Source organism: Oncorhynchus kisutch, linkage group LG23 (assembly GCF_002021735.2).
Source record: "Oncorhynchus kisutch isolate 150728-3 linkage group LG23, Okis_V2, whole genome shotgun sequence".
Classification (NCBI taxonomy): domain Eukaryota; kingdom Metazoa; phylum Chordata; class Actinopteri; order Salmoniformes; family Salmonidae; genus Oncorhynchus; species Oncorhynchus kisutch.
Window position 1 is genome coordinate 40,244,091 of NC_034196.2, and position 65,212 is coordinate 40,309,302.

The 65,212-nt window shown below is 41.3% G+C and overlaps 3 protein-coding genes across 6 annotated transcripts; 1 reads left to right on the forward strand and 2 right to left on the reverse strand.

Annotated features, from left to right (window-relative positions):
* Window positions 1-7,664: 7,664 nt before the first annotated feature.
* Window positions 7,665-30,600, reverse strand: ca9 (carbonic anhydrase IX). Its single transcript, XM_020457176.2, has 12 exons — window positions 29,815-30,600; window positions 21,417-21,449; window positions 19,279-19,449; window positions 18,965-19,107; window positions 17,982-18,074; window positions 17,665-17,731; window positions 16,047-16,204; window positions 14,455-14,581; window positions 11,488-11,571; window positions 10,249-10,263; window positions 9,891-9,984; window positions 7,665-9,421 (listed from the first exon to the last, which is right to left on the reverse strand). Exons 1-12 carry the CDS (start codon window positions 29,945-29,947, stop codon window positions 9,361-9,363), a joined length of 1,179 nt encoding a protein of 392 aa, XP_020312765.2. The 5' UTR covers window positions 29,948-30,600; the 3' UTR covers window positions 7,665-9,360.
* Window positions 30,601-31,083: 483 nt separating this feature from the next.
* LOC116356579 (GATA zinc finger domain-containing protein 14-like) lies at window positions 31,084-34,171 on the forward strand. The gene is made up of 3 exons (XM_031802664.1): window positions 31,084-31,119; window positions 31,596-33,684; window positions 34,155-34,171. Exons 1-3 carry the CDS (start codon window positions 31,084-31,086, stop codon window positions 34,169-34,171), a joined length of 2,142 nt encoding a protein of 713 aa, XP_031658524.1.
* Window positions 34,172-46,177: 12,006 nt separating this feature from the next.
* dcp2 (decapping mRNA 2) lies at window positions 46,178-60,626 on the reverse strand. 4 transcript variants are annotated; one of them, XM_031802356.1, is made up of 11 exons: window positions 60,284-60,576; window positions 59,316-59,467; window positions 58,900-59,027; window positions 58,663-58,761; window positions 58,359-58,511; window positions 58,137-58,249; window positions 53,823-53,927; window positions 53,588-53,714; window positions 51,955-52,038; window positions 48,356-48,407; window positions 46,178-48,255 (listed from the first exon to the last, which is right to left on the reverse strand). In XM_031802356.1, the coding sequence occupies exons 1-11, from the start codon at window positions 60,334-60,336 to the stop codon at window positions 48,209-48,211; spliced, it is 1,113 nt and encodes a 370-aa protein (XP_031658216.1). In that variant the 5' UTR covers window positions 60,337-60,576; the 3' UTR covers window positions 46,178-48,208. The 4 variants fall into 4 exon arrangements, with proteins under 4 accessions (XP_031658216.1, XP_020312939.2, XP_020312938.2 ...); XM_020457349.2 differs by having other exon boundaries at window positions 46,435-47,861; window positions 60,284-60,626; XM_020457350.2 differs by lacking the exon at window positions 51,955-52,038 and having other exon boundaries at window positions 46,178-47,861.
* Between the last annotated feature and the right edge of the window lie 4,586 nt (window positions 60,627-65,212).

Consider the following 65,212-nt stretch of genomic DNA (forward strand, 5'->3'; position numbering starts at 1 on the left):
AGTAAAGGGTCTGAATATAGAAAAAGGTTTTCTATTTTTTCTGTTTAATGCACTTGCAAATATTTATAAAAAATGATTTCCACTTTGTCATTATGTGGTATTGTGTGTAGATTGATGAGAAAAAATTATATTTAATACATTTTAGAATAAGGCTATAAAGTAACAAAATGTGGACAAAAATGGAAGGGGTCTGAATACTTTCCAAATGCACTGTATGTTATGGCTTTATACCACCTGCTATATTGTGGATAAAGAGTCACCTGTCTAACAGAACACAGAACACATACCCCACAAAACATGCCCCAAAGGTCCTTCACAATCCCCAAGTCAAGAACAGACTATGGGAGGCGCACACACTACATAGAGTCATGGCTACATGGAACTCTGTTCCACATCAGGTAACTGATACAAGCAGTAAAATTAGATTTAAATGTAATGTCATGTAATATTTTAAACTGTTTTTAACTGTCTTATGTCAGTGGACCCCAGGAAGAGTAGTGTAATGTGGATCCATAATAAATACAAATACAAATTGTTTTAGATATATTTTACCTTATAATTTCTAGAGACATGTGAAACCAGTCATATGGAGGTAAACTGAAGCATATCAAACATGCAGTTGAAGTCAGAATTTTACATACACTTAGGTTGGAGTCATTAAAACTTGTATTTCAACCACTCCACAAATTTCTTGTTAACAAACTGTAGTTCTTGCAAGTTGGTTAGGACATCTACTTTATGCATGACACAGTTAATTTTTCCAACAATTGTTAACATACAGATTATGTCACTTATAATTCACTGTATCACAATTGCAGTGGGTCAGAAGTTTACATACACTAAGTTGACTGTGCCTTTAAACAGCTCGGAAAATTCCAGAAAATGATGTCATGGCTTTAGAAGCTTCTGATAGGCTAATTGACATCATTTGAGTCATTTGGAGGTGTACCTGTGGATGCATTTCAAGGCCTACCTTCAAACTCAGTGCCTCTTTGCTTGACATCATGAGAAAATGAAAAGATCAGAAAAATAATTGTCGACCTCCACAAGTCTGGTTCATCCTTGGGAGCAATTTCCAAATGCCTGAAGGTACCACGTTCATCTGTACAAACAATAGTAGGCAAGTATAAACACCATGGGATCACGCAGCCGTCATACCGCTCAGGAAGGAGACGCTACTTTGGTGAGAAAAGTGCAAAAGACCCTGTGAAGATGCTGGAGGAAACAGGTACAAAAGTATCTATATCCACAGTAAAACGAGTCCTATATCGACATAACCTGAAAGGCCGCTCAGCAAGGAAGAAGCCACTGCTCCAAAACCTCCATAAAAAACCCAGACAACGGTATTCAACTGCACATGGGAACAAAGATGAACTTTTTGGAGAAATGTCCTCTGATCTGATGAAACAAAAATGGCCATAAAGACCATCATTATATTTGAAGGAAAAAGGGTGAGGCTTGCAGGCCGAAGAACACCATGGCAGCATCATGTTGTGAGGGATGCTTTCCTGCAGGAGGGACTGATGCACTTCACAAAATAGATGGCTTCATGAGGCAGGAAAATTATGTGGATATATTGAAGCAACATATCAAGACATCAGTCAGGAAGTTAAAGCTTGGTCGCAAATGGGTCTTCCAAATGGACAATGACCCCAAGCATACTTCCAAAGTTGTGGCAAAATGGCTTAAGGACAACAAAGTCAAGGTATTAGAGTGGCCAACATAAAGCACTGACCTCAATCCTATAGAAAACGTGTGGGCAGAACTGAAAAAGTGTGTGTGAGCAAGGAGGTCTACAAACCTGACTCAGTTCCACCAGCTCTGTCAGGAATGGGCCAGAATTCACCCAACTTATTGTGGAAAGCTTGTGGAAGGCTACCCGAAATGTTTGACCCAGTTAAACAATTTAAAGGCAATGCTACCAAAAACGAATTGAGTGTATGTAAACATCTGACCCACTGGGAATGTGATGAAAGAAATAAAAGCTGAAATAAATCATACGCTCTACTATTATTCTGACATTTCACATTCTTAAAACAAAGTGGTGATCCTAACGGACCTAAAACAGGGAATTGTTACTAGGATTAAATGTCATAAATTGTGAAAAACTTAGTTTAAATGTATTTGTCTAAAGTGTATGTAAACTTCCGACTTCAACTGTATCAGCGTTCCCACGCTAAAGTTGATGAAATGCTGTGCCATTATGCAGGATTTTAACTGTGTGGCCTTTTAACTTGCAGGGATGTGCACTGTCAAATGTCTTAATTATAGGCTACCCCGACTTTCTCTGTCTCCTGTTTCTATCATGTTACATTTTTAGCCACTATCAGTATCGACCATCAGACGAGGGTATAGCCTATACTTGGCTGTGACATCACACAGTTCCATGGTTAGTCCAGGCAATGGACGAGGGTATAGCCTATACTTGGCTGTGACATCACACAGTTCCATGGTTAGTCCAGGCAATAGACGAGGGTATAGCCTATACTTGGCTGTGACATCACACAGTTCCATGGTTAGTCCAGGCAATAGACAAGGGTGTAGCCTATACTTGGATGTGACATCACACAGTTCCATGGTTAGTCCAGGCAATAGACGAGGGTGTAGCCTATACTTGGATGTGACATCACAGAGTTCCATGGTTAGTGCAGGCAATAGACGAGGGTGTAGCCTACTATTGTACACTATTCTCCCTACTAGAATTATATGTACACTTATCTTCCAACATTACCATGAATTAAAGAACTGAATGTGGCAATTTTCAAAATGAATCAAACCACCGTTTTCTTTCTTTCGTGTGTAAAGCCTCTCCAAACCAGTTCTTTTATGATTCATAAGTACTTTCCTAACCCTAAATCATTTACAAGATCAGAGTATTTTTACATCTACCAGTTGGTGCAGAAGACGGAGACTGATATGCATATATTTAGATGGCTTGCTTTCATTGATCCCTACTATACTGAACCTGTTCTCTCTATATATTAAATTGGGTCTGTCAACAAAATACTAACTAAAAGGTACACCATATTTAAAGGTATGGCTTCAGATAAATGAAAACCCTATTGAATGAAAACTCCTTGAGAAAATCTGTTTGCCAGCAAGTGGGAGGCTTTTCAGTGGTTGAATTACATTTATTCAGTGCAGGCAAGGAAACTATGCCTGTAAGGCCCGTAACAGTAAATCTGAATACCAACTACTGAGAAGTGCATAGGAACATCCTGTGAAATTGGCGGATTTTCACATGCAGGCTTTAATGTGCTGGGCTTTGCGGTTTAAACACAACTTTTCACCTCATAAATGTTTTATGTTGGAAAAATGGGTCGATATTTCAAAGAAACAAGATGATATTTTACCGTAACTGGTTCTCAAAAAACATTGTCCTTGTCAGCCAATTAGCTAGTATTAGTAGGAATCTATTTACGTGGAGATAATTTATGGAAAGATTCAACTTTGAGGTTTCAAGCAAGGAATATGACACTGTTATTAAAGCTATACCTAGTGGGATAAAAACTTTACTTCAGAATAATGCATATTTTGTCATATCTCCCATTGTAAGTGATATCCAGGTGAATGGCATAGGTCTACTAGATAAGAATTTCAACAATCGTTTATTAAGGGATATTTTCGACAGGAAGTGTATTCCCTCTGCTATATTTTGTTGGGATTCATCGTTTGATGTAAACTGGCGCTGTGCTTGAGTCACTCCACACACATTTATGGTGACCAATAAAGTAAAGGAGACCTCCTTTGAGATTATCCATAGATTATATCTGTATAATAGCTTGATTTCTAAATATATACCTGAAAAATGTGTTCGCTACAAGTCTGTATTTGCATTGATATAATGTGTATTTTTTATTTTTTATGTAAAATGTATTCTCTAATTTCTCTGTGGAATCCCTCTGGCTCTCTTGTTTATGTTTTGCATGTTACTGTTTAAAGAGAAGTGCATAGAAAAGGAGCAGGTAATTTCTCTGAATTTGTGTCCAGGCCCTATCTCTAAACTTCTGCTCTACTGCCTCATATCCTGACTAACATCTGACTCACATGTCCACTGCTACCAGTGGAAGTTTTGCAGTGAGAAACGTATTAACATAGAACAAACTAGACTGACACCTATCAAAAAAAGAACTTGACCAGGACACAACTTGCTTGCTTGTGATCTTGAGTTATGTAACTCACATGAACGCCTAATTTTCTATCTATGTCATTTAGTTAAGCATGTACTGTACCCAAAGTAATGGATAAGAATTGCACACTTCATTTAGAGCTCTTGATGTCATTAAAGTGGATTTGAGAAGCTACATAACGGTACTTGACCAATTTCTCAGGAGTTAATAAGCTCTATTGCCACATTATACCCAGAATGTTCATACAATACCATAAGAATTTGTCACGCAACCAGTACATGTCTAGAAGGTATTGTACGTAGCTATGTCCACAGACAGTCTGTCATGGTAGATTAAAGTATTATAGACACATGAATCAGTCACCTCTGGAATCTGCCTGCATAGCTCCTATAGGCCTGTCCAGTACAGTGTGTCCTGTGCATGTTCTTTTGGGAGTTACAGAAGAACATGCAACACTGGATGCTGTATCCTCAGAGTAATGGAATGTGGTGGAGTTTTTTTTAAAACACACGGAAAGCCAGAGGGTTTCTTTGCTGAGTTATAGCTACTGAATAGACTACATTAATTGCATAAGGTAGCCTAGAGGTTAGAGAGGCGGGCCAGCATCCAGAGTGTTGCCTGTTTGAATCCCAGCTCAGACGCAGAATATATAGTGCAGTGTGAACTGGCATTGTCTATTGTCCCTGGTTGGCTGGTTGGCTGGCTGGCCTCTCTTGTCCGTGGATGGTTGGTTGGCTGGCCTCTCTTGTCCCTGAATGGTTGGCTGGCTGGCTGGTTGGCTGCTTTTTTTTCAAACTCCACCACATTCCATTACTCTGAGGATACATGTGGCGTGCTAGAGGAAAGCCTGACATACAGTGTTGCATGTTCTTCTGTAACTCCCTGGTTGGGTGACTGGCTGGTTGGCTTGTTGGCTGGCTGGTTGGCCTCTCTTGTCCCTGGCTGGCTGGTTGGCTAATTGGCTGGCTGGCTGGCTGGCTGGTTGGCTAGTTGGCTGGCTGGCTGGCTGGTTGGCTAGTTGGCTGGCTGGCTGGCTGGTTGGCTAGTTGGCTGGCTGGCCTCTCTTGTCCCTGGTTGGTTGGTTGCCTGGCCTCTCTTGTCCTTGGCTGGTTGGCTGCATGGCCTCTCTTGTCCCTGGCTGACTGGCTGGCTGGCTTGTTGGCTGGCTGGTATAGCAATTGCTCGGCCTCCAACTGCAAGGCACTACAGAGGGTAATGCGTACGTCCCAGTACAACATTGGAGCAAAGCTGCCTGCCATCCAGGACCTCTACACCAGGTGGTGTCAGAGGAAGGCCCTAAAAATTGTCAAAGACCCCAGCCATCCCAGTAATAGACTGTTCTCTCTGCTATCGCATGGCAAACGGTACCGGAGTGCCAAGTCTAGGACAAAAAGGCTTCTCAACAGTTTTTACTCCCAAGCCATAAGACTCCTGAACCGGTAACCAAATGGCTACCTGGACTATCTGCATTGTGTGCCCCCCCCAACCCCTCTTTTACGCTGCTTCTACTCTCTGTTTATCAGATATGCATAAACACTTTAACTATACATTCATGTACATACTACCTCAATTGGCCCGACCAACCAGTGCTCCCGCACATTGGCTAACCGGGCTATCTGCATTGTGTCCCGCCACCCACCACTCGCCAACCCCTCTTTTACGCTCTCTGTTCATCATATATCATCATAGTCACTTTAAAACCATATCTACATGTACATACTACCTCAATCAGCCTGACTAACCGGTGTCTGTATGTAGCCTCGTTACTTTTATAGCCTCGCTAATGTTTTTCACTGTTGTTTTTATTTCTTTACTTACATATTGTTCACCTTATACCTTTTTTTTCACTATTGGTTAGAGCCTGTAAGTAAGCATTTCACTGTAAGGTGAACGTGACAAATAAACTTTGATTTGATCAACTTTGAAATAAACTTTGATTTGATGTGTGCGTATCTATATTGAGTGTGTGTGTGTGTGTGTGTGGTGTGGCATGCATGCGTTATACTCACACAATGAGTTGGTAGTAGAGAGCAGGAATTCACCTAGACTGATACACTACTGTCCAGGCTGATACATTACCGTCCAGGCTGGTACATTACCGTCCAGGCTGGTACACTACCGTCCAGGCTGGTACATTACCGTCCAGGCTGGTACATTACCGTCCAGGCTGATACACCACCGTCCAGGCTGGTACATTACCGTCCAGGCTGATACACCACCGTCCAGGCTGGTACATTACCGTCCAGGCTGGTACATTACCGTCCAGGCTGGTACATTACCATCCAGGCTGGTACATTACCGTCCAGGCTGGTACACCACCGTCCAGGCTGGTACACCACCGTCCAGGCTGATACACTACCGTCCAGGCTGGTACATTACCGTCCAGGTTGATACACCACCGTCCAGGCTGGTACACCACCGTCCAGGCTGGTACACCACAGTCCAAGCTGCCACACTACCGTCCAGGCTGGTACACCACCGTCCAGGCTGGTACACCACAGTCCAGGCTGGTACACTACCATCCAGGCTGGTACACCACCGTCCAGGTTGATACACCACCGTCCAGGCTGGTACACCACCGTCCAGGTTGATACACCACCGTCCAGGCTGGTACACTACCATCCAGGCTGGTACACCACCGTCCAGGCTGGTACATTACCGTCCAGGCTGGTACACCACCGTCCAGGCTGGTACACTACCATCCAGGCTGGTACACCACCGTCCAGGCTGGTACATTACCGTCCAGGCTGGTACACCACCGTCCAGGCTGGTACATTACCGTCCAGGCTGGTACACCACCGTCCAGGCTGCCACACTACCGTCCAGGCTGGTACACTTCCATCCAGGCTGGTACATTACCGTCCGGGCTGCCACACTACCGTCCAGGCTGGTACACCACCATCCAGGCTGATACACCACAGTCCGGGCTGGTACATTACCGTCCAGGCTGGTACACCACCGTCCAGGCTGGTATACTACCGTCCAGGCTGGTACACTTCCATCCAGGCTGGTACATTACCGTCCGGGCTGCCACACTACCGTCCAGGCTGGTACACCACCATCCAGGCTGATACACCACAGTCCAAGCTGGTACATTACCGTCCAGGCTGGTACACCACCGTCCAGGCTGATACACCACAGTCCAAGCTGGTACATTACCATCCAGGCTGATACACCACTGTCCAGGCAGCTACATTACCGTCCGGGCTGCCACACTACCGTCCAGGCTGGTACACTACCGTCCAGGCTGGTACACCACTGTCCAGGCTGGTACATTACCGTCCGGGCTGCCACACTACCGTCCAGACTGGTACACCACCATCCACCACGAAATTGGGGAGAAAAAGGGGTAAAAATTCAACAAAAAAATAAATACTAATAAAAAAGAGATGGTGTTGATACACGGCACCACCATGTTCTGGGTTTGTCATTATCCAGGCCTGCTGGGGTTCATGTTCAGCTGACGTTCCTCTAGGACATGCACACACACAGGCACCGTATGTTGTCTGTATGATTCCCTGATCACACTGTGTATGTCAATCAAATCAATCACATTTATTTATAATGCATTTCTTACATCAGCTGATGTCACAAAGTGCTGTACAGAAATCCTGCTTAAAAAGCCATTATTAAAAATGTTTATACATAGATGAGAAACTGTCAAATGTATGACTGTATAGCTCCTGAGTGGCACAGCGGTCTAAGGCACTGTATCTCAGAGTCCCATAAGGCGGCACACAATTGGCCCAGGTCATCTGGGTTTGGCCGGTATAGGCCGTCATTGTAAATAAGAATTTGTTCTTAACTGACTTGCCCAGTTAAATAAAATAGCTATTTACTATAGCATTTTACTGATGATTGATTGACCCTACTAACTAAATGACACAGTAGGTGCTATGGCTTCATTTAATCCCCATTTTGGTGGATTTGTATTGCTCATAGTTAATAGATATATAACACATTTATTTTACATTTCAAGGTCCAATTGCACATCAGTATACACCATTGTGGAGAGGTTGAGAGGTAAACTACAAAACAACTTAACGGTTTTAGTGACAAGTGTCCATACATTAGAGGATATATAGTAATAACAATACAACACTCATATAAAACACTTACTGCATGATATCCAACACACACGATACAGCATAACACTTTCTTTCATCTGCAGCTCTAGTACTTGTAACGAAGTGAACACCCTGGGAAAAAGTGATTTGACTTTCTTCGACAGTAAGTCAATTGTATTGAAGTTCATGAACATCTTATAATTTTGCCACCACAATTAAATAGAACACATTGTATACGTTCTTACTCAGGTGGTAACTACAGTTGTTCTTCTACACGTACCATATACACACATCACAGGAGGTTGGTGGCACCTTAATTGGGGAGGACAGGCACGTAGTAACGGCTGGAGCAGAATTAGGTGGAAAGTGATCAACAACATCAAACACATGGTTTCCACGGTTTCCATGTGTTTGATGCCATTCCATTCGCGCCATTCCAGGCGTTATTATGAGCCGTCCTCCACCCAGCGGCCTCCACTGACACGTATTACATACTTAAACCACTTTGCATTAGTAACAAAGGCGAAAACAATCATTCTGAGCAAATGTCAAACTTGGTTTGAGCAATATGAATTCTCGATCATAACTCTTTAAAAGACACCGCCTCCGAAACATTGGCAACGACTAAGTATTTTTTTAACATCCCACTTTGGGCTGGATGTGTCAATGTGCAGTTCATACATGAATAATCTATTATCAGAATTACTGTCTTACTGTAATTAGCCATGAAATCACTAGCTTGAAAGTGGCTGTTTTTCAGGAAGCTGTACTTGTCCATTTTCCCTCCATGAAAGCGACTGTTTTTCGGGAAACTGTACTTGTCCATTTTCCCTCCATTTTCCAGTTTGATTTCAACTAACGAGCTTCAACCCCTCTTCATAATAGTGACAGCTAGCAAGAGGCACATCATGCACCACAGTAGAGCGAGCGAGAGAGCGATGACGTGCTGCTCATACAGTATCTGCACACAATCTGATATAGTATACAATTTCCAGGGACCACTTTTGGCTTGTGAGAGCTACTTTCAGAACTACTGGCTAAAAAGTCTACAAAAGTACCTAATTTTAGGCTAAAAAGTCTACAAAAGTACTGGATAATCTCTTTAATTCCTATTGAAAATCATTTGAATATAGAATCTGAATAGGACTCCTTTCCAGTGACATCTATGCCTCTTCTTTAGTTGCTGGTTTGTAGATAACGTTCTGCCTGGAGTCCTTTTTGATACTGCAGAGAAAGGAAATACACAGACTTAGTCTACAAAATGTGTGCCTGCAGCCTCTGCTTAACTCAAAGGCATAGGAGTGTACATGTAACCCGTATGGTATGACATAACAATGGTCGATATTGACCAGTTTATATAGGTGTATGTATAGCTGTATGCATGTACTGTAGTATGTTGGGTGCAGAGGGTCCAATCATTAGAAAACGGAATCAAGGGAACAAAGGGTCACAAAACGACTTATTCTTATTCAAACAATCTTTTGACAAAGGACATTTTGGTCTTTGACGAAGGACATTTGGTCTTCAGCAATGAACATCTGTTGCATACCAAAACAGAGGCATCTTTCCATGGACATTTGGTTTTTATGATTGGACAGGCAGGCCAACGACTGTCTTTATTCTGGGAAATGCTGGGAACAACACCAGAACTCATAATATGTCAGAAATTAGAAAATCAAGAAGTCTTACCTACCTAGAGTATTTTTTACGCTGTTGGTATGCATAGAGCGTGAAGAGCAGCAACGTGACGGCAAAGAGAGCTCCGAAGGCTATGGCCAAGATATCTCCTGTAAATCAAGAGATAAATTAGATGTTTACCATGTAGATGTTTTTATAAAACCTACCTTAATAGGGCAGTTACAAACCAATTCTGAATTTTGAAAATGTAACATCATCAGTTATCAATTACATATTTTGTTTTTTTAACTTAATTGAAATGCTGTTTAAGAAGTGAATACATGGGAAATTATTTAAACGGTTTAAACTGTATATCTTATATTTAGTTAGAAGTTGTACACATTGGATTTGTATTACCGTTGAGCACAGCTTACCTCTTGCTAGGACCTCTACAGAAACATGACAAAAAGACAGATGTATATTAAAGCATGTAAAACATATACTCCATCATGTCAAATGTTAAACAGTCCGACATATAAACAGTCTGTGTTCTTGTCACACAGGTAAGGTCAGCATGGTGAACGTATAACATCAGCTCAGAGCACAAGGCCTTGTTTAACTTCTGATATGTACAATCTACATCTAAACGCCCCGTCAGACACTGATAATAGTGCTCCGGGTGAAGTTTCCCCTAGGTACAGATCTAGGATCAGCTTCCCCTCCCCCAATCCTAACTTTAACCATTAGTGGGGGAAATGAAGTACTGACCCAAGATCAGCGTCTTGGGGCAACTTCACTCTACTCCAATAACAGTTTACCTTTACAAATAAAAGCTCTGGCATCAAAGCCAGTGACATCTATCACATCAATAATGAAAAGTCAAGATGCTGTGTACACACCGCACAGTACACACAGGACTCCAGTTAACTGTATGACAAACAGCCTAAGAGCATGTTCAAGAAAACATTAAGATAAGGGGAGTATGGCTACCATACGCCACCTGCCCTTATTAAAACCCATGTACGTCCAGAGAATAATTGTCCTATGCACCACCAATGTTTTAACCTGGTCCCAGATCTGTTTGTGCTCACCAGCGTTTTAACCTGGTCCCAGATCTGTTTGTGCTCACCAGCGTTTTAACCTGGTCCCAGATCTGTTTGTGCTCACCAGCGTTTTAACCTGGTCCCAGATCTGTTTGTGCTCACCAGCGTTTTAACCTGGTCCCAGATCTGTTTGTGCTCACCAGCATTTTAACCTGGTCCAAGATCTGTTTGTGCTCACCAGCGTTTTAACCTGGTCTCAGATCTGTTTGTGCTCACCAGCGTTTTAACCTGATCCCAGATCTGTTTGTGCTCAGGTCGGCTGCTTATCAACTCCTTGTCACTCTTTGTCATGCCAAACCATGTTGAAATGATAGCACAAACTGATCTGGGACAAGGCTACCATATTTTTTCTAAATGGATGACAATTGGGGCCTGCATAGTCAACACGTGATTATTAGCCCACATTTAAATGACATGGTTGTCCTTCCATATCTAGACTCTCTCGGTGCTCCGCATGACAGCGGCTGCGAGAAGGCACTATTATATATCCTATAACTTCAGGGTCGTCAGAGTTTGACTTTTTTTTAATCATACTAAAAATAGTCTTTGGATTTATAATACTTTGCTTACCAGATGGCCCAGTTGATGGCCCTTCACTGTTAGAGGCATCAGTCTCCGACAAGGTGTTGATAGAGATACTTGGATGTCCTGCAACTGCAAGCAAAAACATTGACTTATCTCAATGTTAATTTGGAATAGATAGAAAGTACAACATTAATAATCATACTATTAATAATCACATTAATAATAATAACATTGATAATCACATTAATAATAATAACATTAATAATCATATTAATAATAATAATAACATTAATAATCACATTAATAATAATACTATTAATAATCATATTAATAATAATAATATGAATACTCCCACCAATAATCACATTAATAATAATAATAACATTAATAATCATATTAATAATAATAATAACATTAATAATCATATTAATAATAATAATAACATTAATAATCATATTAATAATAATCATATTAATAATAATCATATTAATAATAATAATAACATTAATAATCATATTAATAATAATAATAACATTAATAATCATATTAATAATAATCATATTCATAATTATATAAATAATAATAATAATCATAGTAATAATCATAGCAATAATAACAAGAATAATAATCACATGAATAATCATCATATTAATAATCATATTAATAATAATAATAATAATCACATTAATAATAATCATATTACTAATAATCATATCAATAATCATATTAGTAATAATAGTAATAATATTGATCATATTGATAATAACTATAATAATAAATATAATAACAGTAATAATATGAATAATAATATCAATGTGAATAGTGTAGTGGTCAGAAGAACATGAATGAATAAACAAATAAATTACAAAATTCCCTAGAGTCGACCATCTGCGGCCTCGCATGCAACCGTCACACTAATAATATGAGATGCATCATGTAGAAGAGGGAATTTTCAGATTTTCTTGTGAAGGTTGCACGTTACCATGCAATACCCCTGTCTTTGAGTGGTGAGTTTGTTTCTGAAAGGTAAGTACTCCCAACCTTTACAAGGTCATACATGAACCCATTTGACATGTATATGTATGTACATGTGTGCTCTGGTCATGAGACTGAACAACATGTATAGAGTGCTAAGATCAAGTGCTAAGACCTGTTAAGGGCACACTGGGTTTCTGTCTTGTTAAACCTGTGTCGTGTTTACATACAAAACCTCAACAGAAAGTCTCTGGCTTGTAAGATACAGTGCCTTGCGAAAGTATTCGGCCCCCTTGAACTTTGCGACCTTTTGCCACATTTCAGGCTTCAAACATAAAGATATAAAACTGTATTTTTTTGTGAAGAATCAACAACAAGTGGGACACAATCATGAAGTGGAACGACATTTATTGGAAATTTCAAACTTTTTTAACAAATCAAAAACTGAAAAATTGGGCGTGCAAAATTATTCTGCCCCCTTAAGTTAATACTTTGTAGCGCCACCTTTTGCTGTGATTACAGCTGTAAGTCGCTTGCGGTATGTCTCTATCAGTTTTGCACATTGAGAGACTGACATTTTTTCCCATTCCTCCTTGCAAAACAGCTCGAGCTCAGTGAGGTTGGATGGAGAGCATTTGTGAACAGCAGTTTTCAGTTCTTTCCACAGATTCTCGATTGGATTCAGGTCTGGACTTTGACTTGGCCATTCTAACACCTGGATATGTTTATTTTTGAACCATTCCATTGTAGATTTTGCTTTATGTTTTGGATCATTGTCTTGTTGGAAGACAAATCTCCGTCCCAGTCTCAGGTCTTTTGCAGACTCCATCAGGTTTTCTTCCAAAATGGTCCTGTATTTGGCTCCATCCATCTTCCCATCAATTTTAACCATCTTCCCTGTCCCTGCTGAAGAAAAGCAGGCCCAAACCATGATGCTGCCACCACCATATTTGACAGTGGGGATGGTGTGTTCAGGGTGATGTGCTGTGTTGCTTTTACGCCAAACATAACGTTTTGCATTGTTGCCAAAAAGTTCAATTTTGGTTTCATCTGACCAGAGCACCTTCTTCCACATGTTTGGTGTGTCTCCCAGGTGGCTTGTGGCAAACTTTAAACAACACTTTTTATGAATATCTTTAAGAAATGGCTTTCTTCTTGCCACTCTTCCATAAAGGCCAGATTTGTGCAATATACGACTGATTGTTGTCCTATGGACAGAGTCTCCCACCTCAGCTGTAGATCTCTGCAGTTCATCCAGAGTGATCATGGGCCTCTTGGCTGCATCTCTGATCAGTCTTCTCCTTGTATGAGCTGAAAGTTTAGAGGGACGGCCAGGTCTTGGTAGATTTGCAGTGGTCTGATACTCCTTCCATTTCAATATTATTGCTTGCACAGTACTCCTTGGGATGTTTAAAGCTTGGGAAATCTCGGCTCGAAATCTCGGCTTTAAACTTCTTCACAACAGTATCTCGGACCTGCCTGGTGTGTTCCTTGTTCTTCATGATGCTCTCTGCACTTTTAACGGACCTCTGAGACTATCACAGTGCAGGTGCATTTATACAGAGACTTGATTACACACAGGTGGATTGTATTTATCATCATTAGTCATTTAGGTCAACATTGGATCATTCAGAGATCCTCACTGAACTTCTGGAGAGAGTTTGCTGCACTGAAAGTAAAGGGGCTGAATAATTTTGCACGCCCAATTTTTCCGTTTTTGAATTGTTAAAAAAGTTTGAAATATCCAATAAATGTCGTTCCACTTCATGATTGTGTCCCACTTGTTGTTGATTCTTCACAAAAAAATACAGTTTTATATCTTTGTTTGAAGCCTGAAATGTGGCAAAAGGTCGCAAAGTTCAAGGGGGCCGAATACTTTCGCAAGGCACTGTATGTGCAACCAGGACCGTAACCCTTGACCTGGGCTCAGCTTCTCAAATGACGTTGGTCTATAGTTTGTGAATGTCTCACAAGACAGCAAGGTAGCCAAAGGTGGAACACACGTCAAGTGTGCATAGTGGGATGATGTTTACTAACCGACTATGGTGGGAGTGTCTGTGAACGAGGCGAGGACGTGTCTCCCATGTAGAAGCTGAGGTGCTCTGAAGTTCTTGGTCAGGTGCTGGTGTTGGCCTGCTTTCAGGGTGTCCTCCAGAGCACCCAACTGGAGAACACAACATGGGCACCATCAACATGGAAAACCATTACCATATTGTAGATTGAAGATAGATTCTACTGTTATGTTCAGCCCACATGACCCACACAGTTTTCAAACAGATTACCATATAATTGAATTTAATAAATGTCTAGAACAAATTAAAACAGTATCTAGTAGTGCTCTGTCTAAAGGTTATTTTTATCTTGTTTGAAGATCTATTTTTAGACATGAAAATACAGACAGTACAAGTAGTAGTGGATCTCTTGTACTCTCAAGGAGGTATTCATGTCAATCTGTAAATCAATCTCCTTGGTTGGTGACCGACCTGCCTCCTGGAAACCCTGGTATCATTACTGACCTACCTCCTATACACTATGATGGTATCATTACTGACCTGCCTCCTGGAAACCCTGGTATCATTACTGACCTGCCTCCTGGAAACCCTGGTATCATTACTGACCTACCTCCTGGAAACCCTGGTATCATTACTGACCTGCCTCCTGGAAACCCTGGCATCATTACTGACCTACCTCCTGTACACAATGATATCATTACTGACCTGCCTCCTGTACACTATGATGGTATCATTACTGACCTACCTCCTGTACACAATGATATCATTACTGACCTGCCTCCTGTACACTATGATGGTATCATTACTGACCTGCCTCCCGTACACAATGGTATCATTACTGACCTGCCTCCTATACACTATGATGGTATCATTACTGACCTGCCTCCTGGAAACCCTGGTATCATTACTGACCTACCTCCTGTATACTATGATGGTATCATTACTGACCTGCCTCCCGTACACAATGGTATCATTACTGACCTGCCTCCTGTACACTATGATGGTATCATTACTGACCTGCCTCCTGTACACAATGGTATCATTACTGACCGGCCTCCTATACACTATGATGGTATCATTACTGACCTGCCTCCCGTACACAATGGTATCATTACTGACCTGCCTCCTATACACTATGATGGTATCATTACTGACCTGCCTCCTATACACTATGATGGTATCATTACTGACCTGCCTCCTGTACACTATGGTATCATTACTGACCTGCCTCCTGTAAAACATGGCATCATTACTGATCTGCATCCTGTATACTGTGATGGTATCATTACTGACCTGCCTCCTGGACACTGTGATGGTATCATTACTGACCTGCCTCCTGGACACTGTGATGGTATCATTACTGACCTGCCTCCTGGACACTGTGATGGTATCATTACTGACCTGCCACCTGGACACTGTGATGGTATCATTACTGACCTGCCTCCTGGACACTGTGATGGTATCATTACTGACCTGCCACCTGGACACTGTGATGGTATCATTACTGACCTGCCTCCTGGACACTGTGATGGTATCATTACTGACCTGCCACCTGGACACTGTGATGGTATCATTACTGACCTGCCACCTGGACACTGTGATGGTATCATTACTGACCTGCCTCCTTGACACTGTGATGGTATCATTGAACATTGTCCAGTTGACTGTTTGGAAGCAGGGAGGAGTGGTAAGGGAGCCATTATATCTGTAGAAGCGCTCCAGCTTGTTTGGCAAAAGATGACGGACATTGAAGGCAGGGATCTCAGTGTTAGACTCTGGAAAGGTGTAAAATAGTTCATCAATTGTGTGGACCACGTGGGTCCTTAAGCTGTCATTTTGTTTCTCCTTCATGACTATGTCTCTCCTTCTGTTGTGGATTTCTTTTAACGCACTACAGTTTCTTTATGGAATACACATTTCCGTGAAAACTGACATTAAAGTACTATCTAATCTAATCACTAAGAATGTGAGAAACACCATGGGGGTTCTTAGTAATCTCTTGTGGACAGACGCACATAAATGCTGACTCCCGTTCGCAGCTAGCATACAGAAATCGGTGGTGGTAGTCAATGTTGTTTTTAACTGTAATGCAGTTGATTGGTGGCGATGACGTGAACATGTATTGGGTTTAACATCCATACAAGCTTTATACTCTGATTTTACCTGAACATAGTGTGAAATATATATAAACATTAGCTTAAATGCAGGCAAAGTTTGCTGGGGGGGAAAGAGGAGATTCGGGATCTTTCCCCAACCCGTTTCCATGGCATTCCCATTGTTTTGGTTGAGTTCCATTGACCTCTTTCCGTATCTATGGAAGGGGAAGCTTTCCACAAGAAGTGAAGACAGTTGTAGGAAAAGCTCATAGAGCTAAATGAATGGTTGAAGTGGAGATGCAGGTGGGGAAACCATGCAGCCTTTTTACTTCATGTTGTCTTGGCTGAGTTCCTATGTCGAGCACCGGGAAATGGATTCCAACATCTGAGAAAAGGTAAAGTCTTGTTTTTTTTCTCATTTAGCCAGTTGCTCGTAATTAGCTGGATGGCTAGATTAGCCCTGAATCTCTACGAGTATTGAATGCGTATGACAGCCCCCCGAAGCGCAAGAACTATGAATGCTCTTACTTCTGCAGATGTCAAATCTGGTAAATGTTGTACGGCCACTGAATTCAAATTGGAATTCATATGTTAGGTATAATACCTGTTGGGGATAATACCAAAGTGGAAATTGAATTCTTGGAATTTACCTAACATTTGAATTGATAGGATTTTTTTTATTTTTTATTAAATTAAAAGACTAACCTGGAATTTAATTTAATGAAATGGAATTTACAGGTAGAGGTATTTGAATTAGAATATAATTTTCCCGAATTGACCCCAACCCTGCTGAGAGTTTCTGTTTAGGGGGGTGAAGACTTTGCTCGTCTTGTTAGCATCTTTTCTCATATATCTCCCCTAGAAGCTAATGGAGCATCTGATGCAATTATGCAAGATTTTAGTTATGGGTTTCCGAGATTAGATTCTCAGTAATACAGTGCTGTTTAATTTTCAGTCAATTTTCTAAAATGATCTTGCTATGTTCATTTTGTGAACCTAGAAAGCATAAATGAGAAAACAGTCTCCAATCTGTTGGACATTTCAAGAAAGGAGTATGTAAACTACATCCAACGTTGTAGTACACAATGTTTTGGCCACAAAAAAAAAGGTCTATGGCTAGAGGTGTATCACGGGGTTACCTTCGATGCTGACATCAGCGAGCGCAGACAGGATCTTTTCATAGTTGTCATTCTCATGAAGACCAATCTAAATCAAAAAGAGTCAGAAAGAAGCAGATTAAAGTGATTACTTCTGTATCATTTATTTAATCATCTCGAGGATTCTTCTGATTAATGTCTGTTTTTAAGTGTGTGAAACCCAAGACAAATGTCTTATCCTAGAATCTTATCCAATAGTAGTGCATGAAAATAGACTAATGACACTTCAAACCTTTGAGTCACCATGATGAGTTATTATGAGGGTACTGGTATAATTCTACATGTGTGGAATAACTTACCCCGATGAAGCCCCCTAATACAGCCAGGCCATCTGATTTGCTGGCTGCCTCGGACAGATTTGCATATTTAGAGTTGTAATGAACTATGTGGATCTGGGAAGAGAAGCATGGGAACATGATGATTGCACGGAACACCCTTCAATCTCCTACTGCTCAAGTGAACAGCAAACCTGGTTTGAAAAATCAGATAAAGCAACACCTCTCCCCTATTTGATCTGAATATGTTGTATGCATGAATTGATATGTAGGCTATGTGTAAGTGATGGTCTTGATGCTACTGAATATGCATTTAATATATGAATATGTAAATGTTAAAGGCCTAGAATATGTAAATGTTAAAAGCCTAAAATAGTAGGTTTTTATTCTCAGAGTTGAGTCAGTACAGACACTGCAAGTGTCAGTGAAACTATGAACACCAGCTAGAAAGAGTTAGTAGTGAATCATGTAAGTGATGTCCTCGGTGCGTCTGGATGGAAATGTAATGTATGAATATGTAAATGGTAAATCCATAGAATATATGAATATGTAAATGTGTAAATGGTAACGTCCTAGAATATGTAAATGTTAAAGCCACAGAATATATGAATATGTAAATATGTTAATGAAAAAGCCCTAGAATGTGTAAATATGTAAATGCTAAAAGCCTAGAATATTAGGTTTCTTTTCTCAGTACTGAGTAAGTACAGAACTTTTTTCTTGTTATACATTTCTGTAGTTCTGTCCTTGAGCTCTTCTCGTCTGTCATGTTTCATGTTTTGTGTAACCCTGGAAGAGGTGTTGATGCTATCGCAACAGCTTATGGGGTCCTAATAAAATACTAAAATAGCTGTGTTGTCTTGTCGGTGTTGTCGCTTTTAGTATGTTGACAATGAGCCACATGCCAAAGACAACTTCCTGTCTTGACATATACATTTGATGGGCAATAAAATGATTTTGAGTTGAGTTTCATTTTTTCAGTTCCCCAGTATTTCTGACTTCCTCACCTCTGCAGGGAAATGGACGTTATCTATGGTGTGTTCAGATCCTGGCACCTCTTTGGTCCCCCAGTGGAAATGCAGTTGGGCGGCCCGGAACTCGTTGTCAAACCCACTGGTGATGCGCATGGTGTTGGGCAGGACCAGCTGCACTGGAGACACACAGGGGGCACAACAACTACTTGGTTCTATTTAGTTTTTCCAGTGTAGAACCCTCTGCAAAGCCATCCACGTTTTGGTACAGCTTTATAAGGAAAAATGTTGCCTAATAAATGTTTCTTTCTACCGTCAATATAATGCATATTGGACGGCCAGGAACTTACAGGTATGGCCGTTGTTCAACAGTGTCAATGCTGAGCTGTCTGTCAGATCATAGTCCTCCAGAGTTATGAGTGGCAGGCTGCGGTCATAGAGGGCTCTCCTGGTATCAATGTCAATGGGAGACTGGGATTTTCCACTGCAGTGTGAGAACTCAGAGGACCAGGCAGCTTGATCTGTCAATAGGATGTGGGGAAATTATTAACAGAACAATGGCCCTTCGGCAGTGTGACTTAGTTAATGATAAGATACAGCTCTCTTCTTATGAACACAAGTTTTTAGCACATGAGATTTACACAGGAAATCCCAGAAGTCAATATGCATGACACTTCAAGTGTCAAAATGAAACTATGAACACCAGCAAGAAAAAGTTAGTAAGGAATCATTCAATACTAAATAGTGATGACCACCAGGAAAGAGTGATGACCACCAGGAAATAGTAATGACCACCAGGAAATAGTGATGACCACCAGGAAATAGTGGTGACCACCAGAAAATAGTGATGACCACCAGGAAATAGTGGTGACCACCAGGAAATAGTGATGACCACCAGGAAATAGTGGTGACCACCAGGAAATAGTGATGACCATCAGGAAATAGTGATGACCACCAGGAAATAGTGGTAACCACCAGGATATAGTGATGACCACCAGGAAATAGTGATGACCACCAGGAAATAGTGGTGACCACCAGGAAATAGTGATGACCACCAGGAAATAGTGATGACCACCAGGAAATAGTGGTGACCACCAGGATATAGTGATGACCACCAGGAAATAGTGATGACCACCAGGAAATAGTGGTGACCACCAGGAAATAGTGATGACCACCAGAAAATAGTGATGACCACCAGGAAATAGTGATGACCACCAGGAAATAGTGATGACAACCAGGAACTAGTGATGACCACCAGGAAATAGTGATGACCACCAGGAAATAGTGATGACCACCAGGAAATAGTGGTGACCACCAGGATATAGTGATGACCACCAGGATATAGTGATGACCACCATGAAATAGTGATGACCACCAGGAAATAGTGATGACCACCAGGAAATAGTGATGACCACCAGGAAATAGTGGTGACCACCAGGATATAGTGATGACCACCAGGAAATAGTGATGACCACCAGGAAATAGTGATGACCACCAGGAAATAGTGGTGACCACCAGGAAATGGTGGTGACCACCAGAAAATAGTGATGACCACCAGGAAATAGTGATGACCACCAGGAAATAGTGATGACCACCAGGAAATAGTGATGACCACCAGGAAATAGTGATGACCACCAGGAAATAGTGGTGACCACCAGGAAATAGTGATGACCACCAGGAAATAGTGATGACAACCAGGAACTAGTGATGACCACCAGGAAATAGTGATGACCACCAGGAAATAGTGATGACCACCAGGAAATGGTGATGACCACCAGGATATAGTGATGACCACCAGGAAATAGTGAAGACCACCAGGAAATAGTGGTGACCACCAGGAAATAGTGGTGACCACCAGGATATAGTGATGACCACCAGGAAATAGTGAAGACCACCAGGAAATAGTGATGACCACCAGGAAATAGTAATGAATAAGCTGTATACCGTCTTATTTAACTCCAGGACGACAATATTTGATTAATGAAGTGGGAGTATTAATGTGTTTAGTTTAACACCTGTAACAAGAGGCTATAAATTAAAGTTCCTGATCACAACCAGTCATAAAGAGATCAACATTAGCAAACACAATTATTATTATTATCAATGAACTGTTTAATAACTATCAATCTTAGGTCACGCTAACTTCACTCATTCAGTTACATTATGGCTTCTTCTCACTAAGTAATACCAAGCTACAGGTACAGTGAGATGTTCCACTCATATCAATGAAGACTAGATTCTAAGTAAGGTGTCTTGAGTATTGGTAGAGTTGACATCTCTGGCTTACATTATGATCTTATTTTACCACCGTAACTAAAACAAAATATGGTTCTCTCTTTATTACAGACATGATAAGCCTTTCTTTGAGCGACAGAAAAAGAGACTTGTGTTGGTAACTGATAGTTGGACTGATAAGGCAGATTAGCCTGTGCAGAGAGAAGGATACAGTGCATGTATTCTCGTAATAACAACGGTTGTGTATATTTACCTTCGTAGCCCCAGTGTCCACCATGAGGGACACCTGCAGAAAAAGAGGGAAGAGGATTAATTCATCAGTGATTTGTAGTGAAAGGCAGCAAAACAATATGAGCAAGCATGAATATATGCATTTGTGAGTTTATAATTTTACTGGTTACAAAAAAAGTTGACGTTATATTAGAGAATAATAATTCAAACTGTTTTGTGGCTAAAGCTTCAGGCTAACAGGTTGTCTCATCTGATCTTGAAATATTGTGTCTATTAAAGTTAATTGCAAACTATGCTAAAGCAACATCAGGCTATTGCAGCAACCAAACAGAAATTGGCAAATGTACTCATCAAAAAAATCACTTGGATTATAAGGCTGGGACATGGAACAACTGTAACCCATTGTGAATTTACATATCCGTTTACGACGAAAGTACATATTTAGGCATAACTGTACAATTCTGGTCAACCATTCAGGATGTATTTCATCAGCGCAGGTTCCTCTAATGGTTAAAAAGGAAGCAGCCAAGTTGAAAGAGCCAGGTATCTGAGCACACTGGTTCTGGATGACGCAGATATTTGCTATTACTCTTTTAACCACACACACAATCCTAACTGTATGCTATTGTGTGAATGAGTCCATTATCAATCCCCACTGTATGCCCTTGTGTGAATGAGTATATTATCCAGCCTGCCAGTAAAGGCGTCAGCATGCTTCAGTTCAGCTGGCGCCTTGCGGAGAACCGAACTGTAGAGAACCTAACGAGTGTACTCGCATACTCACTTAAAAGACTTTCACTTGAAAAACTTGAAAAAAGCTGCAATAGTACTATTTGTCCATTTTGAGACACCGTAGCCAGTAGACACTTCCTCAAAATAGTCAGAATACATTTTTATTTTATTTATTTCACCTTTACTTAACCAGGTAGGCTAGTTAAGAACAAGTTCTCATTTGCAACTGCGACCTGGCCAAGATAAAGCAAAGCAGTTCGACATACAACAACACAGAGTTACACATGGAGTAAACAAACATACACTGCTCAAAAAAATAAAGGGAACACTTAAACAACACAATGTAACTCCAAGTCAATCACACTTCTGTGAAATCAAACTGTCCACTTAGGATGCAACACTGATTGACAATACATTTCACATGCTGTTGTGCAAATGGAATAGACAACAGGTGGAAATTATAGGCAATTAGCAAGACACCCCCAATAAAGGAGTGGTTCTGCAGGTGGTGACCACAGACCACTTCTCAGTTCCTATGCTTCTTGGCTGATGTTTTGGTCACTTTTGAATGCTGGCGGTGCTTTCACTCTTGTGGTAGCATGAGACGGAGTCTACAACCCACACAAGTGGCTCAGGTAGTGCAGCTCATCCAGCATGGCACATCAATGCGAGATGTGGCAAGAATCCAATTGAGCACATCTGGGACATCATGTCTCGCTCCATCCACCAACGCCACGTTGCACCACAGACTGTCCAGGAGTTGGCGGATGCTTTAGTCCAGGTTTGGGAGGAGATCCCTCAGGAGACCATCCACCAACTCATCAGGAACATGCCCAGGCGTTGTAGGGAGGTCATACAGGCACGTGGAGGCCACACACACTACTGAGCCTAATTTTGACTTGTTTTAAGGACATTACATCAAAGTTGGATCAGCCTGTAGTGTGGTTTTCCACTTTAATTTTGAGTGTGACTCCAAATCCAGACCTCCATGGGTTGATAAATTTGATTTCCATTGATAATCTTTGTGTGATTTTGTTGTCAGCACATTCAACTATGTAAAGAAAAAAGTATTTAATAAGAATATTTCATTCATTCAGATCTAGGATGTGTTATTTTAGTGTTCCCTTTATATTTTTGAGCAGTGTACAATCAATAATACAGTATAAAAGTCTATATACAGCATGTGCAAATGAGGTAGGATAAGAGAGGTAAGACAATAAATAGGCCATGGTGGCAAAGTAATTACAATATAGCAATTAAACACTGGAATGGTAGGATGTGCAGAAGATGAATGTGCAAGTTGAGATACTGGGGTGCAAAGGAGCAAGATAGATAAATAAATACAGTATGGGGATTAGGTAGATTGGATGGGCTATTTACAGATGAGCTATGTACAGGTGCAGTGATCTGTGAACTCCTCTGACAGCTGGTGCTTAAAACTAGTGAGGGAGGTAAGAGTCTCCAGCTTCAGAGATTTCTGCAGTTCGTTCCAGTCATTGGCAGCAGAGAACTGGAAGGAGAGGCGGCCAAAGGAAGAATTGCTACGGGTGGGTGCTGCTATGGTGACCAGTGAGCTGAGATACGGCGGGGCTTTACCTAGCAGAGACTTGTAGATGACCTGGAGCCAGTGGGTTTGGCGACGAGTATGAAGCAATGTCCAGCCAACAAGAGCGTACAGGTCGCAGTGGTGGGTAGTATATGGGGCTTTGGTGACAAAACAGATGGCACTGTGATAGACTGAATACAATTTGTTGAGTAGAGTGTTGGAGGCTATTTTGTAAATGACATCGCCGAAGTCAAGGATCGGTAGGATGGTCAGTTTTACTAGGGTATGTTTGGCAGCATGAGTGAAGGATGCTTTGTTTGCGAAATAGGAAGCCAATTCTAGATTTAATTTTGGATTGGAAATGTTTAATGTGAGTCTGGAAGGAGAGTTCGGTTGAAGCGTTCGGTTGAAGAGCATGCATTTAGTTTTACTTGCATTTAAGAGCAGTTGGAGGCCACGGAAGGAGATGGCATTGTTGTATGGCATTGAAGCTCATCTGGAGGTTAGTTAACACAGTGTCCAAAGAAGGGCCAGAGGTATACATAATGGTGTTGTCTGTGTAGAGTTGGATCAAAGAATCACCAGCAGCGAGAGTGACATCATTGATGTATACAGAGAAGAGAGTCGGCCCAAGAATTGAACCCTGTGGCACCCCCATAGAGACTGCAAGAGGTCCAGACAACAAGCCCTCCGATTTGACATACTGAACTCTATCAGAGAAGTAGTTGGTGAACCAGGTGAGGCAATCATTTGAGAAACCAAGGCTGTTGAGTCTGCCAATAAGAATGCTGTGATTGACAGAGTTGAAAGCCTTACCCAGTTCGATGAATAAGGCTGCACAGTAATGTCTCTTATCGATGATGGTTATGATATCGTTTAGGACCTTGAGCGTGGCTGAGGTGTACCCATGACCAGCTCTGAAACTGGTTTGTATAGCGGAGAGGGTACGGTGAGATTCGAAATGTTCGGTAATCGTTTTGTTAACTTGGCTTTCAAAGACCTTACAATGGCAGGGTAGAATAGATATAGGTCTGTAGCAGTTTGGGTCTTAAGCTAAGATTTAAAAAAATATGTCATTAATTTTGACGTTATGCAGAGATCTTAGTCACATCTAACGTGGATGTTTGATGCAGTATTTTTCAAAGACAAAAATGCATGAAAATGAGTGTAGACTTTAACTTGCCTCAAGAAAGAAAATTGTGTGCCTGAAGAGCCGTAAAAAAAAAACACTGAAGTCCAAAATGAACAAAAACTTCACAAAGTGTCTTCATAATATATGCACAAACTCTTCCAAACTGTTTTGGCTGAGAAGCGAGCGGACGCCTTTAAACCTTGATCAGGGGGATCAGACGGGACAGAGAGCCAGGTTCCTAAGGGATCAGAGGAGACAGAGAGCCAGGTTCCTAAGGGATCAGACGAGACAGAGAGCCAGGTTCCTAAGGGATCAGACGGGACAGAGAGCCAGGTTCCTAAGGGATCAGATGGGACAGAGAGCCAGGTTCCTAAGGGATCAGACGGGACAGAGAGCCAGGTTCCTAAGGGATCAGACGGGACAGAGAGCCAGGTTCCTAAGGGATCAGACGGGAAAGAGAGCCAGGTTCCTAAGGGATCAGACGGGACAGAGAGCCAGGTTCCTAAGGGATCAGACGAGACAGAGAGCCGGGTTCCTAAGGGATCAGACGGGACAGAGAGCCAGGTTCCTAAGGGGGTAGACAGCCTGATTGGAAAACCCCGGGTCATTGTTGCGTTACATGGCCCCTGAGCCACCAGGGAGACCGAGGAGACAGACTGGCCTCCATTGTAAATAGCTCCTCCGTCAGTTTCACCATTGTGAGCATGTCATCACCTAAAGACATGCCTGATGATGATATCATCAGAATGTTGACATCACTAAAACCGTGATCCAATTTGGAATACAGTTATCCCCCTTTAAGAATAGACCATAGGACTGGACTGAGGAATCTTAGTGAGAAGTTTGATGCATTGAACAACTGGCAGTGAGACTTGACTGTGAAAACCTCACTGTGTCTGTCTGAGACATACTTTAGGAAGGGAGGTGACCCTTCATTTTGAAACCGGTAGTTCTGTGAGTGACGTCTTCAGACTTCATTTAGAAACTGGTGAGAAGTCACCCACTGCACACAGCCAGACTGAGATGACTTTCAGTTAGGTTTCATTTTCTCAAAAGGTTACCGTTTTGATTTTTTTTAATTTCAGTTTACACATTTTCCCCCCTAGTTTTAGTTTACTATAACAACCTCGCCAACAACTTTGGAGGGAACGTTCAGTTGATTCACCTGTCTGTTTGATGTATGGATATACTTATTGTACCACTGAGAAAAGCCACAAGCAGAACCCCAAGTTTAACACTTGGTCAGTAAATCCTCAAATTCAATATTTTACCCCAACATTGGTGATGCCTCTTTTTTTCATTCTACGGTTTAAAAAGAGCCACCATACTATTGGTTTGTGGTTGTGTCTCTGCGGCAGGCAGCCACACAGAAGACAGTAGTGTATTACTGCTATTGAGTCTGACACGTGGAAGGCCTGGCTGATGAAATGCCAGACTGCACATTCTGAATCACTGCACCTTTTGCCAGGGCAAATGGACTCTACGTGCCTTTAAAAACGTACAGTCAAGTCTCAAGGCAGAATGTACTGTGATTCAGAATGTGCAGTCTGGCATTTACTACCTCACTTCTTCCACAGTAAGTCAGTAGAAGGGAAAACCTGATGTCAGTATTTTTTAATCATTTCAAATAAATGTTACTATATTAGTCCACCTCATTCGAAATAATTGCATTATTACACCAAAAGATGCTAAAGAAGCACAAATTTGCTTTTATTTTTGGGTAGCTGTAATTCGACTTTTATATTGCCCATAAGGTGGATGAACATTAATTACAGTTAGGTTACAATGGTTACAATTTAATTGGGTGTAAATACTTTTCTATAAACTACTTTACCAAATCCCACTGCATCTGATTATTGTATCAAAAGAAAGATAAGAGTTAGAAATGAAAGCCCTTCCTATTCCTCAACAAGGATGTGTTAAAGTAAATGTTGAACTTTTATTTAGACAGTTCAAAATACCGCTGAGGCCAAATTTAGTTTCAAACAACTATCATGGAAGCATGTCTCTGTGTGAAAATAAACAGAAAATGTGTTTGTTCTCACAAGTGCTTAATATGGATTAGTAAACTCACTGTTTTGGTATTTGTAAACACTGAAACCCTAATTAATAAGTTTGTTGGGCAACTTCCATCAATGCCAAAAATCTTGTTTTAAAAGAGCTAAAGGATTCCTTGTTTTTGGAACTAAATGAAAATCTTCAAGTATTTTCAAAGGTCTGATTATTTGGACAAAATAGTTTTCTTATTTTTTTAAAACATATTCTATCCATATTGGCTGTCTACTTAGCCAAACACAGCATGTCCTTTAGGGACAGCTATCTTTTTGACATATTCTATCCATATTGGCTGTCTACTTAGCCAAACACAGCATGTCCTTTAGGGACAGCTATCTTTTTGACATATTCTATCCATATTGGCTGTCTACTTAGCCAAACACAGCATGTCCTTTAGGGACAGCTATCTTTTTGACATATTCTATCCATATTGGCTGTCTACTTAGCCAAACACAGCATGTCCTTTAGGGACAGCTATCTTTTTGACATATTCTATCCATATTGGCTGTCTACTTAGCCAAACACAGCATGTCCTTTAGGGACAGCTATCTTTTTGACATATTCTATCCATATTGGCTGTCTACTTAGCCAAACACAGCATGTCCTTTAGGGACAGCTATCTTTTTGACATATTCTATCCATATTGGCTGTCTACTTAGCCAAACACAGCATGTCCTTTAGGGACAGCTATCTTTTTGACATCCCCATTTTGCTTCATAAATCCAATGTTACAGAATGTTCATCCAGAAGATTTAAACGGTTTTAGTTTAGTCTTGTTCTTCATGAAAACCTGTCTCAGCCATATAAAAAAACGTATGTATAAATCATGTGTATAAAATTGGCTAGATCTAATATTTGAGACCAGATGCTGCCAAGTCAAGTGTGTAGTCTACAGTGTCAACACTAGTCTTATGAGTGGAGACATGGTTTATAGGACCTGTCTTGCTGTCTCCACTTTGTAACTTCCTGTCAAAGACAGACTGAGTCAGCCACGATGAAACATCATTGGTTTAGTTGTCAGTACTCCCAATACAGCACGTATCCCAGTGACTTTGCCTGTACCCCCCGAAATACCACAGACGCACTGCACTGTTGGCTGAGGAAAATTCTAACTTTTTTATTTTTTTGAATGAATTCCTGTGAGGCTTGTGTTCAGATCTGAGGTATTTTCTTTGGGACCGAGCACTTAATTGTAAGCTGTCAGTAGAGTCCAACCTGACGGAAATGTGTTTTACAGTGACAATATTAAATAATTTAAATTAAGAAATTAGGCTGCCAGTGGAATATTCATAAAGAGCAACAATTGAAGGTTTTACATGTCATGAAAAGAAATGGATGTAAAATATGATTTTGAATCTTGAAATCCTTACTTTGATTACTCGTGTATGCCTTTTCATGATGGAACATCTCTAACCAGCTTAAAACAAACAAATGGTACAATAGACTGGTTAAATACTGAATATTGCCTAGTGTTCTAATCTCAGGTGTAGGCCTCCTCCTGTTGAAATCAAATACATTCAACTAGGAAGCACTAAGTCATCACTTGTTGGAATATAATACTCTGCAATAAACAATATCCTCAAACTATTTGTTGAAATTTGAGATAATACTGTAGGTTATAACATAATCAATACTCCTTTCCCTGCCCCTGTATGTCTCGTCCATTGTCCAAAGTCTAAAGGAAGGACTCGTTTATCTAGGTGGTAATTGCGTCTGACACAATTAGGTGACTTATCTGCACTGGTAAATAAGCCTGAGGTGATCTGGAGGAGTGATTATGACAGTGGTGAAAAACACTGGCTCTATTTTCCTCGTGTTAGAACGCTTACCCACACACATCCGCAGCTTTGCCTAATCACTCTTACAGGCTTTAAAACACATGTTTTGGGTTTAAATATTTTTTTTTAATGAACTTTAATCAAAACCATTTTGATAAGACTTGCATAAAAGGTGAAAATTATTGCTGGAAAGACTAGCTTTTGAATACAAACTTGAGTAACAGTCTTTATTGAGATGTTACAATAAAAAAAAGCAGTATTGTAAAATAAAAAACATTTTTTATATCTAACCAAGTATTCAAATAAAAAAGTGAATCATGAATTAATCTCTAAATGAAGCAATGATGCAATACCAAAGACCTTGTCTTCTGAACTGAAACCAGGCCCACTGTCCATTCACCGCCAACGTCTTCTGAAACACCACACACATCACACTGCTACACACATCACACTGCTACACACAGCACAAATCACACTAAACAACATAAAACATCCCACCTGACCAGTTGAAATAACACCACCACTAAACAACATAAAACATCCCACCTGACCAGTAGAAATAACACCACCACTAAACAACATAAAACATCCCACCTGACCAGTTGAAATAACACCACCACTAAACAACATAAAACATCCCACCTGACCAGTTGAAATAACACCACCACTAAACAACATAAAACATCCCACCTGACCAGTAGAAATAACACCACCACTAAACAACATAAAACATCCCACCTGACCAGTAGAAATAACACCACCACTAAACAACATAAAACATCCCACCTGACCAGTTGAAATAACACCACCACTAAACAACATAAAGCATCCCACCTGACCAGTTGAAATAACACCACCACTAAACAACATAAAACATCCCACCTGACCAGTAGAAATAACACCACCACTAAACAACATAAAGCATCCCACCTGACCAGTTGAAATAACACCACCACTAAACAACATAAAGCATCCCACCTGACCAGTTGAAATAACACCACCACTAAACAACATAAAACATCCCACCTGACCAGTAGAAATAACACCACCACTAAACAACATAAAACATCCCACCTGACCAGTAGAAATAACACCACCACTAAACAACATAAAACATCCCACCTGACCAGTTGAAATAACACCACCTTGCTGGGTCAGTAGCAGCCACAACACTCACCTTTAGGATGATGCTCCCCGCTGTCCTTCTCACTGCTCCCGCCATCCTCCTCTTCGGAGGATGAGGAAGAGGAGGATGCATTTAGCACCAAACCATGGAGGAAGAGGAGGGTGAGGAAGATCTTGAGAATCATCTGGTCAAGGTATTGTTAGGATCTCCTGTGTCAAACGAGCACTGTGGAAGTTCTCTGAAAATGGTCTGTCAGGTATTCAGTCGACAGTTAAACTATGTCATGAAGTTTACTGTCTGTCTGTTAGGTAGTCTCCAGTTAGACTATGTAATGAAGTCTACTGTCTGTCTCTAAGGTAGTCTACAGATAGACTATGTAAGGAAGTCTACTGTCTGTCTGTTAGGTAGTCTCCAGTTAGACTATGTAATGAAGTCTACTGTCTGTCTCTAAGGTAGTCTACAGATAGACTATGTAAGGAAGTCTACTGTCTGTCTTTTAGGTAGTCTCCAGTTAGACTATGTAATGAAGTCTACTGTCTGTCTCTCAGGTAGTCTACAGATAGACTATGTAAGGAAGTCTACTGTCCGTCTGTGTTCAGTCAAACTGTCTTTAGTGAGACAGCACCCAGCTAGTTATCAACCGGACACTCAGTAGTCATTTTGTCCTGAGAAGAGAAATGTTCAGCTAGGCAACAGAGCACGTTTCCACAAAGCACACTTAGCAAGAAGGTAAGAGGAGTAAAGTTGTCTTCAATATGCCCAGCTTCAGTCTTCATACTCTCTCTTCACACATTGACCTGTGTCTCCTCTCCTTCACCGTTACTGGATCCAGGGCCAGGACATCTGGGCTGGGCTATTTAAAGGCAACTCAGAGGACAGCCCAGGCACCAATCAGGAGCCTAGGAGCTGCTCAAGGTGCCTGGTACATCCCCTGTTCTCCCCCACCTCCCTCTCTTTCTGCTGGACTAGACCCACACACAGGCACAGTCGGTCAGACACACACACTTGTGCACAATTTCACACACACAGACACACACACAGTCCCTATCTAATCTCCTGCCTTGTCAGACTCTCTCTTTCTCTATCTCTCAGTCCCTATAGCTGCACAGAGCAAAGTCCAGAGGACTGCCAAGAGGAGGTGTGAGAGGGGGAGTTCGATGGAGTGAGGAGAAATATATTAAAGTGAAAAATAAATCAATTAAGATGTATTGTCACATACACTGGATAGGTGAAGTGTGTTGTTTTATAGGGGTCAGTCAGAGTAGTACTGTGCCCCTGGAGCAAATTAGGGTTAAGTGCCTTACTCAAGGACATATAAACATGTTTGTCACCTTCTTTGTTCTGCCTGACAAGGGGGTGTAGCTGTACTACAGCCACGGATTTTTACTATTACTTACACATGTTGTTCACTGGCAACCCTAACAACAACACCAACAACCCCAATAACAACAACCCTAACAACAACACCAACAACCCCAATAACAACAATCCTAACAACAACACCAACAACCCCAACAACAACCCCAATAACAACAACCCCAATAACAACAACTACCCCAACAACAACCAAGCCAACAACAACCTCAATAACAACAACGCCAACCCCAATAACAACCCCAACAACAACCCCAACAACAACCCCAATAACAAACCTAACAACCCCAACAACAACCCTAACAACCCCAACAACAACACCAATAACAACCATAACAAAAACTCCAACAACCCCAATAACAACCCTAACAACAACCCCAATAACATCCCTAACAACAACCCCAATAACAACACAACATCCCAAATAACAACCCTAACAACAACCCAACAACCCCAAGAACAACCCCAATAACAACCATAACAACAACCATAACAACAACCCCAATAACAACCCTAACAACAACCCCAATAACAACCCTAACAACAACCCCAATAACAACCCCAATAACAACCCTAACAACAACCCCAATAACAACCCCAATAACAACCCCAATAACAACCCTAACAACAACCCCAATAACAACCCCAATAACAACCCTAACAACAACCCCAATAACAACCATAACAACAACCTTAATAACAACCCCAATAACAACCCTAACAACAACCCCAATAACAACCCCAATAACAACCCTAACAACAACCCCAATAACAACCCCAATAACAACCCCAATAACAACCCCAATAACAACCCCAATAACAACCCCAATAACAACCCCAATAACAACCCCAACAACAACACTAACAACAACCCCAATAACAACCCCAATAACAACCCCAATAACAACCCCAATAACAACCCCAATAACAACCCCAATAACAACCCCAATAACAACCCCAATAACAACCCCAATAACAACCCTAACAACAACCCCAACAACAACCCCAATAACAACCCTAACAACAACCCCAATAACAACCCCAATAACAACCCTAACAACAACCCCAATAACAACCCCAATAACAACCCCAATAACAACCCTAACAACAACCCCAATAACAACCCCAATAACAACCCTAACAACAACCCCAATAACAACCATAACAACAACCTCAATAACAACCCCAATAACAACCCTAACAACAACCCCAATAACAACCATAACAACAACCTTAATAACAACCCCAATAACAACCCTAACAACAACCCCAATAACAACCCCAAGAACAACCCCAATAACAACCATAACAACAACCTTAACAACAACCCCAATAACAACACCCCAAATAACAACCCCAAGAACAACCCCAATAACAACCATAACAACAACCTTAACAACAACCCCAACAACAACCCCAACAACAACCTTAACAACAACCCCAACAACAACCCCAACAACAACCTTAACAACAACCCCAATAACAACCATAACAACAACCTTAACAACAACCCCAACAACAACCCCAATAACAACCATAACAACAACCTTAACAACAACCCCAACAACAACCCCAATAACAACCATAACAACAACCTTAACAACAACCCCAACAACAACCCCAACAACAACCTTAACAACAACCCCAATAACAACCATAACAACAACCTTAACAACAACCCCAACAACAACCCCAACAACAACCTTAACAACAACCCCAATAACAACCATAACAACAACCTTAACAACAACCCTAACAACAACCTCAACAACAACCCCAATAACAACCCCAATAACAACCCCAACAACAACCCCAACAACAACCCTAACAACAACCCCAATAACAACCATAACAACAACCTTAATAACAACCATAACAACAACCCCAACAACAACCCCAACAACAACCCCAATAACAACCCTAACAACAACCCCAATAACAACCATAACAACAACCTTAATAACAACCATAACAACAACCCCAACAACAACCCCAACAACAACCCCAACAACAACCTTAACAACAACCCCAACAACAACCCTAACAACAACCCCAATAACAACCATAACAACAACCCCAACAACAACCCCAACAACAACCCCAACAACAACCTTAACAACAACCCCAACAACAACCCCAACAACAACCTTAACAACAACCCCAACAACAACCCCAACAACAACCTTAACAACAACCCCAACAACAACCCCAATAACAACCATAACAACAACCCCAACAACAACCACAACAACAACCCCAACAACAACCTTAACAACAACCCCAACAACAACCCCAACAACAACCCCAACAACAACCTTAACAACAACCCCAACAACAACCCTAACAACAACCCCAATAACAACCTTAACAACAACCCTAACAACAACCCCAATAACAACCATAACAACAACCCCAATAACAACCATAACAACAACCCCAACAACAACCCCAACAACAACCCCAACAACAACCCCAACAACAACCCTAATAATAAAAATCATTTTAAAAAACAACAACCCCAACCATGTTTAGCAGCAATATTGAAACGTATTTTTTTTTATTCAAATCATTTCTGGAAACATTAGCATTTTGCAACAGGAGAAAATTAGCAATTCTTACTCCCTATTCTGTGGAAGGCACATTCACCCTCCATTTTGTGGAATTCGTCCCCTCCCACTGCAACACACACACACACACTTTGGCCCTCGAGGGCTTGAGGTCATCAAGCTGGAGGTCATCAGGGATCGGTACGATCACATCTCTCAATAAATCACGCATACAGATTAATTCCATAGATAACTGATCCTACTCAGATGACAGTACATGAGGCTATTCATATTCATCTCCTGTTTAGGCACTTATATATAGAGGTAGCTTGCTGCATTCATCAATCAAATTCATTCATATCTAAACTGGTTTTCAAAAGTATGGACCAACAATTCATTGGGGGGGGGGGGGGGGAGATCCCTATAATAACCATATCCTACTTCTTCTTCCCTAATTCTTGGTATTTTCAGAGTCATTGAGCGTGTAGACATTTGGGAGATCAACATGAGGTCAGCCCTGGATGATGAAAGCTAATGAATCAGGTAGAGAAGACAAATAGCAGTAAGTAGCCTTGCCTCATAGTAGCAGGAACCGATCTCCGGTTTCTGTAGCATGAGGGAGCTTGATGTACAACTACACCCCCTCAACAGGACGCTAGTCTATCTCAGGGCACAAGTTCATTGAAATGCCTTTATTGCAAACTCAAAACACAACAATGCAATAATCAATAACAATGTATTACTAGAAAAAAAAAGAAAAAAAAAGAAATAAGAATAAGAAATATACTATAAAGTAAGTAAGTATACTATATACAGGTAATATTTAAAAGGTCAGTTCCAATACCATATTTACATGTGCAGGGATACTGGAGTGATGGAGGTAGATATGTATAGGGGTAAGGTGACTATATACAGGGTCAGTACCATATTAACAATGTACAGGGATACTGGAGTGATGGAGGTAGATATGTATAGGGGTAAGGTGACTATATACAGGGTCAGTTCAGTACCATATTAACAATGTACAGGGATACTGGAGTGATGGAGGTAGATATTGATAGGGGTAAGGTGACTATATACAGGGTCAGTTCAGTACCATATTAACATGTACAGGGATACTGGAGTGATGGAGGTAGATATTGATAGGGGTAAGGTGACTATATACAGGGTCAGTACCATATTAACATGCACAGGGATACTGGAGTGATGGAGGTAGATATTGATAGGGGTAAGGTGACTATATACAGGGTCAGTACCATATTAACATGTACAGGGATACTGGAGTGATGGAGGTAGATATTGATAGGGGTAAGGTGACTAGGCAACAGGACATAAGATAAACAGAGTAGCAGTGGCTTGTATGTGAGTGGATGTGTAGAGTCAGTATAAATGTATGTGCATATTATGTGTGAGGGAGCAGATGATGGAGTGAGTGTTTGTGTGTGTGTTGGAGTGACAGTGTGTGTGAGGGTGTAGGGCCCTGTGAGTGTGCATAGAGACAGTGTGTAGGGCCCTGTGAGTGTGCATAGAGACAGTGTGTAGGGCCCTGTGAGTGTGCATAGAGACAGTGTGTAGGGCCCTGTGAGTGTGCATAGAGACAGTGTGTAGGGCCCTGTGAGTGTGCATAGAGACAGTGTGTAGGGCCCTGTGAGTGTGCATAGAGACAGTGTGTAGGGCCCTGTGAGTGTGCATAGAGACAGTGTGTAGGGCCCTGTGAGTGTGCATAGAGACAGTGTGTAGGGCCCTGTGAGTGTGCATAGAGACAGTGTGTAGGGCCCTGTGAGTGTGCATAGAGACAGTGTAAATACTGAAATAAAAGGTCAATAAAGATACAAGTTAAACTCGGTCCGTCCGTGTAGCTATTTATCCATTGTATTGCTTGGGGATAGAATCTGTTCAAGAGCCTTTTTTTGCAGTCAGACTTGATGCACCGGAACCTCTTGCCGTGTGGCAGCAGAGAAAATAGTCTATGGCTTGGGATCTTTGACGGTTTTACGGGCCTTATTTTCACACCACCTGATATAGAGGTCCTGGATGGCAGGGAGCTCAGCCAAGGATCAAACTCACAACCTTCCAATCTCAGGGTGGACACTAAGCACGAGGCTACAGAGTTGGACAAATGCCGTTAATCCTCCTGAATCCCAATGGGGATCAGCCCCCCCCCCCCCGCTTTCTCAGGTTCTGCTTGTGAGGGGAAAAAGTTATTTACAGTTTACAATATACTTTTTTCTTCATCACATAATAACTTCGCACTGGGCACACACTGGTTGAATCAACATTGTTGCCACCAACGTGGAATAGACGTTGAATTGAGGTCTGTGCCCAGTGGTTTACTCTCTGTCACTACAAGCAGTTAAGTTACCTCTCTTCACACTGTGCTGGAGCGGTATTTGGAGAAAACATGCTTTTGACTGATGTAGCGACGTCACGCCGCAACACTAGATCTCAAATACGGAGTCGCCTCCCACCACCCCTCTCGTCCATGCCGTCTGTCCAGGAAGGACACCTTCTCCCAATCTGCAAATTAACACTAGAATGGAGAAGGCTGAACAATCTCCAAAATCACAGGAGACACCTTTCCACCAGGAAGAAGGCCCCCCATTCTACTTTAATGGCTTCACCTTATCCAGGAAGGCACCCAGCTGAGAACCCTTCTTCCCCTCATTCAAATGGAGATTAGACTGAGATTAGAATGCTGCCAAATGGCTATGGTTGGATAACAAAGGAAGTAGCCAAATGGTCTGCTTTCAATGGAAGACTATTCCAGTTTTGCATAACAAAGGAGATATGCAGAGTGTATGTCCTGGATGACACCCAGGAACCAGACAGCTACAGTAAAAAGTCCCTGAAACTTCCATTCACTTTTTCCTTTATTTAACCTTTATTAAACTAGGTAAATCAGTTAAGAACAAATTCTTATTTTACAATGACGGCCTACCCCAGTCACCCCTTCCCTAACGACACTGGGCCAATTGTGCGCCGCCCTATGGGACTCCCGATCACGGCTGGTTGTGCCGGAATCGATCCAGGGTCTGTAGTGAGGCCTCTAGCACTGAGATGCAGTGCCTTAGTCTGCTGCGCCACTCAGGAGACCTAAGGACAAGGAGTATTTCTGATATCCAGCGTTATAAATGAATGATAGAGTAGAATTACAGTCTTTCACTATGCTTTGTGTAATGAATTTCAGATATTTCATGAACTTCAAGTTATTACTATGTCAAGAATGTTACTTATTGAGAAGTAACTTACAAACATATGATGAATATAAAACATCTTACCTATGTTACCAACAAATTCTGATTCTTCCACAACAGTTATTACTATGTCAATTTTGGTATCCACAAGGAAAATACCCAAACATTGGGCGGCAGGTAGCCTAGCGATTAAGAGCGTTGGGCCATTAACTGGCAGGTTGCTAGTTTGAATCTCTGAGCCGACTAAGTGAAAAATCTGTTGACGTGCCCTTGAGCAAGGTTGTTAACCCTAATTGCTCCTGTAAGTCCCTCTGTATGACTAACCTGTACCCTCGTACATTAACTTGGTACCGGTACCCACTGTATATAGCCTTGTTATTTTTTTTTTTACTTTAGTTCATTTAACTTTATTTTCTTAAAACTGCATTGTTGGTTAAGGGCTTGTAAGTAAGCATTTCACTGTAAGGTCTACACTTGTTGTATTCAAAAACTCATTTTTATTTGTTTTGTATAAGTGCGGCGGCTAAAATGTAAATATTGAAACAGGTTTTGTGATTGCACAAACAGAACCTTACTCAGCCACACCTGATCTGAAACTTGGTCAAGTAGACAGAGTCAAAACTTTTTTATTTACCTATGCAAGTCAGTTAATAAGAACAAATTCTTACGTACAATGACGGCCTACGCTGGCCAAAGCGGGATGGCACTGGGCCATTGTGCGCCGCCCTATGGGACCCCCCAATCACAGCCGGTTGTGATACAGCCTGGATTCAAACCAGGGTGTCTGTAGTGATGCCTCTAGCACTGAGATGCAGTGCCTTAGACCGCTGCACCACTCAGGAGCCACTCCCTGGAGAACTATAACTACTGTGAAGACACTCCCTGGAGAACTATAACTACTGTGAAGACACTCCCTGGAGAACTATAACTACTGTGAAGACACTCCCTGGAGAACTATAACTACTGTGAAGACACACCCTGGAGAACTAGAACTACTGTGAAGACACTCCCTGGAGAACTATAACTACTGTGAAGACACTCCCTGGAGAACTAGAACTACTGTGAAGGCACTCCCAGGAGAACTAGAACTACTGTGAATGTTTTAGAGACCTGATTTCTTATCTTTCATCTCATTAAAGTTGGTTTTAATTCAAATCAGGTTAGGAAATAGGCTAATTGCGTTTTGGTATTTGATACTACTCCTGACTGTCGCAGCGGTCTAAGGCACTACATCTCAATGAGCAGAAGCTCTGCACTATCCAATCAGGCTCCAGTCCTTCCTTCCTTCCTTCCTTCCTTCCTTCCTTCCTTCCTTCCTTCCTTCCTTCCTTCCTTCCTTCCTTCCTTCCTTCCTTCCTTCCTACCTACCTACCTACCTACCTACCTACCTACCTACCTACCCACCCACCTACCCACCCACCCAATGCTCAGAAACGGTCAGGGTCACCAGAAGCACTGCCTGAATGCTTTGTGGAAAATCACTATCCCAAAACCCTTTTCATTTATTCTGTTCCATTTTATCTTGTGTATTGTTGGTTTCTTTTATCGTTTAATAAATGTTGTGTTTTTACAAGTGTGTTGTTTCTGGTACCACACTCTTCTAACAGCTATAGAATTCACTATACCTTCAGATAGACCAAGTTAAGCTAATGTTCTAGTTTTATCTATGTAGTTATTGTTAAAATAACTCACAAGTCAGGTCTTTTTAAGACTTATTTTGCCCAATAACGGACTGGTGCCCCGATTTCATAACTTGTAGTAGTAACTTGACACTGCCTTACACTGATATAAATAGGATTAAAAGCTACGTTTGCCGTTGTAATCCCTCATTAAATTCACGCTTTCCTGAAGGAAGTTTTAATGAATAACTCCTGTCTTTCCAATTCCCCGTGGACTGTGCAAGGCTTCGGCTTGACTGAGCCGACCCAATGCTTTAACAGGAGCAACAACGCGGTTGGTTAATGACATAAATGTCTTATGCAAGTATCACACTTCTCAAGGAGGTGGCCTCCCTTTGTAAGTAGTGACAAAGACATTTGTGACTTAATTCAAATGCATCCAGTTTCAATGTTCCTCGCAAATTTTCCAAATAAAGCAACCAAAAAAAGAGCCATTTTATGTACTAAACAGCTCAACTGAAACAATTCCCCCCTGGGGAATAATATAACATACAGGTTAATATAATAATATACAGGTTCATATAATAATATACAGGTTCATATAATAACATACAGGTTCATATAATACAGGTTTTTGGATGATCACAGTGAGTGGAAGTACATTCATTAATTGTTCTCAAATTGGCATATGGTTGAGACTAAAGCAGGTGGATAAGCCCAGCTTCAGCATAACCTTCTGCTTTAGAAGTGATGTTGGTTGGCCAGTGGATAAGCCCAGCTTCAGCATAACCTTCTGCTATAGGAGTGGTGTTGGTTGGCCAGTGGAGAAGCCCAGCTTCAGCATAACCTTCTGCTATAGGAGTGGTGTTGGTTGGCCAGTGGATAAGCCCAGCTTCAGCATAACCTTCTGCTATAGGATTGGTGTTGGTTGGCCAGTGGATAAGCCCAGCTTCAGCATAACCTTCTGCTATAGGAGTGGTGTTGGTTGGCCAGTGGATAAGCCCAGCTTCAGCATAACCTTCTGCTATAGGAGTGGTGTTGGTTGGTCAGTGGATAAGCCCAGCTTCAGCATAACCTTCTGCTATAGGATTGGTGTTGGTTGGCCAGTGGATAAGCCCAGCTTCAGCATAACCTTCTGCTATAGGAGTGGTGTTGGTTGGCCAGTGGATAAGCCCAGATTCAGCATAACCTTCTGCTATAGGAGTGGTGTTGGTTGGCCAGTGGATAAGCCCAGCTTCAGCATAACCTTCTGCTATAGGAGTGATGTTGGTTGGCCAGTGGATAAGCCCAGCTTCACAATAACCTTCTGCTATAGGAGTGATGTTGGTTGGCCAGTGGATAAGCCCAGCTTCAGCATAACCTTCTGCTATAGGAGTGGCGTTGGTTGGCCAGTGGATAAGCCCAGCTTCACAATAACCTTCTGCTATAGGAGTGATGTTGGTTGGCCAGTGGATAAGCCCAGCTTCAGCATAACCTTCTGCTATAGGAGTGATGTTGGTTGGCCAGTGGATAAGCCCAGCTTCAGCATAACCTTCTGCTTTAGGAGTGATGTTGGTTGGCCAGTGGAAGGCACTCTTTATTCTTTAAGATCAATAGTGGATAATTGCGGAACATATTCTATCCCAAAATGCACGTGCCTCCTCCATTTCTATGAGCAAGGTACACTACAAAAGTGTGTGGACACCTGCTCGTCGAACATCTCATTCCAAAATCATGGGAATTAATATGGAGTTGGTCCCCCCTTTGCTGCTATAACAGCCTCCACTCTTTTGGTAAGGCTTTAAACTAGATGTTGGAACATTGGAAGCAAGTCCCTGCAGTATTCAGCCACAAGAGTATTAGTGAGGTTGAGCACTGATGTTGGGCGATTAGGCCTGGCTCGCAGTCGGCGTTCCAACTCATCACAAAGGCGTTCGATGGGGTTGAGGTCAGGACTCTGTGAATGCCAGTCAAGTTCTTCCAAACTAATTTTGACAAATAATTTCTGTATGGACCTTGCATTGTGCAAGGGGGCATTGTCATGCTGAAACAGGAAAGGGCCTTCCCCAAACTGTTGCCCGAACCATGAAAAACAGCCCAAGACAATTATTCCTCCTCCATCAAAACTTTCCAATTGGCACTATGCATTGTTCTCCTGGCATCCGCCAAACCCAGATTCGTCCGTTGGACTGCCAGATGATGAAGCGTGATTCATCACTCCAGAGAACGTGTTTCCACTGCTTCAGAGTTCAATGGAGTTGAGCTTTACACCACTACAGCCGACGCTTGGCATTGTGTATGATGATCTTAGGCAGTATAATACTACTGTTACACTGAACAAAAATATAAAAACACAACATGCAAGAATTTCAAAGATTTTACTAAGTTACAGTCAATTTAAATAAATTCATTAGGCCCTAATCTATGGATTTCACATGACTGGGAATACAGAGATACGTATCTGTTGATTACAGATACAAAAAAACAAAATGGGCCTCGGGATCTCATCACTGTATTTCTGTGCATTCAAATTGCCATCGATAAAACGCAATTGTGTCCGCTGTTCGTAAAATACAGCGCATTCGGAAAGTATTCAGACCACGTGATCTTTCCCACATTTTGTTACGTTTACAGCCTTATTCTAAAATGGATAAAAAATTTAAAAAATGGCCTCATCAATCTACAATTGTTCTTGTCTGACTTGTCTAGTTAAATAATAAAAAATATATAAATCAATCTACACACAATACACCATAATGACAAAGAAAAAAGTTATGAACATGTTGCTAATTTATTACAAATAAAAAAAAACAGAAACACCTTAATTACATAAGACTTGAACAAGATCGAACATCTCTGGAGAGACCTGAAAATAGCTGTGCAGCAACACTCCCCATCCAACCTGACATAGCTTGAGAGGATCTGCAGAGAAGAATGGGAGAAACTCCCCAATTACAAGTGTGCCAATTTTATAGCGTCATACCCAAGAAGACTCGAGGCTGTAATCGCTGCCAAAGGTGCTTCAACAAAGTACTGAGGAAAGGGTCTGAATTCTTATGTAAATGTAACATTTCATTTTTTTATTTTTATACATTTGCAAAAATGTCTAAAAACCTGTTTTTGCTTTGTCATTATGGGGTAGTGTGTAGATTGATGAGGAAAACAATTATTTAATCAATTTTAGAATAAGGCTGTAACGTAACAAAATGTGGAAAAAGTGAAGGGGTCTGAATACTTTCCAAAGGCACTGTATGTCTGCCCATATCATAACTCCACTGCAACCATGGTGCACTCTGTTAACAACATTGAATTCAGCATACCGCTCGCCCACACAACGCCATACACGTGGTCTGCAGTTGAGGCCAGTTGGACCGTAAAGCCAAATTCTCTCAAACAACGTTAGAGGCAGCTTATGGCAGAGAATTTAACATTACATTCTCTAGTGAACATTTCTGCAAATCAGCATTCCAATTACACTCTCACTCAAATTTTGAGACATCTTTGGCATTGTGTTGTGTGACAAAACGTCAGACCCCAACACAAGGTGCACCTGTGTAATGATCATGCTGTTCATTCAGCTTCTTGATATGCCACACCTGTCAGGTGGATGGATTATCTTGGCAAAGGAGAAATGCTCACTAACAGGGATGTAAACAAATTTGTGCACAAAATTTGAGAGAAATAAGCTTTTTGTGGTAGTGGGGTCTCGCTTGCGTTTTGCAGTTTCCTGTTATACTATCATTAACATATGTAAGCTACCTCATGCGTGTACAGGTAACTTCCAAAATAAAGGAAACACTTGAGTAAATAAGGGATATAAAGTATATTGAAAGCAGGTGCTTCCACACAGGTGTTTCCACAAAGGTGTTGTTCCTGAGTTAATTAAGCAATGAACATCAATCACATGTAGGGTCATGTATAAAAACTCCCAGTTTCCCATTATTTTGGCTACTACGGCTAGAAGAGATCTCAGAGGCTTTGAAAGAGGGGTCTCACAGGACCATAGGGGGTTAAAAGGTGTGTGTCTCAGTCACCACATTTCAACCCAATTAAACACTTACGAGAGATTCTGGAGGTCCGCCTGAGACAGCGTTTTCCATCACCAACAAAACACCAAATGATGGAATTTATAGCAACATGGTATTGCATCCCTCCAATCGAGTTCCAGACACTTGCAGAATTTCTGCCAAGGCGCATTGAATCGGTTCTGGTTCGTGGTGGCCCAACACCTTATTAAGACACTATGTTGGGGTTTCCTTTATTTTGGCAGTTACCTGTATGTTTGGGGGCGGCGGGTAGCCTAGTGATTAGAGTGTTGGGCCAGTAACCGAAAGGTTGCTAGATTGAATCAACAAGCTGACAACGGAAAAATCCGTTATTCTGCCCCTGAACAAGGCAGTTAACCCACTGTTCCTAGGCTGTCATTGAAAATAAGAATTTGTTCTTACCTGACTTGCCTAGTTAAATAAAGGTTAAATAAAATAAAAAATGTTGTAGATATGTAAAGCATATACAGTAAAATTATGACCACAACCAAATAAAAAGATAGTGACAATTTATGTTTTTGTCACTACCATCATTGTCCATCACTACCAACATGTCAACCTTTGAATCCTCTAAACTAACAGACATAGGAGGCGATCCAGTTTCACATAAGCCGTGATTCCCATCAGATCAGGCAGACACTATGAAAGCCTGATGTCGTTTCGCTCCATTGACAGATAAATCAGATGTTGCTAATGAGGGGAGGAAAAAGAGGCCATTCTGACTGAAGAGAACAATGTCTTTATAGAAACATAACAATAAAACAGTCGGAGGAGATTACTTCCTGGAGACAACAGATGAGACAAGCAACTTGTACATTAAATTAACTTCTTTCTTTTTTACCCACCAAAAAGCATGATGGACTGCTTCTCTTAACTATCTTACTGCATTTACTGCACAATTTCAGTAAAAACTAATGGCAGGTCTACTTTATGCAAACACAGTCTTAACAGTGTTTGAAGGGTACCTACCTAAATACTTAATAAGCCATACATAAAACATTCATAAGCAGTACATGCTTATGTCAACAATCACAAGTAAAGAACATTACTGTGAAATAATGAATAGATAACATTGTGGATGTTGACGTAGCCATTGATGGAATGAATGTGTCAGGAAGTCCTTACTAAGTACCCTTTCAAATTAAGTGTTACCCATAAAGTATAGCAAACGGTTTAGATAAATTATCTACATTTTATAGATGAAATAACAGAAGCAACTTGAGCTGCAACTGACCATGTTACAAAAATGTATCTTTCTTAAAAAGAAAAAAAAAATGGGGGAAAAACCCAACAGTATAGTATTTAAAATGAAAGCTTACGATCAAAAGAATAATTGGCATTGAAAACGAGTTACACATGAAGATAAAAGGAAGAAGTCCTGCTTATATCTACCAACCTCAGGTCAACGGCGTTCAGATGTACACCACTAATGCAATTCTCCAAATCAACAGAGGAAGTTCAGAACGTTGCAGAGAGAAATGTAACGAATAGAGCTGACACGGTTCCCTATTCTATATGAAAGACCATCATATCCACTCTACACAATACATTTCAATGTTGTACTCTCATGAACAGGTATTTGTTACAGACACATGAGAATGAACCATACGCGGTGAATACAACACTGTTAATCAAAAGGAAAGTCCTGCTTCGTCATAGTCCCGCGGGTTCATCAGCATACCGTACCTAATATAAAAAAATCATCACATTTTTTCTCAGCAGGCACCTGGGTTAACTATGGTTCAAACGGCAAGGGACACAAAATATATTGACTTACTGCAAGACAAAAGATGCCTCGAGAAGACCGACGAGAGCAGACAGCCTGGAGAAGACCGTCGAGAGCAGACCGCCTGGAGAAGACCGTCGAGAGCAGACCGACGAGAGCAGACCGTCTCGAGAAGACCGTTGAGAGCAGAACGCCTCGAGAAGACCGTAAAGAGCAGACCGCCTCGAGAAGACCATCGAGAGCAGACCGCCTCGAGAAGACCGTTGAGAGCAGACCGTCTCGAGAAGACTGTTGAGAGCAGACAGTCTCCAGAAGACCGCCTCGAGAAGACCGTCTCGAGAAGACTGGCGAGAGCAGACCGCCTCGAGAAGACTGGCGAGAGCAGACCTCCTCGAGAAGACCGTCGAGAGCAGACCGCCTCGAGCAGCCCGCCTCGAGAAGACTGGCGAGAGCAGACCGCCTCGAGAAGACAGGTGAGAGCAGACCGCCTCGAGAAGACAGGTGAGAGCAGGAGGTTATGGACTCACACAGTGGCTAATTCTAGGACTAAAAAAGTAGCCTGCTACTTATACGAGAGCAGTGAGACTCAAATGACTTTAAAAGCAGTTATTCCAATAAGGGAGAGTGATGAAGAAATGTGAAGAGGTTACAGGACACTTCTGACCACTATTTTCATTATTTATTATCAGAGCTTGCTGCTGGAAATGCCAAAATACCTCCACTCCAGAAATACACACCAACAAACATGGGATCATTACCCTGTCTCAGCACAGAGTGCCGACCACAGACGGGGAAATTACTGCCGTTAGGAAGTGTCACCAGAACAAGATCAGAGTGTTTCTCCCAAGAGGGGACATATGTCTTCTAACATCTCTAACAGGTTCCTGTTTAGACTGTCTCTTACTCAGATTGAATCATGGGACTGATTCTGTGAGATGCAACGTAGACATGTAATGAGTCTTGATTCTACACGAAGTGTGTATCTTCTACACAATCTATTTCTACGTAAACATTCTGTAACGTTGCGCCCTCCTGAATGAGAAGACAATGTTCATGTATTGTTGAATAACCACCTCTGAACATGAAGTTTGTAATACTCTAACTTAATGCAAGCAGGTATGACACTTCATGACCTGTTATAAGCAGGTATGACACTTCGTGACCTTTTATAAGCAGGTATGACACTTCGTGACCTGTTATAAGCAGGTATGACACTTCATGACCTGTTATAAGCAGGTATGACGCTTCGTGACCTGTTATAAGCAGGTATGACACTTCGTGACCCGTTATAAGCAGGTATGACACTTCGTGACCCGTTATAAGCAGGTATGACACTTCGTGACCCGTTATAAGCAGGTATGACACTTCGTGACCCGTTATAAGCAGGTATGACACTTCGTGACCTGTTATAAGCAGGTATGACACCTCGTGACCTGTTATAAGCAGGTATGACACTTCGTGACCAGTTATAAGCAGGTATGAGCCCTTAGTCTTAAAGGATCATGAAGAGACACCACTTACTAAAACACAGTGGGGTTCATATATTCTTATGACCAAGTATTACATGCATTTTAACCACAATGCATTACTTTGCATCAAGTAAAGTTTTACCATGAAATTCTCTAAAAACCTACCTTTGACTACATGTAGGGTCAATGTATTGTTCAATCATACATTACAGTCACAGTTTGGGGTTCTATGTCTTGTTGCCATGAAAAATATAACGTATACCTAGCAAGCACGGTATTATGATTCAGAGGTCTGAAATACTTCAAACAAGCATACTGATGATGCAAGGGTAAATCGATTTCATTCATAGTCGTATGCCAGTTAGCAGTATGCTTTGTACCACACATAGTGGGCTACATTTACTAAGCCTTTGCACCTCTGCGTTGAGTTTTGAATAATTTTTTAGACGGGAGAACAAACAAAAGATAGAAAACATTTATTTGTTTTGTCTTAGGATTCCATCCACCTATTACTGTTCCCTTGTGTAAAATGTGATTTGTCTTGTTCCAGGTGTAGAATAGGTAGATACTTTGTTAACCAGGCGCATTGTGAGAGTGATGTGTTTTGCACAGAGGAATCTTAACACAAGCTGTTTCAGTCTTACATCTCTGCCATCAGCCTCTGAAGTCAGGCTAGCTGCACCGAGCCCCACTACAGACCCCAGACAAGACAGACATAGGACACGTACCAGGTTGTCTTTATTGCAGTCGTACTGCGCAAAAATCAAATTTAACATTGTGGAAACCACATTCGTATCATATAGCAATCTGAGATGCACGACTGCAAAAAAAGAAGCTTGACCTGGAACGCGGCCATTGGCATCACAGTTGGTAGGACGAGGCTACTTGGAGCGGACACAGCTTGAGCCATTCAACATGACTGCCTGTATAAGACCATCTACACCAGCTCTATGACTTTGGGGATAAAGCGTAGAAGCACAATGTACAGTACTCTGTGCTTAGCCTCAGATCAGTTCACACCAGCTATACACACACACAAAAAAAAGTGGTTCCCAACCTTTTTCGGTTACTGTACCACTGGGAATGAATTTCACTCTACCCGGAGTACCCCCTCATGTGCCTTTTACCAGCAGTCCTATGGTCTCATGAGTCTTCAAGTACCCCCTGTGGATAGACCACATACTCCAAGTGATCATAAGACCCCTGGTTGGGAACCACTGCCCTAAAACATAAAATCGGGAGCTCAGTTGGTAAGGCGGTGAAACTGACCAAAGTTGGACTATGTCGTCCATTAAAATTAGACAAAAAAAAACAAACAAAACAAAAACACTGAAATTGGCAAGTTATGGCGCCGACTTCACCCACTGGCCAGATTTACTAAACATGTGCTTTGTTCGTGTCAACAGGGGATGAAACCCCAAAGTTAAAACTCGATCTTCATCTACCTTTATTTGACCTTTAAATCTACCTTTACCATTATTCTTCTCAGAACCTGTATTTTCAACCCTCCCCCCACTACTTTCTGTGATTAATTCCCTCTATAAAAATACAGGTACAACATTTGCACCTGATGCAAATGCTTAGTAAATCTGGATCATATGGGCTGAATCCTAACTAGAGATCTGTGCACAAGAGTACAAACTGTTCATCCCTATTTTTTTTGCCATTGACATCACTGCATGATTTCCTGGAAGCGAAACTAAGTTACTAAGAATCCCAAAGTAAGGATTCGGCTTGAATGAACAAACAGCGACACCAAGTTCACCATTCTGTGCTTGAGAAAAAAAATTAAACCTACAACAGAAGGCTTTTATATATGTGGTCAGTACTCTTCATCTCAACCATACGGTTGGAGGGGCTGCCGTTTCCATAGAACTGAAGTATCTGCTAGTGTGCCATTCCAGGGTCGTGTTCATTAGGGTATACAACGAAAAGCAAAAAAAAAAAGCATTTACTTCCTTTTGGTCCCTACTGAACACGACCAAGGTGTCCGTTGGCTATTTCAGGAGTCAAAGCATTTCATGATGGCCTCCCTGTCGAACTTGAAGTTGAGGAAGGACCTGGAGGAGAGGTGTTCACAGTTGCTGTTGCAGACCACCTGCTGCCCATTGGTGGAGCTGCACGTGTCAGATGGCAGTGCTGCATCTGGGAAGAGAAAGGGAGCAGTTTCACTCAAGGCCAGTGGACAACGTCCGTCCCCCCAGCCAATCCTGAGCTAGTTAGAAGATCTCCAGGAGTCACGGCCACCCCTGAGCTAGTTAGAAGATCTCCAGGAGTCACGGCCACCCCTGAGCTAGTTAGAAGATCTCCAGGAGTCACGGCCACCCCTGAGCTAGTTGGAAGATCTCCAGGAGTCACGGCCACCCCTGAGCTAGTTGGAAGATCTCCAGGAGTCACGGCCACCCCTGAGCTAGTTAGAAGATCTCCAGGAGTCACGGCCACCCCTGAGCTAGTTGGAAGATCTCCAGGAGTCACGGCCACCCCTGAGCTAGTTAGAAGATCTCTATAGTGAAAAAGAGGGATCCAAAACAATGTGTATCTGAAAAAAATGAACGTATAGTTGCTTTAAACAGCACATAGAAGCTGTTACATATCTATTGGAAACTTGTCTCATTCCTAATCTTCACTTTGTGCCATACCTGTGTCGAAGTTGTCCTGTAGTCTCCTGGGCTGAAGTCTCTTCTCCTCTTTCTGGAAGAACAGTTTTAAAATTTGTAATGCAAAAAAATATGTCCATGATAAATCAACAGACTATGATCAAACTTCAAGCAAAAAAAACAACAATACACACAATCACCATTGAACACATGAATATAACTGCAATTTAAAATGCGAGACCGATTTGTATTAAATTAGTAGATAATAACAAGAAAGCTTTGAGAAAATGTGAGTCGTTTCTTCAGCTATTCACTTGTTTTAGATCTAGTTTAATCTTGGACACCCAGAACTAAAATCTTCCGTAATTGTTCCAGATGCTCGATAGAGTTCTGGGGGTGGGGGTGGGGGGGGCGGGAGAGTACTAACGAGACTAGCGAAGTCTCCACCCCTCTCAACGGAAGCTCTCGGCCAGTTTCGGGCAAGTCCCTTCTGAAATTGGATTTCACCTGTGAAATCGTGATGTCAAAATGATCAGCGCTGGAAAATCAGCATACCGGAACAAAGTTCCTTGTTAGTTGTCGCATACTACAGTCTGTCGACAGATGCTACTACCATTTAAGTTGCCTGCATCTGTCCACAAGAAATTAGATCTAGCTAGAAGTGTTGTTAGTATTGGTCTAGATTACACCTAGCCTTGTCCCAGATCTGTTGTCTCCTCCTCTAGCCTGGTCCCAGATCTGTTAGTGCTCTTGCCAACTCCATTGCTGTTATTGTCAAGCTATAGATGTTTGGCTTGACAAAGAGTTGGCATGAAAAGACTGGCACTCAGACTTAATCTACGTTCTTATAGTCTCGGTAGAGGTCAAGTAAATTGGTCTAGATCCTGGTCTATAGTTTAAACTAGTTAGAGGTCTAGTTTGTATAATTGGCTTTATTTCGAGAGCGGTTCAGTTGGTCTGGACCTACATCTATGATGATGTGTAGAGCGTGTAGGTCAGTTATAGTTCGATGTGTAGAGGGTCTAGGTCAGTTATAGTTACAGCTGAAGTCGGAAGTTTACATACACTTAGGTTGGAGTCATTAAAACTTGTTTTTCAACCACTCCACAAATGTCTTGTTAACAAACTATAGTTTTGGGAAGTAAGTTAGGACATCTACTTTGTGCATGACACAAGTAATTATTCCAACAATTGTTTACAGAAAGATTATTTCACTGTATCACAATTGTAGTGTGTCAGAAGTTCACATACACTAAATTGACTGTGCCTTTACACAGCTTGGAAAATTCTAGAAAATTATGTCATGGCTTTAGAGGCTTCTGATAGGCTAATTTGACATCATTTGAGTCAATTGGAGGTATACCTGTGGATGTATTTCAAGGCCTACCTTCAAATGCAGTGCCTCTCTGCTTGACATCATGGGAAAATCAAAAGAAATCAGCCAAGACCTCAGAAAAAAAATTGTAGACCTCCACAAGTCTGGTTCATCCTTGGGAGCAATTTCCAAATGCCTGAAGTTACCACGTTCATCTGTACAAACAATAGTACGCAAGTATAAACACCATGGGACCACACAGCCATCATACCGCTCAGGAAGGAGACGTGTTGTCTCCTAGAGATGAACGTACTTTGGTGCGAAAAGTGAAAATCAATCCCAGAACAGCAGCAAAGGACCTTGTGAAGAGGCTGGAGGAAACAGGTACAAAAGTATCTATATCCACAGTAAAACAATTCCTATATCGACATAACCTGAAAGGCCGCTCAGCAAGGAAGAAGCCACTGCTCCAAAACCGCCATAAAAAAGCCAGACTATGGTTTGCAACTGCACATGGGGACAAAGATCGTACTTTTTGGAGAAATGTCCTTTGGTCTGATGAAACAAGAATAGAACCGCTTGGCCATATTGACCATCATTATCTTTGGAGGAAAAACGGGAGATGCTTGCAAGCCGAAGAACACCATCCCAACCGGGAAGCATGGGGGCGGCAGCATCATGTTGTGGGGGTGCTTTGATGCAGGAGGGACTGGTGCACTTCACAAATAGATGGCATCATGAGGCAGGAAAATTATGTGGCTATATTGAAGCAACATATCAAGACATCAGTCAGGAAGTTAAAGCTTGGTCGCAAATGTGTCTTCCAAATGGACAATGACCCCAAGCATACATCCAAAGTTGTGGCAAAATGGCTTAAGGACAACAAAGTCAAGGTATTGGAGTGGCTATCACAAAGACCTGCCCTCAATTCTATAGAACATTTGTGGGCAGAACTGAAAAAGCGAGTGCGAGCAAGGAGGTTTACAAACCCGACTCAGTTACACCAACTCTGTCAGGAGGAATGGGCCAAAATTCACCCAACTTATTGTGGGGAGCTTGTGGAAGGCTACCCAAAACGTTTTACCCAAGTTAAACCATTTAAAGGCAATGCTACCAAATACTAATTGTGTATGTAAACTTCCGACTTCAATTGTAGATGTGTAGAGGGTCTAGGTCAGTTATAGTTAAATGTCTAGTTGAGCTAGATGTATAGTGAAGTTTGATACCTCATAAGGATAGATCAACAGCTTCTGGAGTACACCCAAACCAGTCCACTGATTTAACTAATGAGGGGCTTGATTATAATGGGACCATTTAGAATCAGCTGTGCTAGTTCGGGAATACATCAATAAGTGGACTGGCTAGGAGTACAGGTTTGGGAAACACTAAACAACAAGACGAAAGGGAGACAGCGACCGAAGCGGTGTTCCTAAGTCCTACACTTCTACTATAGGGTGTGCAGAAGGTTTCGTATTTTGCAAGTTTGACACATGTAGTGACTGCAGTAGTAATAGTGAGCTATTTAGGGGTGGCTTGTAGGTATGGCATTATTATAGTGGATTAGGACAGTAAGGTAGTGTGAGTACTATAGGGGGGGGCAGGAAGCTGTAAGGTTTTACATCTAGTCATTTTAGCAGACAGTCTTATTCAGAGCAAGTCCCAGTTAGTACAGTTGGAGCACTCATCTTAAGGTAGCTATAAAAATCTGTATTGACGAAATCAATGGCCCAATGGTTAGAGTGTTGGACTAATAACCGAAAGGTTGCAAGATCGAATCCCCAAGCCGACAAGGTTAAAAAATCTGTTGTTCTGCCCCTGAACAAGGCAGTTAACCTAGGCAGTCATTGAAAATAAGAATTTGTTCTTAACCGACGTGCCTAGTTAAAAGGTCAAATTAAACAAATCTAAGTTGAGACGGCTCGCACTTGTCAACGTCGGTTTGATGTTTGTAGAGCAAACAGTTGAAGACCCATATCGAATCTAAAATGGATGGCCTATAGGGCTTCGATATTGTTTTTAAAAGGAGAAAAAAAAAGGTGATAGAACACAGAACACACAAAATCCAGAAGTTTTTTGGCAAGCAATACAAGCAGAGTCAGTGAGAAAGTAGCATATATATCATTTTTTAAAGACTAGTGCTAGCCTGGATGTTTGAAAATAGTTTTGGCATTGGTAGCCATTACGGTTTTGGGGCTACAGGTGGCGGAGGACAGCCAATAATGAGAAAAAGTAAGCCAGATTTCAGTAGTTGTTTTCACTTTCAGCAAGCACACCTAACAATCTATGGTGAGGCGTTACACACAGCTTCAGCCAAGCTAAGTTTCACCTGCTGGTTGCCGACTCCATTGGCCCTTTTCTTCAGGTTGGGAGAATCCTGGTGCTTCTTCCCATTGCCTTTCACATTGAGGTTCTGCAGACAGGAGCAAGTACCATAGAACCAGGACTCATACTTTGGACATTCAACAACAACAACAAAAATATATTGAGTAGCCACTGATGCACTTCTCCTACTATAGTGTCCCCTGAATAACATAGAAAATTGGGGGGAAAAAAATATTTTGGTTTAGGTCAGTTTTGATTAAATGGGTGCTGTCAGAAAAGCAGGAATTGTTGATAAAATAAATTATAATTTCAGGCTAGACACAGAAATATTTTTGCATTCTACAAGGCCTGATTCTGAACAAGGCCAAACTGGGAACACTAGTTCTGTCACCCTCTGCTGGTGACACAAAAACAACCCAAAACAGACCTTTTACCCTTGAGTGAATTGATGCTGGATTGCAATTGCTGCATTGTTTTGATCACACTAAGAGATATAGGTATGCTACAGTATCCTAGCGCAGAGTAAACACACACTCAGTGTTGCCTCGCCCATTAATTAAACAATCTGGCTTTGCCTGAGGAAGACTGACAGTGAGCATGCAATGTGTTTCAACCTGAGTGTTTGTCATGCTTTTGTTAGTTTATCCGTTGTAGTATTTTTGAAGCAGATGTACCACAGACATTTTATACATCTACCCCAACCCATCTTGCATTTGGTCTAAACTAAACGTGTCAGCTGCAGCAGGCCTCAGCACTCTGAAGTTAAATCTGTGGATAACTGCCCAAAGCATCTAATTTATAGAGTCTGCTGGAGCAAGTGTGGGGTACCTGAGCCGTAACATTTTCTGATACTGCACGATTCAGAGTTGAGATTAGTGCACGATAATGACTTTCCCATAAGTCATTTATTCATGTCAATGGGAGACTCGAGTTAAGCACGCGTGAGCATTTCGTCAATATATACAGATCTCTGGACGGATACACTTTCATGCCCGCTACATTAGGTTAGTGATACACAGAGCGCATAAGAGAGGAATGTGCACAACACAATGACAAGAGGGACAGTTCGTGAAAGTGTGCCTTATCTACTTTGAAGAACTAGTAAAATGATTGTCAGACAGCTCTGCAGCATACTTAGGCAGGCTATATAAATAGGATGACTAAAGACCGTACAGGAAGCACAGAGATGTGATCTGGGTGGCTGCTACTTCCTGAGCAGAGATGATGACTAAAGAATGAAAAATAATAAAGTAAAATAAAAACGAAATAATGTAACCAATTGAAATATTTTACTTCATAGTCATTTTCTATTGATGTCTACCCAATGTAGACCTGACAGACAACATATTTTCTATGTTTTGGCAATTGAATGTTCACACATTTTTGCTTAGGAATTTCCATTAGAAAGATTTAAAATCATTTTAAAAAATGTCATTATTTCATTATGCATTTAACGTAAATTTTTTTAAATTATTATTATCGAAAACAGAAATCGAAACTATTTAAAAAAAAAAAGAATCTAACCAAAACAACCTTAAATAGCACTAACATTATTATTTTTTTTTTTTTAATTGCTCAGCACTACCCAAACAGACATTCATTCTGTTTGACCGTTCAAACAGCAGAGACCAACCAACCTTGGCTTTCAAGAGTTCAGAGACCTCGTATTGGCTCAGCTGTCCCAGAGGCTTGGGTTGCTTCTGCTTCCCCCACCCCTCTGCTGGAGATGCCTCAGGCAACATCTGGGCCCGTCGATGCTTGGAGCTATAGAAGAAGAAATTATTCAATTCATATTAAAAAAAAAATGTAAAAGCTTTATTGTCCACCAAATGTATATACAAATTGTCTTCAGCATGGGGATAAGTGTCTTACCGTGCTTTGTCCAGAGGTTTGCATGGAGTGCTGCCATTGGATGCAAAATCCTCATCACTGTCTGTAGACTCTCCTTTACGCTTGGCAATCCATTCTCGGAGTGGTCTGTGGAGGGCAAAGTAGAGATGCTAGAATCAAATGACTGAATTATTAAAAATTGTATTAAAAACTGGCGTCAGCTTTATACACACAGGATAGACGATTACACAATAAAATACTGTACAAGTTGGCTACAACTATAGGGGACGCCTCCATAAGACTAGGGGATGATAAGGGTCTCCCGAGTGGCGCAGTGCTCTAAGACACTGCATTTCAGTGCAAGAGGCGTCACTGCCAGCACCTGGTTCGAATCGAGGCTGCATCACATCCGGCCGTGATTGGGAGACCCATAGGGCTGCACACAATTGGCCCAGCGTTATTTGGCTGTCATTGTAAATAAGAATTTGTTAACGGGCTTTCCTAGAAGGCTTCCCCTAAAGTAAATTCATTCAAATTGCCTACTCCAGTCTTTACAGAAATAAATACAAAATCATTCAAATAGGCTACTACACCAGAAAGCATGATTTGGCCAGAGGATCATTAGCTTCTTTACCAAAGAAAGAAGAAGCTGTGGATGGTTTTCAAAATCGCATTGCCTGTAGTCGGAAGGGCCTGCAACTTGGTCAGCGCACACAGCAAATACCAAACAGATGATTGTCGAGTAGCAACAGACAGTGATATTTCAAAATACAATCTCTGTAAAACAAATGGCTATTGCTGTAAAGACCAGATAAAGAGACTAAACCATCTTTTAGTTATCAAAATTCTCAACTTAATTGAGCGAACAGTATAGCCCATCTTATTGACACCAGCGGAGAGCACTGTCCACTCCGATGAGTGTGCATATTCACTCTTTATCATGGTCGGGGCAGTGCCACCTGAAAATGAGTTTTTGGACAATAATATTGTCTTCCAGGTTAGATGGACTTCATATTGTATTTGTGTCTCCCCTACCCGTAAGCCTATTACATGGATCAGAGCGTCATTTTTATAAAATTTTGTTTGTCAGTATCAGCAGAGTAGTTGTCGTAGGCTACCCTGTAATTTGTGTCGTAGGCTATTCAAAAGTGTAGGAGGAATGAAATAGGTTAATTTAAAAAAAGGCCACATTTCCCTGTGCAAGAGAAGAAACATATCTGGAAACAGCCTAGGTTTACTCTACGCTACTACACTCAGCTACGCATTGAACTGTATATTTTGCCAACAGTAATCAAGTTAAGTTATTAGCCTGTAATGTCTATCCAATCATCACATTATGAATAGTAGGCGCTCTGACATTAGTCTGCAAATTCCAGTGACGCATGGAGTGCTTTAAGAAGGTGCATCTTTAATGGTGAAAATGTGCTTCCCCAAACTAGAAACTCCGGTGTCGCCTACACCCTAAAACATACAATAGTTATAACATTTTGTTATTCATGCTGCACTGACAGGTTATATTTGACAAACTGAAAAAGCAACACGAGAGTATTCCACTGTTAACAAGATACTTATTTCACATGCAGTTGGCTGTCACACAAGTCTTTCAGAAATGCTGAAAATATATTTTTATTTAAAAAAAGGTTTTTGTATATACACATACTAGTACCAGTCAAAAGTTGACAGCTACTCATTCCAGGGTTTTTTGTAATTTTTTTACATTGTCGAATAATAGTGAAGACATCAAAACTAATGAAATAATACAAGGAATGTAGTAACCCCCACAAAAAAAAGAATAGCTAAACAAATCAAAATATATTTTAGATTCTTTGAAGTAGTCACCCTTTGCCTTAACAATGAACAACTGTACCTTTTTAATAGTACATTTGTGTAATTTAGTTCCTTCTTAATGCGTTTGAGCCAATCAGTTGTGTTGTGACAAGGTAGGGGTGGTATACAGAAGATAGCCCTATTTGGTAAAATACCAAGTCCATATTATGGCAAGAACAGCTCAAATAAGCAAAGAGAAACGACAGTCCATCATTACTTTAAGACTTGAAGGTCAGTCCATGAAGAACATTTCAAGAGCTTTGAAAAAGTTTATTCTAGTGCGGTCGCAGAAACCATCAAGCACTATAATGAAACTGGTTCTCATGAGGACCGCCACAGGAAAGGAAGACCCAGAGTTACCGCTGCCACAGAGGATAAGTTCATTAGAGTTACCAGCCTCAAAAATTTGCAGCCAAAGTAAATGTTTCAAAGTTCATGTAACAGACACATCTCAACATCAACTGTTCAGAGGAGACTGCGTGAATCAGACCATCACGATTTGCTGCAAAGAAACCACTACTAAAAGGACACCAATAAGAAGAGACTTGCTTGGACCAAGAAACACAAGCAATGGACATTAGACCGGTGGAAATCTTGTCTGATGAGTCCAAATGAGAGATATTTCGTTCCAACCACCTTGTGAGACAGAGAATTTGAACGGATTAACTGTGCATGTGTGGTTCCCTCCGTGAAGCATGGAGGAGGTGGTGTGATGGTGCTTTAATGGTGACACGGTTTGTGATTTATTTAGAATTCAAGGCATTTATTTAGAATTCACTTAACCAGCATGACTACCACAACATTCTGTAGCGATACGCCATCCCATCTGGTTTGCACTTAGTGGGACAATCATTTGTTTTTCAACAGGACAATAACCCAACACCTCCAGGCTGTGTAAGGACTATTTGACCAAGAAGGAGAGTGATGGAGTGCTGCATCAGATGACCTGGCCTCCACAATCACCCGACCTCAACTCAATTGAGATGGTTTGGGATGAGTTGGGCCACAGAGTGAAGGAAAAGCAGCTAACAAGAGCTCAGCATATGTGGGAACTCCTTCAAGACTGATGGAAAAGCATTCCAAGTGAAGCTGGTTGAGAGAACGCCAAAAGTGTGTAAAGCTGTCGTCAAGGCAACAGGTAGCTACTTTGAAGAATCACCACTTTGGGATACTACATGATTCCATATGTGTACTATATACAGTGGGGCAAAAAAGTATTTAGTCAGCCACCAATTGTGCAAGTTCTCCCACTTAAAAAGATGAGGCCTGTAATTTTCTCCTGTCTCAGCCTCCAGTATTTATGCTGCAGTAGTTTGTGTCGGGGGGCTAGGGTCAGTTTGTTATATCTGGAGTATTTCTCCTGTCCTCTCCGGTGTCCTGTGTGAATTTAAGTATGCTCTCTCTAATTCTCTCTTTCTCTCAGAGGACCTGAGTCCTAGGACCATGCCTCAGGACTACCTGACATGATGACTCCTTGCTGTCCCCAGTCCACCTGGCCGTGCTGCTGCTCCAGTTTCAACTGTTCTGCCTGTGATTATTATTATTTGACCATGCTGGTCATTTATGAACATTTGAACATCTTGGCCATGTTCTGTTATAATCTCCACCCGGCACAGCCAGAAGAGGACTGGCCACCCCACATAGCCTGGTTCCTCTCTAGGTTTCTTCCTAGGTTTTGGCCTTTCTAGGGAGTTTTTCCTAGCCACCGTGCTTCTACCTGCATTGCTTTCTGTTTGGGGTTTTAGGCTGAGTTTCTGTACAGCACTGAGATATCAGCTGATGTATGAAGGGCAATATAAATACATTTGATTTGGAGGTAGTATTCATCATCAAACCTGAAATAGTTGTACGTCAAAACATATACAGCCAGCTCAAAAATAAAGTTTGTTGGTGGGTATTCGTTAGCATCTCTGTCTTTCAAATAGTGAGCTAGGGCTGCCAGCTACCCCGTATGGGAATGCTGTTACATAGACTCCGACATTTAAATGTGACCAACAGTCTTCTGTTAAACCCTTTATTGGCGAGATCTTGTTTATGAAGTCTATAGAGTCTTTCACATATGATGGCAATACTTGCCCATGTGATTTAATAAAAGAGTCTACGAAATTCGACAATGGTTCTAGCATTGAACCTATTCCTGCGATCACTGGTCTGCCTGGATACCTGCCTTGTTGTGTTTTAGGTTTGTGTAATTTTGGCAAAATGTACAGGCATGGACGTACGACACATTTGCAGCAAAGGTATTCATATTCAGATTTTGAGATAAGGTTGTTTAATATGGCTTGCTTCAGATTAGAGCATATATCCCTTTGGACCACCTGTGTGGGATCAACACTCAGTTTTCTATTGAAACGTTCATTGTTGAATTGTCTCTGAATATCTTCTTTGTCATAATCTAAAACAACCACAGCACCCCCCTTGTCTACAGGTTTGATGACCAAAGATGAATCTTTCATTAGTTCATTAAGTGCCTGTTCTTTTGTCCTAGTGATGTTCTTCTGAATGTGTGAAGCACAATAAGAGCCTTACCTGACAAAAGGAATGGCCATGAAAAACTTGTTGGGGGCGAGTCCAAGTTTAGACTTGGGAGTCATGTCATTTCTGTGACATGGTAGTTTCTCAATCGGGAACCACTCGATGTTCTAGGAGAAACACAGCACAATAGCTAGTCCTAGTTGTTCTCTTCATCTACGTTGTAAATACAAATTGCAAATAGGAACAAAAGATGAGAAAGTTAAGGGGTAACCGTACCCTTATCTCCTTCCTTGTTTTGGGGTTGAACTTAGTCTCCTTGGGTACCCCAGGTATTATGTACAATCGGGCCAACTGATCAGTGATTTTCTGCTCGATGTACGTATCTTTGCAGATGCGATCTTTGATATCGAAACCCGTCTCCTCCATAACCTAAGAGAATACAGACATGGCTATGAGAAAACATTATTGAATGAAACGTCATATATAGTATCTAGCCATTCTGTATTGAGCAAATACTTTCTTGCCAAATCAGAATTATAAAGACCTATAAAACTGAGATAATTTAATAAGAGGCAATTACCTCTCGTACAGCACAAACATGGGGAGCCTCATCTTCATTGACTTTTCCCTTTGGAAAGCCCCACCCTGACTTGGCCAAATAGCCCTGAACCAGCAATGCCTAAAGAGAAGAAATATTAAATATTATAAAAGGACATACAACACACACTCACACACCTGAGACAACTTAAGACATGAAATGTTTATCAGGAAGTATCACCATACACAGCCAGTGTTATAATGCATGTACTATACGCACATTGTCAAGCGACTCATCTAGAATAATGGCACCATAGGTTGGAACACCCATCTTATATTCCTTCCACTGTTCTAGAACCTTCTGTACATCCTCCCCATTGGGCAGCAAGAATGGACAATGATTAAAAAGTAGCATGGTGTCAAGGAGAATGTAAGGAACATTTGCAAAAAAAATGTTTTGTTTAGTTTTATGTACCGCTCCTCACAAGACGTTATTTGAATTGAAGGTGGTGGGGTCTTTGCAAGTTCAACAAGAAACGGTTAGGTGATGACATGTACATAACCTTTCACACAGCAGGCCTATGGTCATAAAGCATTTTTTAAATAATTTTTTAAAATCAGGAATTAACTAACCAAAGAAAAAAAGAACAACCCCCCCCAGCCCCCTCTCACATCATTATTCTCATGTAAGGATATCAGCCTTGGCAAAGTCCCTTATCCCGCACTGAGGTAATCCTGGTGCATTCTGCATGCAGAAGTCCAGGTAGAACCAATGGGCAAGCTCGATCTGGAAGCACACGCGGATAGCATTGTCTCTCTCTTCACTAGGGATGTGGAGGATGAATCGACTGGAAGAGAGGGGCAAATCAGTACAGTTCAGAACTACACGGACATAGTTAATTAGACAACATACTGTGGTCCATGTCACAATACAGTTTGAGTTATGAAACTACAACACAGTATAATGAAGTACCATGACGGTAGCCAAACATTAATGATGTACCATCATGACTGTAGCGAAGCTTGAGGTTCCGTGTATGCAGCTAGGGGCGCATTCATTACAAAAACCGTTTAAGAACCAAACAGAGCAAATCACGAGTTAATATTTGACGATTAGCCATCACTAGGACAGAGGCCACTTTAATAAATGGACACTAGTCACTTTAATAATGTTTACATATTTTGCATTACTAATCTCATATGTATATACTATATTCGTATCTTAGTCTATGCCGCTCTATCATTGCTCGTCCATATATTTATACATTCTTAATTCCATTCCTTTACTTAGATGTGTGTATATGTTGTGAAATTGTTGGATATTACTTGATATTATTGCACTGTCGGAGCTAGAAACACTTGCATTTCGGTACACCTGCAATAACATCTACTAAACACGTGTATGTGACCAATACAATTTGATTAACACATTCAGATAGGTCCCTCACCGTTTCGTAACATAATTAATACAACCTCTGAGAACACTGATGCAACGCACTTTCGTTAAGTCAACCCCATTGTCACTTGGAGACAGACTAACTACCTCGGTATCTAGCTAGCTATCCACAACCAACGTTACGACAAGCCACCAGCACAATAAAGACACCCCTCCGGGTATAGTGTTAGTAAGAAAACAAGTTAGTCACGTTTGACGCGGTATTTACCTGCAGAGGTCGTCCAATACGCCGTTGGGAATCTCCCCTCTTTTTGTCTCCATGTTGAGGATAAAAACATCCCGAACTCGCGAAACAATGAGGCGAAAAATAAACAGCGCAAAGCTACTATTTTCTTAAATCTCGAATCAATGCATTCTATTGATCAATCAAGGCGAACTATATGTGCCAGGTTCGTCAAATGTCCCTAAACTTACACAAATAAATACATGTAAGCTACGTTAGCTCGCTAAAAACAAACTCCAACACCGCGCAATCGAAAAAGAAAGGTAGAAACGCCACTGTTGATGATGTGAGGGGACGTTATTATCCAATCGTATTTCAGGGGAGGCTGGCCACGTTGAGTAGGTGGTACCTTATTAGGCTAAATGATGGCCTGTCAAAATATTCTAACCAATCAAGACGCACAATAACTCGAGCACAATGTATTAAGTTTGGTTGACAAAACAAGGAAACGGTAAGCAAAGATATTCGAGCAAGTTTATAAAGTAGACAACTAGACATTATTGAGGAAGAGGCGAGGCCTGTGTAGCCATGTAAATTACATTTTATACGCGGACATCCCAGTGGCATTAGAACAGTTTCTCATTAGCAGTAATCACAATAAATAACATGCGATATCCTTGGCCACAATTACATTATTATAGGAATAAGATAAACTTGTTCTAGTAATAAAATATATAGAATATTGTTATACGTGCCCTTATATTATATTCTATATCTTCTATTGTGAGAGGCAAGCGACCTGTGAAAGCACTAAACCATTATACAGCTACAACCATTTATTCAGTCTACTGCCCTCGTCTACACGTGTGGATATTAATAGTTGTTTAATTCAATAAAATAGACAAAATTAACTCATTTGTGACAGTAATTTGAAAGTTGGATGCTCTTTTAGGATATGAATGGCAGAATGTCAGTGAACCCTAGGATTGAACTTTTTGAATGAACATGCATATGAATAAAATAAAACTAATATTAGGTTATATGGCATTATATATATGACATTATAGACGTTATAAATATTATGTGTTTTCATAGGCTGACATATTAATGTGTAGGCATATTAAATGTTTCATAAATGAGATATGTGTGACTGGGCTGTAGTAGAAAAATATATCATATAAAAAATGGTTAAAGGCTCCAGCCACCCAGGTCATAGCCTGTTCTCTCTGCTACCACACGGCAAGCGATACCGATGCACTAAGTCTGGAAAAAACAGGACCCTGAACAGCTTCTACCCCCAAGCCATAAGACTACTAGTTAGTTAAAAATAGTTAACCAATAACTACCCGGACTATCTTCATTGACTCTTTTTGCACTAACTCTTTTGACTCATCACATAAACTGCTGTTACAGTGCACTATCTATCCTGTTGCCTAGTAACTTCATCCGTACCTATATGTACATACAGTACCAGTCAAACGTTTGGACACACCTACTAATTCAAGGGTTTTTCTTTATTATAATTGGGGTTCTTTTTTCATTTTTTAAACAACTAATTTACTCATGTCTGTTCAATATTTTGAATTCCAATTTGTTCGTTTTCTCCCCCCTGCGAGCTCAATGCACACATTGCACAGTTTCTCTAGAGCTACACTACCGGTCAAAAGTTTTAGAACACCTACTCATTCAAGGGTTTTTATTTGTACTATTTTCTACATTGTAGAATAATAGCGAAGACATAAAAACTATGAAATAACACATATGGAATCATGTAGTAACCAAAAAAAGTGTTAAACAAATCAAAATACATAATCATATCAAAATCAAATAGCCACCCTTTGTCTTGACAGCTTTGCACACTCTTGGCATTCTCTCAACCAGCTTCATGAGGTAGTCACCTGGAATGCATTTCAATTAGGTGTGACTTGTTAAAAGTTAATTTGTGGAATTTCTTTCCTTCTTAGTGCGTTTGAGCCAATCAGTTGTGTTGTGACAAGGTAGGGGTGGTATACAGAAGATAACCCTATTATGGCAAGAACAGCTCAAATAAGCAAAGAGAAACGACAGTCCATCAATACTTTAAGACAAAGGTCAGTTGATCTGGAAAATTTCAAGAACTTTTACATTTTCTTCAAGTGCAGATGCAAAAACCATCAAGCGCTATGATGAAACTGGCTCTTGTGAGGATCGCCACAGGAAAGGAAGACCCGGAGTTACCTCTGCTGCAGAGGACTTAGAGTTATCTGCAACTCAGATTGCAGCCCCAAAAAATGCTTCAAAAGTTTCAAGTAACAGACACATCTCAACATCAACTGTTCAGAGACTGCGTCAATCAGGCCTTCATGGTCGAATTCCTGCAAAGAAACCACTACTGAGGGACACTAATAATAAGAAGAGACTTGCTTGGACCAAGAAACACGAGCAATGGACATTAGACGAGTGGAAATCTGTCCTCTGGTCTGATGAGTCCAAATTTGAGATTTTTGGTTCCAACCGCCGTGTCTTTGTGAGATGCAGAGTAGGAGATTGGATGATCTCCTTATGTGTGATTCACAGCGTGAAGCATGGAGGAGGAGGTGTGATGGTGCTTTGCTGGTGACACTGTCAGTGATTTATTTAGAATTCAAGGCATACTTAACCAGCATGGCTACCACAGGATTCTGCAGTGATACGCCATCCCATTTGGTTTGCGCTTAGAGGGACTATCATTTGTTTTTCAACAGGACAATGACAACACACCTCCAGGCTGTGTAAGGGCTATTTGACCAAGGAGAGTGATGGCATCAGATGATCTGGCCTCCACAATCACCCAACCTCAACCCAAATGAGATGGTTTGTGATGAGTTAGACCGCAGAGTGAAGGAAAAGCAGCCAACAAGTGCTCAGCATATGTGGGAACTCCTTCAAGACTGTTGGAAAAGCATTCCAGGTGAAGCTGATTGAGAGAATGCCAAGAGTGTGCAAAGCTGTCATCAAGGCAAAGGGTGGCTACTTTGAAGAATCTGAAATATATTTTGATTTGTTTAACACATCTTTGGTTACTGCATGATTCCAATATGTGTTATTTAATTGTTTTGTTGTAGAATAATAGTGCAGACAATGTAGAAAATAGTACAAATAAATAAAAACCCTTGGATGAGTAAGTGTCCACATTTTTGACTGGTACAATATTGCCTCAATTACCTCGTACGTACCCTTGCACATCGACTCGATACTGGCACAGCACTTACACAAATGACTGATGATTGGCTGAGAGAAATTGATGATAAAATGATTGTGGGGGCTGTCTTGATTGACTTCAGTGCAGCTTTTGACATTATCGATCATAGTCTGCTGCTGGAATAACGTATGTGTTATGGCTTTACACCCCCTGCTATAATGTGGATAAAGAGGTACTTGTCTAACAGAACACAGAGGGTGTTTTTTAATGGAAGCCTCTCAAATATAATCCAGTTAGAATCAGGAATTCCCCTGTTTAGGCCCCTTGCTTTTTTCAATTTTAACTAACAACATGCCACTGACTTTGAGTAAAGCCAGATTGTCTATGTACGCGGATGACTCAATGTAACATTATAACTTTACGTCCGTCCCCTCGCCCATACCCGGGCTGGAACCAGGGACCCTCTGCACACAGACAACAGTCACCCACGAAGCATCGTTACCCATTGCTCCACAAAAGCCACGGCCCTTGCCTTCAAGGTCTCAGAGCAAGTGACGTCACCGATTGAAACGCTATTAGCGCGCACCACCACTAACTAGCTAGCCATTCCACATCCGTCACATCAGCACTATACACGTCAGCTACTACAGCGAATGAAATGACTGCAACACTCAACAAAGAACTGCAGTTAGATTCAGAGTGGGTGGCAAGGAATAAGTTATCTCTAAATATTTCTACATTCTACATTTCTTGTATTCGGAACAAAACACTCAATAAACCCTAAACCTCAACTAAATCTTGTAATAAATTACGTTGAAATTGAGCAAGTTGAGATGACTAAACTGCTTGGAGTATCCCTAGATTGTAAACTGTCATGGTTAAAACATATCGATGCAGTAGTAGCAAAGATGGGGAGAAGTCTTGTCTATAATAAAGCGATGCTCTGCCTTAACAACACTATCAACAAGGCAGGTCCTACAGACCCTAGTTTTGTTGCACCTTGACTACTGTTCAGTCGTGTGGTCAGGTGCCACAAAAAAGGACTTAGGAAAATTGCAATTGGCTCAGAACAGGGCAGCACGGCTGGGCCTCAGAACAGGGCAGCACGGCTGGCCCTCAGAACAGGGCAGCACGGCTGGCCCTCAGAACAGGGCAGCATGGCTGGGCCTCAGAACAGGGCAGCACGGCTGGGCCTCAGAACAGGGCAGCACGGCTGGGCCTCAGAACAGGGCAGCACGGCTGGGCCTCAGAACAGGGCAGCACGGCTGGCCCTTGGATGTACACAGAGAGCTAATGTTAATAACATGCATGTCAGTCTCTCCTGGCTGAAAGTGGAGAGATTGACTTCATCACTACTTTTATTTATGAGAGGTATTGACATGTTGAATGCACTACTTTTATTTATGAGAGGTGTTGATTGCACATGTTGAATGCACCTGAATGCATCGGACACCCATGCATACCCCACAAGACATGCCACAAGAGGTCTCTTCACAGTCCCCAAGTCCAGAACAGACTATGGGAGGCACACAGTACTACATAGAGCAATGAATACAAGGAACTCTATTCCACATCAGGTAACTGATACAAGCAGTAAAATTAGATTTAAAAAACAGATAAAAAACACCTTATGTTAGAGCGGGGACTGTGAAGCAACACAAACATAGGAACAGACACATGCATACACACACACACACAAGATAACATACACACTGTACATACACATGGATTTAGTACTGTAAATATGTGGTAGTGGTGGAGTAGGGGACTAAGGGCACACCGTGTGTTGGGAAATCGGTGAATGTATTGTATAT

Bases quoted from the DNA above. Each gene is read 5' to 3' on its own strand.
- dcp2 (XM_020457349.2), bottom strand. From the start codon at position 60,336: ATGGAGACAAAAAGAGGGGAGATTCCCAACGGCGTATTGGACGACCTC. The intron at 59,468-60,283 runs GTAAATACCGCG...CCTCTCTTCCAG, and splicing joins GTATTGGACGACCTCTGCAG to TCGATTCATCCTCCACATCC. The intron at 52,039-53,587 runs GTTGGTTGGTCT...TCCTGTCTGCAG, and splicing joins CTGAACTCTTGAAAGCCAAG to AACCTCAATGTGAAAGGCAA.
- ca9 (XM_020457176.2), bottom strand. From the start codon at position 29,947: ATGATTCTCAAGATCTTCCTCACCCTCCTCTTCCTCCATGGTTTGGTG. The intron at 18,075-18,964 runs GTGAGGAAGTCA...TTCTCTTCCCAG, and splicing joins ACGTCCATTTCCCTGCAGAG to ATCCACATAGTTCATTACAA. The intron at 9,422-9,890 runs GTAGGTAAGACT...CTTTCTCTGCAG, and splicing joins CAGCGTAAAAAATACTCTAG to TATCAAAAAGGACTCCAGGC.
- LOC116356579 (XM_031802664.1), top strand. From the start codon at position 31,084: ATGTTTGTCACCTTCTTTGTTCTGCCTGACAAGGGG. The intron at 31,120-31,595 runs GTGTAGCTGTAC...AACAACCCCAAG, and splicing joins TTGTTCTGCCTGACAAGGGG to AACAACCCCAATAACAACCA.